The sequence below is a fragment of the Helianthus annuus genome, chromosome 8 (genome assembly GCF_002127325.2).
Source record: "Helianthus annuus cultivar XRQ/B chromosome 8, HanXRQr2.0-SUNRISE, whole genome shotgun sequence".
Taxonomy (NCBI): domain Eukaryota; kingdom Viridiplantae; phylum Streptophyta; class Magnoliopsida; order Asterales; family Asteraceae; genus Helianthus; species Helianthus annuus.
The window spans coordinates 92,504,783-92,576,871 of record NC_035440.2 but is presented as its reverse complement, the minus strand read 5'-3'; the positions used below and the strand labels follow the sequence as shown (position 1 = coordinate 92,576,871).

General features: G+C 37.4%; 3 protein-coding genes across 4 annotated transcripts; 1 reads left to right on the top strand and 2 right to left on the bottom strand.

Moving 5' to 3' along the window:
• Positions 1 to 30,667: 30,667 nt before the first annotated feature.
• LOC110873404 lies at positions 30,668 to 33,762 on the top strand. Its single transcript, XM_022122322.2, has 6 exons — positions 30,668 to 30,959; positions 31,064 to 31,098; positions 32,343 to 32,498; positions 32,726 to 32,776; positions 33,338 to 33,402; positions 33,478 to 33,762. The coding sequence occupies exons 1-6, from the start codon at positions 30,898 to 30,900 to the stop codon at positions 33,571 to 33,573; spliced, it is 465 nt and encodes a 154-aa protein (XP_021978014.1). The 5' UTR covers positions 30,668 to 30,897; the 3' UTR covers positions 33,574 to 33,762.
• Positions 33,763 to 34,517: 755 nt separating this feature from the next.
• On the bottom strand, positions 34,518 to 38,489 carry LOC110873403. Of its 2 annotated transcripts, none has more exons than XM_022122321.2 (5): positions 38,152 to 38,489; positions 38,009 to 38,081; positions 35,430 to 35,653; positions 34,889 to 34,961; positions 34,518 to 34,820 (listed from the first exon to the last, which is right to left on the bottom strand). In XM_022122321.2, exons 1-5 carry the CDS (start codon positions 38,293 to 38,295, stop codon positions 34,666 to 34,668), a joined length of 669 nt encoding a protein of 222 aa, XP_021978013.1. In that variant the 5' UTR covers positions 38,296 to 38,489; the 3' UTR covers positions 34,518 to 34,665. The 2 variants fall into 2 exon arrangements, with proteins under 2 accessions (XP_021978013.1, XP_035831770.1); XM_035975877.1 differs by having other exon boundaries at positions 36,942 to 38,081; positions 38,152 to 38,485.
• A 3,696-nt stretch (positions 38,490 to 42,185) lies between these two features.
• On the bottom strand, positions 42,186 to 47,602 carry LOC110870333 (MLO-like protein 1). Its single transcript, XM_022119520.2, has 14 exons — positions 47,477 to 47,602; positions 47,016 to 47,073; positions 46,153 to 46,340; positions 45,667 to 45,783; positions 45,517 to 45,577; positions 45,034 to 45,098; positions 44,403 to 44,477; positions 44,231 to 44,319; positions 43,742 to 43,791; positions 43,554 to 43,594; positions 43,203 to 43,412; positions 42,732 to 42,799; positions 42,474 to 42,534; positions 42,186 to 42,366 (listed from the first exon to the last, which is right to left on the bottom strand). Exons 1-14 carry the CDS (start codon positions 47,600 to 47,602, stop codon positions 42,196 to 42,198), a joined length of 1,380 nt encoding a protein of 459 aa, XP_021975212.1. The 3' UTR covers positions 42,186 to 42,195.
• Between the last annotated feature and the right edge of the window lie 24,487 nt (positions 47,603 to 72,089).

Sequence of the window (72,089 nt, the reverse complement as noted above, 5' to 3'; positions counted from 1 at the left end):
ATACTGGTGAGTGCATCTCAGTTTAATCAAAACAGTTTTATCACTTTTATAGAATTGAGGGCAACCCGCAATTACATTTGCTTGATCTAATCAATTACTCAATCAGTACTGTTAACCCGACTTGTGGGTCATATTACTCATTGGCTAACTCTTTGTCCAATGATAACGTCCTACAAATTTTGTATACAAAACCCCAACATACCGGCAACAATTGTAGACTTACAAATACTCAATTACTGTTAAGTATAATTTAAAACATTTGAGGTTTTGGTAAAACATTTTGACTTACAAAAAGATTTATAAAAAGAGAATGTACTCACATTTGTAGATTTAGATATTTTTACAGGCTTCCTGGTAATATTATAGCTTCCTGATAATAATATGGTTTCCTAGTTAATTTAAATAATGCACATGTGTTAGTAAAATAACCCAAATTGCATTAACCGTACAACTCGAGACAGAACTCCAATGACTGAGTCAGGCAAAGCCTTGACATGCATTACGGAGTCCTAAATCAATCGGGTGTACACACGAGACAAAATTCCAATGACTGAGTCGGGCAGAGCCGACATGCATTACGGAATCCTAGATCAATCGTGTAGGGTAATAGCAGGGTTATAATACTTACAACGATGTAGAGCTTTGCTTTATAGGGGGTATTTGGTTATAATTTTCGCCTATAAGAAGTTGAGAGAGAAAAGAAAATTGAACAATTTTGCAAATGCCGATTTCTGTCCCTTTTATAGCTGGTCGAACAGTCTGTCGCGCCCCACGACAGATTCCTCTTCATTTTTCGCGGCCCGCGAGAGCCCCAAAGCGGCGATAGGGTTGCTGAGTTAGCGTATAGGGTTGACACGTGTCCCGACACGTGGCGATCTGGGTGTCTAGCCAAGCAACAGGCTGTCGCGCCCCGCGACACATAAGTGGTGAGTCCGTCGCGGGCCGCCACCGACTTTTGAATCTTGTTTTCTCTTCATTTTTACAAGTACGAAGGTATTTCAGGTTCGTTTTTCATATACGGGGTACGTAAGGAATGTTTTAGTGTCACGTTAAGGGTTCTAGGAGGGTTGTTGCATCCTCCCCACCTTGTTTTAAATCTCGTCCTCGAGATTTGGGTTACGATATCACCTCGGAGTTATATAATGTCTCTAAGTTAGTAAGAATATTATATCAAGGTGTCTGAGATGCAATCAAGACACGAATAAAAATATCATAGGATAATTCAATGATCCCAAAATTTAATTCCAAGATTCGGTGTTAACTGAACGAGATGAAATGATGCAATCATCAAGGTGACTGAGTTTCATAAATCCAAAGAGAGATTTGATAGGCATAAAATTCAAAACGCAATGACTTTTTGGAAACAATAGAATTCAATGTCAGAAGAGAATTTACTTTGATTGTTAATTGAAGAAGACTAACAATCTCAAATGAGAATAGAAGTATGAAAAATGAATTGTCAACTAACAAGCCAGAAATCAGTGACCTATATTTGAATGGCAAGGATATACCAAAATACAATAGAATTTAGTGTATCATTGTCCTGATACATAATTGTATCAAGATTACTTGAGGAGTCAAATGAAAGACATATGAATTGATATGATTAGGGTTTACGATTAACTCAAGCTACAAATATATATAGACACTGCAAGGTGTTGTAATAATTAAAAGAATTCGACAATTACGGTGACCGAATGAATTCACTGCTCTCAGAATTAATTGAAAGTTTCAATGAAGTGAATTTGGATATTCAAAAGATAGGGTGTTCAATTGAAGGAATAAACGAATTTCGAAGGATTGATCAAAGATAAAAGGAATGTTGGAGGTACATTAGAATAGGAATTTAGGTACCTTTATCTTAACACAAAAAATGTATTAAGACTGATTTAGGATAACGAATTAACAAAAGATAGATAAATCTGTACCTCAGATGTGAAAATGAAATGAGTTCAAGTTTCAAAGGGAAACGCCACCGCAAGGTGTCGTGTAAACTTGGAACAGGTCTACTATGATTCAAACAAATGAGATTACCTCAAATATGATGATCTTAATTCATCATATGGAATCTCGAATCAAACGTATATTGTGAACAAGTTCAAACAATTGAGTTTGGTTTGGACATATTCCAACAATGGATATATGTATTGACAATAAATGAAGAAATCCGGTAAGAAACTTTGAAACGGAAGGGAGTTTTCCAAGAAATCTGTTGACTTGATATCAAAAGTCAACATTTTTGCAATCATAAGGATTGTCAAAATGAGTAGAATAAGATCCGAACTTGTGAATAAAAGATCTTTTTTAAAAAATCATATGCGTAACAATCAATGCATGTATGGCATAGGAATTTGTCAAGAGATGAGATAGATAAGCGTTGGCTTTATGAAAGAAAAATAAAGACCTTTTTATTTATAAAACTTTGATTGGAAATCAAAAGTCAACTAATACTTTAGTACAGACAAAACGTACGGATGCTTATGTTAGGATTTGCTTTTGGCTTCCTGTGTCGTTTATGCGTTCTTGCTAGCTTCATTTGGGTTTCTAGTCTTGTTGTTGTGTGCCGTAGATACTTCTGGGCAGTAGGGACGGGTATGACCTGGTCCGCAGTGGAGACAGAGGTTAGTTTTCCTTCTACATTCTTCCTCAGCATGTCCAACTTTCTTGCAGAAGTTATAGTGAAGTGTCTTTCTAGAATGGCATCTTCTTGAACGCTTTTTGTCGTTGTAGGTTGGCCGTGCGATTGCTGGTTCCATTCCTTTGTCCTTATATGATTTATTAGAGTGGAATTCCTTATAAGAGTAGCTATATGTTGTGGTTTTCTTTCGTTTGGAAGACGGAGTTTTGATACGAATTTTATGACCTCCATTAATACTAAGGTTAGGTTTGAAGTGATGAGTATGCCTACAGTGGGTAGTAGGATTTTCGTTTATAGGCACGGAAATCTTAATAGCTTCAATGATCGAAGGTATGGCATTCGATATTCCTTGAGTTATTATATTTTTTATAGTGCTTTTGTCCAAGGAATTCTCATTACTAGCCTGGATTTTCTGATTACATGTGATTTCCTTTGACATCTGAATTACAAGCATATTTAGATATAATTATCACAGAACTAAATAATTATATAGGCATCTTTTGTTGCTCCTATTATATTTAATACAAAATATAGTCATGCCTATCAGTATTATACGTTGATTTATATATAGATATACATATTTGCATATTATATTTTGACATTTTCTTTCACTATATATTTTATCAAAATATAAGGAAAGTATATATATATCATATTACGTGTTGTTTCTTTCTTTATGGTAATACCTTTTTCTCTATATTGTCTCTATTCAGCTATATTTCCAGAGCTCATGGCTGGATAGGTATTTAGAAATTACGGTTGTGGATAGAGGTAAGGGTTTATATGAGGTTCTGAGAATTTCCGTCATTGACCAACAATTGTTCTTTAAGAGGTGGTGATAGTACAGATATTCTTAAGGTATCTTTTGAGTTAATGGTGGGTATCAAAATAAATCTTGAGTAAACAAGTAGGTTTGTTTCTTCTGCCATATAATGAAGCTTGTTTTTCTCCAGAAGATATTTAATTATAATATCAAGAAATTTGTGTCGTGTATATCCATACGTATAAATATAAAGTTTTAAAGTTTCCAGATATATATATATATATAGGGTAATGCTAGACAAAAAACCGTAAAAATTTTAGGAAACTCTGGAAACTCAAAGCTCCCGACTTTTTTTTTTTGAAAAAAATAACACATGTAATATACATGTTTTTAAGAGTTTTGGGCAAAAAAAAAACAAAAAAGCGCCGAGTACTTTTTTTTTAAAAAAATAAACAAGTTCCAAAAACTTCGTTGACTAACATGTGTTAGACAAAAAATGCTGAAAGTTGCTGAAATTTGTTTTTTTTTAAAAAAAACCCTTCGGCGCTTTTTTGATTTTTTTGGCCCAAAACTCTTAAAAACATGTATATTACATGTGTTATTTTTTCAAAAAAAAAAAAAGTCGGGAGCTTTGAGTTTCCCGGGTTTCTTAAATATTTAGGGTTTTCTATATAGCCCAACCCTATATATATATAATACCAGATCATAAGAATCTTATTTACATAATTAATTGTATTAATTATCCTGCTTATTTCCACAACTTTGTTTATTCCTTTATAATAACAAAATAAATTTCTATTGAATTTATTGAACATAACATTTTGAAAAAAAAATTGTAATTTATCAAAAGGAATAAATTTAGTAAAAACATAAATTTTCTGGATTCTTTTAGAACAATTAAATCTTTAGCTGAAAGGTGGACATATGTAGGACTTAATTCTTAATTTATCATATTTATTTATTAAAATCATTATAGGTAATACAAAGTTTAGCATTTCTAAATTTGATCTTTAATATATTAAGTAGTGAAGTGTTATTCCAATATCTGAATAATATATATATATATATATATATATATATATATATATATATATATATTTTAAGGAATAAGTTAAACTATTAGATAAAATCTTTAAGGCATTTCCTGTTAATATGTATGTGTTATATATAGATTTTTTTAAATCATTTATACAATACCAAATGTTTTTGGTACTTATTTTTATTCTATGTATAAAATTTGTTTCAGTAATACATGTTATAAAATATAAAATATTATATATATATATATATGCACATTTTTCATATAGATGAAAATGTACACGTGCTTATATGGATATAATGTAATCATATGAAATAATATTTTCATAGAGTTATCATAAAAATCATGTTCTTAATTATTGAAGTTAAATAATAAACATGTTTTAAGTATGCTAAAATGTTATATTTTAACAAAGATAATATAACTATATGTTTTGTCAAAACTTTGACAAAAATAGATATTTAAGTCGAGCAAAATTTTGGGTTATAAATCATAAAACATACTACTTGCATCGAATAATATTTTAAATTATGACATTCCAGTGACATTATACCTAAAGAGTGTTATCTCATATCTTTGATTAAGATATTAATGTCAATATCATAATATTATTATAATTTATATTGAATTGTATTTACATAAATATATGGGTATGGTATATATTTCAAAATTTAATGTTAATATATTATAAATATATATCCTTTATATACTCATACTATAACATACTGTAAGGTACAGATAGGGGTTACATATCCTAAGAATTTAATTGAGATAAAATCGTTTAGGTATAATACATATTATCATAGTAGTTATATTATGATATTTTTCGAAGTATTATACCTGGGTTGTGTCATCTTTTATTAATATTAAGATATTAATGCTAATATCGTAATATTATTATAACATTATAAAATTTATATTGAATTTTATGTATAAAAATATATATAGGTACGATATATATATATATATATATATATATATATATATATATATATATATCTAATATTAACATAGCCTAACTGTAAGATACAAATATGGGTAAAACATATTGAGAATTTAAAATTCGTTAAATAACATAAAATCATAATAGTCATATTAAGATTTTATGTGTACAGAATAACACATAAGATAGTAATTTCCTAACATGAATGGTTTAGGTGTTGGAAAAACACCTAAAGGGCTTAAACCAGTGGCATAGCTCTGATACCACCTTCTGTCACAGCCACCGACCCCACCCTGGGAGCGGGAGCCGCGAACCATTCAGATGATATCGGTGTTTATCTATTTTAGCAGCGGAAAGTTTCATCAGGACCGTAGTTAGGAAATGTTTTTATCAGAGTTAAACCCCAAAAATGTTTAAATTAGATAAATGGGATAAAATCCGATTTTTATTTGTAAAATATTTATAGGGATAAACCCTAGTTACTGAAAACAATTCTACTTTTTATTTAGGTAATTTTTATTGCCACTTTTCTATGCCTTCAGTGCTCTCTAGCTGGCTTTTATTGGCTTTCACGTTTTGTTACCCGGAACGTATTTTAAAAACATTTTATCAGCAAGAAATACTGGTGAGTGCATCTCAGTTTAATCAAAACAGTTTTATCACTTTTACAGAATTAAGGGCAACCCGCAATTACATTTGCTTGATCTAATCAATTACTCAATCAGTACTGTCAACCCGACTTGTGGGTCATATTACTCATTGGCTAACTCTGTGTCCAATGGTAACGTCCTACAAATTTTGTATACTAAACCCCAACATACTGGTAGCAATTGTAGACTTACAAATACTCAATTACTGTTAAGTATAATTTAAAACATTTGAGGTTTTGGTAAAACATTTTGACTCACAAAAAGATTTATAAAAAGAGAATGTACTCACATTTGTAGATTTAGGTATTTTTACTAGCTTCCTGGTAATATTATAGCTTCCTGATAATAATATGGTTTCCTGGTTAATTTAAATAATGCACATGTGTTAGTAAAATAACCCAAATTGCATTAACCGTACAACTCGAGATAGAACTCCAATGATTGAGTCAGGAAAAGCCTTGACATGCATTACGGAGTCCTAAATCAATCGGGTGTACACACGAGACAGAATTCCAATGACTGAGCCGGGCAGAGCCAAATTACAGAATCCTAGATCAATCGTGTAGGGTAATAGCAGGGTTATAATACTTACAACGATGTAGAGCTTTGCTTTATAGGGGGGTATTTGGCTATAATTTTCGCCTATAAGAAGTTGAGAGATAAGAGAAAACTAAACAATTTTGCAAATGCCGATTTCTGTCCCTTTTAAGCTGGTCGAATAGTCTGTCACGCCCCGCGACAGATTCCTCTTCATCTTTCGCGACCCGCGAGATCCCCAAAGGCGGCGATAGGGTTGCTGAGTCAGCGTATAGGGTTGACACGTGTCCCGACACGTAGCGATCTGGGTGTCCTCCAAGCAACAGGCTATCGCGCCCTGCGACACATAAGTGGTGTGTCCGTCGCGAGCCGCCACCGACTCTTGAATCTTGTTTTCTCTTCATTTATATAAGTACGAAGGTATTTCGGGTCCGTTTTTCATATACTGGGTACGTAAGGAATGTTTTAGGGTCACGTTAAGGGTTCTAGGATGGTTGTTTCATAGTGGCCGTGTAAGAAAGCATTTTTAACATCGAGCTGTTGATGGACCAACCTTTTGAGATGGCTAAGCTTAGGACAGTCCGAATGGTGGTGGGTTTAACCACTGGGCTAAATGTCTCGTCTCAATCGATGCCCACGGTTTGACTCTTAATGTTTACCAAGAGTCTAGCTTTGTGTCGCTCAAGAGATCCATCAGCATTAAACTTATACTTGAATAGCCACATACAATGAATTTTAGGTGCATATGCAGGCCTCAGTACAAGTTCCCACATGTGATTTTCCAATAGAGCTTCATACTCATTAGCCATGGCGCGTTTCCAGTTTGGGTCGGCGAGAGCAGTGAGGTGAGATTTAGGAAGCGGAGAGATGGACGGAGATGATTCGGTATAAAGAGAAAAATGAGTGCGGGGTTTGAATATGCCCGATTGAGATCCGGTTTGCATAGGGTAAGAGGGAGCGGTTATGGGTGGCGGTTGGGGCGGCTGTGGTGGTTCGGGCATGGGTTGCGGTTGGGGTGGCTGTGGTGGGTCAGGAAAGGTTGGTGTTGGGTCGAGTGGTTGGTTATGTGAATCAGGGGTGGGGAATGTTGGAAGTGGGCCGACGGTTGAAGGATGTGGGCCAGGAGAGACAGTAGTGGGATTGGGGAGAATTGGGCCAGTGTTGTTTCTAGTTGGGCCTGTGAATGATTGTGGGTTAGTGAAAATGAGAGGAGACGGATCAAGGAAAGTGTGAGAGGTATGGGTTTGGATGGATTAACAAAGGGAAAGACTTCCTCTGCAAAGGTAACGTGCCGTGAAAAATATATTTTACCGATGGACATGTCAAGGCATTTATATCCACGATAGTTTGCCGGGTATCCAAGGAATACATAGGCGACGGACCGGTGGGTGAGTTTATGTGGCCGAGTAGATGAGGTGTTCGGGTAATATAAACACCCAAACACGAGAAGGTGTTCGTATGACGGTTGACGGAGATATAGAAGAGATAGAGGAGCTGTGTTATTATGAAGTTTGGTAGGTAGGAAGCCGTGTGAAGTGCCTCCATCAAAAAATTGGAGGGTAGAGAGGCATGAGTGAGGAGGGTGAACATGATTGTTTAAACGACGAATCATATGTTCGGCTTTACCATTTTGTTGTGACGTGTGGGGGCATGAAAAACGGAATTGAATGCCGTTTTTTGTAGCAAAATTTTTAAAGTTTGTGTTATCAAACTCGCCCCCCATGTCGCATTGAAAGGTTTGAATAGGCAAGCGAAACTGTGTGGCAACAAACTGATGAAATTGAGTGAATTTAGAAAATGTTTCCGATTTAAATTTTAAGGGATGAACCCAAGTGTACTGGGTAAAATCATCTGTGATAACCATATAATACTTGTATCCTGCATGACTAATAATGGGGGATGTCCACAAATCACAGTGTAACATAGTAAAAGGCATTAAAGTACGGGATACAGAATCAGAAAAAGGCAATTTCTTGTGTTGATAACTGACAGGAATGACAAAGTAAAGGAAATTTTATTTTATTGCAAGAAATAAAGTTCTTGGATCGTAGAGACTCCATGACTGGTTGACCCAGGTGTCCAAGCCGTTGGTGCCAATGAGGAGAGTCTACGGAGGAGATAAAACAAGCAGTAGCAGAAGCATGAGGGGTGAGTGGATAGAGATCACTGGAACTATTGTGACGACTTAGGATCGTGCCATCCTTGAAATCCTTCACAGAAAATCCAAACGGGTCAAATTCAATAGAAGTATTATTATCAATGTTGAATTGATGCACATAAATTAAATTTTTTACGATGTTTGGATTAAAAAGAACTGATTTTAAATGTAAGGGTTTGGAGGAGATATTTAAAGTGGAAGATCTCGAACCCAAAACTAGAACTCTATTGCCATTACCAACGATTATTGACGCTATTGGAGCAGGCGTGGAAAAATTATTGAGTGAATGTTTATTAAAAGTAATATGAGATGAAGCACCTGTATCAAAATTCCTTTGATCGTTGCCGTGGTCAAGCGCTAGCCAACTGAGTCGGTTAAAGTGGGTCCACTTCGGCTATGTGGGCTTGGGCCGAGCGTTGTCCGGTATTGCTGCCAGGTGTGGAGTTGGGCCTGGGCTGCCATTAAGGAGACCAACTGTGAGTAGGGTAAGGACAGGGTGGTGGTGTCCAAAACGGAGGAGCCCAGTAAGGAGGGTAGTAAGGTTGCGGGGCCATGCTGTTACGGTTTTGAGACTGGGCTTGGGACCGACTATTGTTGTGTGCATTTCTGTTGGGCCAGTTACTGTTTCGATTGGAACGGTCGCGGTTATTAGGCTGGGTAGGGTAGTTGTTGGTGGGGTTTTCACGGCTGGGATTATTAGGGGATTGATTAGAGATGGCAGCAGCAATGACCGGAGTGTTGTTGAGGGTGTGTCTAGCGGCAGCCAGTGGGGTAGGGGTGAGCTTATCGCGCGTCGCAATACGCCGTGCATTGGATTGAAGACGTTCAACAGCCTCCTCCCATGGTGGAAGGGTCTGATTGAGGATGGAGGCGATCGCATCGTACTCACGGGGTAAGCCGTTAACGAGATGCAAGATCCGCTAAGTGTTGTTGACCGGGCAATCAACAGCGGTAAGTTGATCCGCGAGTTCGCGAATGCGCTGACAATAGGCTTCAAGGTTAGGCATGGATGCGAGTGTTATGTTCGTGAGTTCGTGCTGGAGAGATGCGGCTCGGGGTCCTTTGTTATTTAAGAACAAGTTTTTGACCCGTTTCCAAGATTCAAATGCCGTGGATTCATCTACAAGAACCCTTACGAGAAATTCGTTTTTTTGAGGGTCCTGTAAATCCACTGTAGAACAACCGCATCAATCTTCTTCCATGAGGGTAGTCGGCGGAGGTTTTGTCGGGTTCTGGCAAACCGTCGATGTGATTAAGCACATCGTACCCGACGGCATGGAGCTTGAATAGTTTTACCCATGTAGGGTATGTAACATCGGTACCGTCAAGAGGAGGAATCACATTTTTAATGTTTGTAACGGTGTATACCGGATGGAGAGTTTGTGGTTTTGGGGGGTCGGGTTTGTCACCCATGGTGATGGGTGAAGATGATGTTTACTGGAAGGTGAAGGAGGAAGAAGGATGGTGGCTTGGATCAAAATCCTAGCTGTAGTATGAAACCATGTAAAGGTGTGTAATTCATTGATTAAAAAGAGTGATTACAAATCCTATAAATAACTATACAATGGAGAGAATTATTGATCTATCTATGGAAACACCAATCATCTAAAACTAATACAATATATGAAGATATTTACAAAATCAAGCCAATAATATTGTGTGAATATTATCGGCTAACAGAAATTTGTATGGTGGCCGAGTTATCTAATGTTCGCAAATGGAGGATGGCTATGAATAAATTGGTGCTAGTACTTGGTTTGATTGCTTTATCACTTCGTTATGAAGTGAAGAATGTGTGTGTGTTGAGATTTGATTCACCATCCCAACTAAATTCTCTTGTTTCATATGTATTTTGCAGCATATTATGCATTAGAATCTTGTACTCTTGACCAGAGACTACTAAGTCATCAAAGGAAAATCGGACAAGTCAAGAATCTTTGACTTAGGTTTTCGTCTAGTCTAAGATTCAAACATTATCTCTTCCAATCGAAGATCCTAGGCTTCTTTATACATATATACATCACTATGAGCATCCACAACAACAAAAACATGAAAAACATCTATGTAACTAATTTCTCTGTCTTACCTAAACAATACCAACACTTCCGCACTCACATCTTCTCTCTCATCTATAAAAATGACTTACACATACTCTCTCCTCTCTCCTCAATCTCCACTCACAACATCTATTTTTTTCTAGTTTTTCACCAAATACATAACCATCTTCTTTCTCCTCCAACTCATTACTTCACTCCTACATGGAATGCAAAAACATCAAAAAATGCCCTTATTGTAGGTGCTCTAAGTCATCAAAGGAAAATCAGACAAGTCAGAATATTTAGGTAGTGTTTGTTTCATGGATTGTAATGGAATTAGAATGGGAATTCGTGCAACAATTGAAATTTGATTTGTAATTTAGGTGTGTTTGTTTTGCAAAATGGAATGAAATTTGGATGGAATCGGAATGTAGATTCCCTTCCTTATGTTGGCGTTCAATTCCAATTCATTTTATTATTGAAACTAACATTCCAATTTCATCAAAATTTCATTTCATTCTGTGAAACGAATACAACCTAACATTCCATCATCTAAATTACGTATTTGATGGTATGAGCTCCATAACGATGAAAACCATCTAAAAGTTCATGATGGTATAAAATTTGGAAGTGGTTTGTTTTAAATGGATTATTTGCAATTCAATTAGTTTTTAAAGTTTTTAAAAGAGTATGTGGCAACTGTTACAAACCTTTAACACCACCCATAGGCCATATGAAAGTTTCAAAATATATTAGAGTAAGAGTAAACTTAGTACTAAATTGTGTAAATTAAATCAAATAACAATTAAGAATACTTTTAAATGGTTTTTTTTTTCTTATTCTTCTTATTTTTTTACCTTTTTAATATTCAACATATATAAACAATTTTTAAAAATTATTAAAATGGAATTTTCTTTTTATTAGCTTAACAAACTTCTATAAAAAATCAATGAACCAAACATGTGTTTGCTACAACGAGTGCACTAAAATCGACCGAGCCTCACGCGTTGCAACGCTACACACACATTAGTTTTTTTCAAGGTTTTAATGCCCACGCAGCAACACGGGGTCTAAATCTACCAAGTAATAAATGAATATAAAATTGGACACGTGTTATCACTGTATTTCACCTTAACAATTTTCCTCTCCAAAATCTCTCAACAATCCTTAATAAATAAATATAAAATTGGACACGTGCCCACTAGGACTTTTCCCCGATCTCCTCGAGCTTGCTTTTTTTAAATGAAGGATGATGATTGGCTGGAATAGGAGAGTGAAAGGGGTACTGGTACACCACACCACCCCTTTGGTGGGGATGGGGAGAGGGTGGTGATGTGTAAATGATGTGTATGTACTATGTTAGGAGAAGGTTTCCCACACCCCATAGCTTAAAAATAACAAATCTAATTTATGACATAATAATTAAATTATATTTATTTACTTTAAATAATAACTATATCTCCAAGTTACGCAATAATAAAAATAACTAGATGGAAGCCCCGCCGCAATGCGGCTAGGGCTTACAAATTAACACGCGACATATACAAACTTATGATGACATCCTTATTGTGCAATTTTGACAACTATGCATACGAATCAGACTTCATTCATGAACATACGCACAATTAAGACGCAACATAATATCACTATTATGTAATATCTAATCTAGTTTATGTTTGTATTTAAATTGGATATTGATCCTTATAATCTTTGTAATTATATTCTTCTATTTATCCCTGGATTCATGGTGACTTCCTCATTATAAAGGGCTACACCTTTGTATCAAAATTAGATATCTAAACAATAACATTGGGTTTCCAAGTATCATGTGGAGGAAAATAGTTGAATCTTGATTGATGATGGAGTTTGTGTAACGATTCCTATTTTACACATTCTAATAATAATACTATAATCATCTTCAAAATAATCAAAGACCTTATGACAGAAGACCGGGGAAACAGTCGGAAAACGATCAAACGGATGCTGGCTTGATCAAATACTTCATTACCAACCTCCCGGATGGATGTAGTGGGGCAGATCTCGAGCGACTCCTTAAGGAACATGGGGAGCTAGTCAAGATATACATTGCAAGGAAGCGAGATAAGACGAGAAGGAGATTTGGTTTTGTCACTTTTAAACCAACGAGGAATAAAAAGGATTTGGATGATAAGATGCAAAGCTTATGGATGGGTTCCTACAAGATTAGGGCAAACATTGCAAGATTTACAGAAGAAGAAGAAAGACATCCGAATATTATGCCTACAGAAACAAATAAGCCGAAAAAGAAAGATGATTCTATTAAACAAGATATCAAAACAGACAATATTGGGTGTTCGTATAGGGAGATGCTGACGGGAATTAAAGATGATAGAAAAGATGAGATTGTGGTGACCATTCCTGTTAAAAATGATAGTGTTCATAACACAAACATGTCAAGTTGGGCTTATTATTCAACATTACTGAATTTGTTGATTGGGCTGGTCTTGTTGATGTTTGTTTCATTGGGCCTTTGGACCTATTGGGCCTTTGGACATGTATAAGGTTTGTCGGAGATATGAACTTGGTTGTTATAACCATTTTTGTTATTATAACATATTATGTGCCAGTTTGTCTACAGGTTGAATGTTTGAGGGCTGTATATGAAACATTATAGGGGGTCCGATCAGGAGTGCATATTCTTGTGGTGCAAAGTGTAACTTTCAAGTTACATCATATAAAAGGTTGATTATTGGCAGCTAGGGTTTGAGAGACTTCATTTTGTTATGCATCATCACACATCTTCTCTCTGGATATTTTCCCCCAAATTCTCTCTAAGTTATTCACCTACGATACACACAGTTTTCTCTCAAGATTGTTCGCTTAGTTCTTCCTGCGATGAGAGAAGTTATGCTTCACTGGTGATCGGTGTTCGGTGATTAAAGGAGTTCTGATTCATCAGCAACTCGTGTGGTTTAGTGTTACTTTTCTGTTTCCATTTGTCTACAGTTGTATTGTGATGATCTGTTATTAAAGATCATCTTGGTTTTCTGTCTGATTATGAGAGTTTGTTTAGCTGTTGATTGATGATCATTTGTCAATGATCATCTAGGTTTGTATTGTTCTTTGTCTTGATTGTTTGATCTCACATATTGTGAGATCGAGGGTTTGTGTCACGGCCCCCGACCCGGCTTGACCCTTTCAGGAGCCGCGGGACAGAAATCCCGTGGTATTTAATTTAGGCGACAGCGGAAGTCTTTTAAAACAGGATCTTTTAATATTTAAAACTGCCCGTTTACATAATTTAGGGATAAAACCCCGGTAATTTACAATCATTTGATTTCACTGGGAAATCTTTTATTTTACAAAACATGTTTCTTTATTTTATCATGAGCCACTTTTTTAAGCTTGTAGTGCTTCACGGCACTTTTCCTGGATCATAACAGGTCACCTGAAACATGGTTGAAAAAGGTTTTGTCAGCGGGAAATACTGAGTGAGTTCATTCAGGTTTTATAAAATGACCCTTAGTTATAAAATTACAGCATAAGAGCGATTACAATGGTTTATATCTTATTTTTATCTGGCACCGTGTCACAATGGTGACGATGGTCATACCACTATTAGGTCAATGAACCTAAATAGTGATGATTATCCCTAGTAGGTCAATGAACCTAACTGGGAGAAAATTAGTAATGTGCACAATACCCCACTAGCCAGTGATTCAAGATATCCACGACTTAGTCCATGTAATTATAACTTTTGAAAATAATTTGGAATATTGTAAAACAGTTGATAAAAAGAGAATGACTCACATTGCAGATTTAACGAGCAGTGTATAAGCCTACTGATTTAGCCTTGGTTAACCTAATTTAAATAATAATGCACACAACCTGGGTTAGTAACTAATACAGCAGTTGTAACAACCCGTATTCCCAAGGTTATCATTGCATAAACTCCACAACCTTTGGCGCGTGTACTTACAAATAATTGCTCTTATATCACTATCATACAAAACGCAGTAGGTTACGCGCGTGTTTCGCTAAGTGTTATGTGTGTAGGTTATTATACGTGAAACTGTCAAACGTGTTTTATGTGCTTGACTAGTTATGTCACGAAGATGTTTGGTGAATGTATATAATAGAGCTAGTATTTGTATGAGTTGGGCCTAGTCACTTGGGCCGGATTTCGCACACCTCCATTAGAATTCCACACCCTGTCACTATAGGATTGTCGGCCCGACTTTTCCCCTTGAGCCCAAGATCTGGCCCGGCTAGCACTCTTAAACAATTTAGGATGCATGGCAATTAAAACATTGCACAACCTTCACGCAAATTAACCCTAATTTCCAAAGCTCTTCTCCTCGGACGTGCGACGGCAACAAGTCCCCTCGGTGTGCTTTCTGTATTCGCTTGTGCCTCTCTTGCATTCGGTTAGTATACTCTTGCCACTTTCGTGTTGTGTTTTCTTGTCATACATGGTAGCATGATTTCGTGATGTGTTGATTGGATCATGTTCTTGCTTGGAAATCGATTGTAGTCCGCACTGGTAGATTAATTATGTCCGCACAAGTTGTTGTTGATTAATAAAGGTCCGACCTTGTTCTCTCTTCTAAGGTTGTTTGCGCATCTAATAACTTAATCACATAGAAATCGTTGAACTTGTTTATTGGTAGTGGTCCGAATGTAATTGTGTTATCATGCACAGAAGTCTAAATATAATATAAGGGAAATAATAAAACAGTTGTTGTTGGTCTGCACGTATAATCCATATTGGCTAAATATTAATTCATCTCACATGCATGCAATAATGACAAGGAAAAAGTTGTCTACTTGATGTCTTGAATTAAGGGCCTGTATATAACAGGAAGCATATGTAATAATGTTTTCCTTTGTTTGTACATGGGTGATGTCAGAAGATGCTTGAGATTATAGAATGGTCATGATATTATGCTAACTTGTGTTGTTTTCTATAATCATCAAGATATGTAGGCTGAAGTTCCTTGGTGGGTCGATCCCTTTTATTTAATTAATCAACATGTTAAATATTATAGCTTTAGTGACAATCTATTGATACTTGCGGGTCGTGATTTGATTATGTAATGTCGGTATCGATTAAATGCTTACTGATGATGATGTGGATGAGAATGATAATTGTTATGTAATTGCTATTATTGTATTATTAGTGATTTGATTCAACATAAAATAATATTACATGAAATTATTATGATGCGATATTGTCTGATGATTTTGGAACATTATTAAGGGCCGAAGGTTAGCATGTTATTGGTTAGGTTGTTTATGATCAGGTCATTGGGTGAATTGTTACATGATTTCTTGACGACAATAACTAGGAGCTGAATTAGTTAATATTATGCTATAATTGATAGGCCGAGATCCATTAAATGAATTTGTTGCCATCTTAATGAAATCCAATGCATGATGGGTAACAAGTCACATACATACTGGATCGATATATATTAAATGGGCTGCTAAAAATTATTAGATGTAATTATATAAGGTTGGGCCGGCAGTAGGACTTAATTAAGTGATTACAAAATGGGCTGACCACAACTATGGTTTTGGGCCAGTTCTGCTGGGCCGTAAGAAGGAGCGAGACTGTTTAGGGGTTACGGACGGAGTATGTTTGGGCCGGGTAGGATATTGGACTATCATGATTCAGAGGGGTTGTGTTAACCATAGGGCCAAGTCTGAAACTATTGGGCCGCACAGCTTATGGGGTTTATGCATAGAGTCGTTAAGTGTTGGTATGTGACGTGGTGAATTATGTGAAATGTATGTGACTCGAATATATAATACTTGACTACGTGATAATTGATGCAAATTTTTACATGTGTGGTTCTATACGTGATTTGATTGAATGAGATTCTAACGGGTAGTGGTAACCACAATAGGAACTAATTGATCAACTCGGAACACGAAACGTATTCTACCGAGCACTCTAAGGTGAGTTCATCTCTTTTGAGCATGCGTCCCGGTGGTTGGGACAGTCAGTGGGTATCCCGGGAAGGGATAAGTCTTTTGGGTAAAAACGGGAATGTTGGATAATATACTCTTCCTATCACCTTTAAAGTCCCTCCGTGTTGTTTGGTTACCTGGGAGGTAACATGGTATTAGTTAGTAGCGCTACTTAGGTTTGGCAACCTCACCCCGTACCTGGGAGGACGGGTGTTGAACTAATGACCTAGTCATGACCAATGCTTTGATAGGAGCATTGGAGAAAGGGCAAAATAATCTGAAGCCGTCTTGTATCGGGGTATTATCAACATTGTTTTCAACATTACTTTCGGATTTAAATTCAATGGATTAACTAAACACTTGGTAACCAACGTTTTTTGTAAAATTATGAACTCACCAGCGTTGTCTGATACACTTGTTGCATGCTCGCAGGTCGTTAGATTATATGGATTTGGAAATTGCTGTCTGAAGTAGCTGAAGTGGTCATGGGTCGTGCTGATTGGATACGAATGATGGGGTTATTGATTATATACATTTAATTTGAAACAGTTAAACTATGATTTCTTTTATTTGCTTCCGCTGAACATGTTGGTTTTCATTTAAACTTATTGACGGTACTTTTCAGTAATAATTGATGATTTTATTTAACAACTTGTGATTTGTTCAATATGATTAGTGGCTCGTTATTGGTTTGTCACACGCATAATAGGGTTTTCCCATGGGTGGTATTCTGGGGGTGTGACAGTTTGGTATCATAGCCACTGGTTATAGTGAACTTGGTTTTAAAACGTTTTTATAAAACCAGACTATAACCGAACAGTACTGAAATCGACCATGACACTCAGCTCCAGACTGCAAGGTTCGTTTCTCATTTACTATTACATGGTATATCTAGTGTACACTTATGTATAACATTACACGTGAATGCACACCTGACACTACAGTATGAGCCCTTATGTTACCAACCCCGTTATGTGATCTGTTAGTATGACACTATCCATTGCTTATTGTGATCCTTAACCCTGTAATACCTTTCGTTGCTGTTTGGATAAGGGGAAACCTTTTAGCGCAAGTTAAGAAGGCACTGTGATAAGCATGCAAATCACCTTATTATTATGGGTGCACACATAATAATAACGTGAGGTGCATGTGAGTCCCAGTGAGGCTTAACGAGTGTGAAAAAGGTTCTGCTCTGTTAACTGGCTTTATGTTAGAATTCAGTAGTCTATAGAGGTCATAATAATACTTGACTCCTACTCGAACTTGCATTTTAAATCCTTCCTCTTCTTGTATAGAATCATGAGTGGACGAGGCCATGGACGTGGACATATTGCTATGACTCAGGCTGAGTTGACAAATCTTATCAACACTCGTGTAGCTGAAGCCCTAGCGGCTTACCAGGCTGGTACGATATGTGCCAGTTACTTTCTATCCTTGTGTCGTATACTCGAATCTTACCTGTGCGTTGTACGATCTTACGTTTTAGGTCAACCTGCGAATCAAAACAATCCACCTGCTCCACCTGCTTGTACGTACAAGATGTTCATGGATTATAAGCCACAGACCTTCAGTGGGATTGAAGGGGCAGTAGGACTCCTGCGATGGTTTGAGAAGGCAGAATCGGTATTTGCAATGTGTAACTGTCCTGCTGGGGATAGAGTGAAGTATGCTACGGGCACACTCGAGGATGGTGCCCTGACATGGTGGAATGCCCAGGTTCAGATGTTGGGTATTGAAATGGCGAATGCCACTACTTGGGATGATTTCAAGGAGTTGATGCGAGAGGAGTATTGTCCTCGTGATGCGGTTCAGAAACTGGAGAACGAGTACTACAATATGAAAATGGAGGGATCTGAGATTGAAGTATACACTAGGAGGTCTAATGATTTAGCAAGTTTGTGCCCCAACATGTCTCGACCTCCACATCGGCGAATTGAGTTGTATCTCTAGGGCTTAGCACCAGCTGTTAAGAGGTACGTCACTGCTGCAAACCTAGACAATCTGCCCCGTATCGTCCGTTTGGCACATAAGATTACTGACCAGGAGGTCGAACGGGGCAACTTGCTGCCACGTGTTTCTGCTACTACCTCGACTGCTACAGCTACCACACCTACCAGTGATAACAAGCGCAAATGGAACGATACTGACAGAGCAACCAGTGCCAGCCAATCTCAGAAAAGGGCAGACAACAACATCCACCGTAGCTTCAGCCAGTCGTCTTCTGTGAACCAGAATCAGAGCAACAATTCAAATCAGGGTTCTTACGCGGGAAAGCTACCAAAGTGTGATAAGTGTATGTTCCACCATCGCGGGCCATGCACCCGGGTATGTCATAGGTGCAACAAGGTGGGCCACATGGCTAAAGATTGTAGGGTCTGGCTCCCAAAGCCGCCGCAGCAGCCGCAGCAACAGGAGAGGCAGCAGCCCCAACAGAATCGGGGAAATCAAAAGGGGTGCTTTCAGTGTGGTGAAGAGGGTCATTTTAAGAGGGATCGCCCCCAGCTTAATCAGAATGCTGGCAACAACAATACTGGGAATAACAACGATGGGAACCATGGTGGGAACGGGGCAAGTGGAAGAGTATTTACTATTGGCGCTGGGGAAGCTCGCAATGAAGGGTAATGCTGAGACCGGTACGTCTTCTTTGAATGATCTTTCTGTTTCTGTTTTATTCGACTTTGGTGCCGATTTGAGTCTTGTGTCTTTGGGGTTCAGTTGCCAGTTAGGACTGACTCCCACCCCTCTTGTAAAATAAGCATGTAGTAGGATTAGCTGATAGTACATCGATTGAAGCTTCTCATGTTCTTTTTGGTTGTAGACTTGTTCTCATGGGTCAAGTGTTCGGCATTGACCTACTTCCCGATACTTTTGTAAGTTTTGACGTGGACATGGATTTGGTTATCTATGTGTCACGCAGAATTTCTTTGTAAAGAGAAAATCTTGTGTATCCCTCTCCCTAGTGGGGAATCCTTATCAGTCCAAGACCATCGTAGTGGTGCCAGGGTTGGCATCATCTCAGCCATGAAAGCCCAGAAGTGTCTACTGAAGGGCTACCCTGCTATTCTAGCTCTCTTCACTGATTCGCAACCTGAAGAAGGGAAGATCGAGGATCTTCCAGTTGTTCGTGAATTTTCGGACATGTTTTCTGAAGAGTTACCTGGTTTACCTCCACACCGTCAGGTGGAATTTCAGATTAGTCTTATGCAATTTCAGATTCCTTCTGGGGTACAGCAATCCCTTGGATTCGCTGGATACTATCACAGATTCATCGCGGGATTTTCGAAGATTGCGCAGCCTTAACCTCGTTAGCACAGCTGGGAGTGGTGAACTCATGGGAACCAAAGTAGGAGGACGTCTTCTCAGCTTTTGAAACCCAACCCTGTAACGCATGGAGCATCACTTCTATCCGAGGGTACTGATGATCTGGTGGTATATCATGATGGTTTGAATCAGAGTCCCAGTCACACATCAGTGCAACATGAGAGGGCGATGGCTTACGTGGGGGACCTACAGGAAGAACTGCACGAGCCCTGATCTACGGTGGAAGCCATGGTCTTTGGATTTAAGTTGGAGGCATTACTTGGACGGTACCGAATGCACCACTTAGACCGATCACAAGGGCCTCCCGTGTACCCTGGTTACGAGAGAGTTAAATCAGTTAATGGCATCGCTGGATGTAACTTTTGAATGAATACGAGCTTTGCAGCTCGCTATCCACTCTAACATACATGATCAGACTCGCCTTGTTCAAATTGAAGAACTAGAGGAAGAGAGTTCTCAAGATTGACCCATGTGGGGCATGGGGAAGCAACCTTTGGCAGGTCGGACGATATTTGCTGCTTCATGGAACGAATATGGACCTCACTATACAGCAACCTTGGGGAACTGGTGCAGGCGAAGCACACGGGCCTGCTTGAGAAGCATGGCGAGCTTAACTGACGTCACGATGGACCATTCGACAGTCTGGGAAGAATCGGTGGCATAATCTACAAACTCGGGTTACCCGGCGAGTCAGGTAATATACGCGGTGTCATGTATGTTTCGGATATAAGGCAGTGATTGTCTGATGAAACACGTGCGATACCTTTACTGGAGGAATTTATCGAACACATGGACCAAGAAGTCAAGGTTCGTCAACATAGTCGTTCACGATTATGAGAGTTCGTTGGAACTCAAGACGTGAACCGGAGTTCACGCGGAAACGCCATGATCGGACGAAGCTCTAGTATCTTCAATTGTTCAAACAGTTGTTTCAACCTTGGACGTCATTGACGAATTTCGGGACGAAATGCACTTTTAAGTTGGGGATGATGTGGTACCCGAGGAAAATCCACAGTCATCCTGATCTAACACTTTGTTGTTTGGGATACTTATCAAATTTCGGGACGAAATTTCTTTTAAGTTGGGGATGATGTAACAACCCGTATTCCCAAGGTTAGCATTGCATAAACTCCACAACCTTTGGCGCGTGTACTTACAAATAATTGCTCTTATATCACTATCATACAAAACGCAGTAGGTTACGCGCGTGTTTCGCTAAGTGTTATGTGTGTAGGTTATTATACGTGAAACCGTCAAACGTGTTTTATGTGCTTGACTAGTTATGTCACGAAGATGTATGGTGAATGTATATAATAGAACTAGTATTTGTATGAGTTGGGCCTAGTCACTTGGGCCGGATTTCGCACACCTCCATTAGAATTCCACACCCTGTCACTATAGGATTATCGGCCCGACTTTTCCCCTTGAGCCCAAGATCTGGCCCGGCTAGCACTCTTAAACAATTTAGGATGCATGGCAATTAAAACATTGCACAACCTTCACGCCAATTAACCCTAATTTCCAAAGCTCTTCTCCTCGGACGTGCGACGACAACAAGTCCCCTCGGTGTGCTTTCTGTATTCGCTTGTGCCTCTCTTGCATTCGGTTAGTATACTCTTGCCACTTTCGTGTTGTGTTTTCTTGTCATACATGGTAGCATGATTTCGTGATGTGTTGATTGGATCATGTTCTTGCTTGGAAATCGATTGTAGTCCGCACTGGTAGATTAATAATGTCCGCACAAGTTGTTGATTAATAAAGGTCCGACCTTGTTCTCTCTTCTAAGGTTGTTTGCGCATCTAATAACTTAATCACATAGAAATCGCTAAACTTGTTTATTGGTAGTGGTCCGAATGTAATTGTGTTATCATGCACAGAAGTCTAAATATAATATAAGGGAAATAATAAAACAGTTGTTGTTGGTCTGCACGTGTAATTCATATTGGCTGAATATTAATTCATCTCACATGCATGCAATAATGACAAGGAAAAAGTTGTCTACTTGATGTCTTGAATTAAGGGCCTGTATATAACAGGAAGCATATGTAATAATGTTTTCCTTTTTTTGTACATGGGTGATGTCAGAAGATGCTTGAGATTATAGAATGGTCATGATATTATGCTAACTTGTGTTGTTTTCTATAATCATCAAGATATGTAGGCTGAAGTTCCTTGGTGGGTCGATCCCTTTTATTTAATTAATCAACATGTTAAATATTATAGCTTTAGTGACAATCTATTGATACTTGCGGGTCGTGATTTGATTATGTAATGTCGGTATCGATTAAATGCTTACTGATGATGATGTGGATGAGAATGATAATTGTTATGTAATTGCTATGATTGTATTATTAGTGATTTGATTCAACATAAAATAATATTACATGAAATTATTATGATGCGATATTGTCTGATGATTTTGGGACATTATTAAGGGCCGAAGGTTAGCATGTTATTGGTTAGGTTGTTTATGATCAGGTCATTGGGTGAATTGTTACATGATTTCTTGACGACAATAACTAGGACCTGAATTAGTTAATATTATGCTATAATTGATAGGCCGAGATCCATTAAATGAATTTGTTGCCATCTTAATGAAATTCCAATGCATGATGGGTAACAAGTCACATACATACTGGATCGATATATATTAAATGGGCTGCTAAAAATTATTAGATGTAATTATATAAGGTTGGGCCGGCGGTAGGACTTAATTAAGTGATTACAAAATGGGCTGACCACAACTATGGTTTTGGGCCAGTTCTGCTGGGCCGTAAGAAGGAGCGAGACTGCTTAGGGGTTACGGACGGAGTATGTTTGGGCCGGGTAGGATATTGGACTATCATGATTCAGAGGGGTTGTGTTAACCGTAGGGCCAAGTCTAAAACTATTGGGCCGCACAGCTTATGGGGTTTATGCATAGAGTCGTTAAGTGTTGGTATGTGACGTGGTGAATTATGTGAAATGTATGTGACTCGAATATATAATACTTGACTACGTGATAATTGATGCAAATTGTTACATGTGTGGTTCTATACGTGGTTTGATTGAATGAGATTCTAACGGGCAGTGGTAACCACAATAGGAACTAATTGATCAACTCGGAACACGAAACGTATTCTACCGAGCACTCTAAGGTGAGTTCATCTCTTTTGAGCATGCGTCCCGGTGGTTGGGACAGTCAGTGGGTATCCCGGGAAGGGATAAGTCTTTTGGGTAAAAACGGGAATGTTGGATAATATACTCTTCCTATCACCTTTAAAGTCCCTCTGTGTTGTTTGGTTACCTGGGAGGTAACATGGTATTAGTTAGTAGCGCTACTTAGGTTTGGCAACCTCACCCCGTACCTGGGAGGACGGGTGTTGAACTAATGACCTAGTTATGACCAATGCTTTGATAGGAGCATTGGAGAAAGGGCAAAATAATCTGAAGCCGTCTTGTATCGGGGTATTATCAACATTGTTTTCAACATTACTTTCGGATTTAAATTCAATGGATTAACTAAACACTTGGTAACCAACGTTTTTGTAAAATTATGAACTCACCAGCGTTGTCTGATACACTTGTTGCATGCTCGCAGGTCGTTAGATTATATGGATTTGGAAATTGCTGTCTGAAGTAGCTGAAGTGGTCATGGGTCGTGCTGATTGGATACGAATGATGGGGTTATTGATTATATACAATTAATTTGAAACAGTTAAACTATGATTTCTTTTATTTGCTTCCGCTGAACATGTTGGTTTTCATTTAAACTTATTGACGGTACTTTTCAGTAATAATTGATGATTTTATTTAAAAACTTGTGATTGGTTCAATATGATTAGTGGCTCGTTATTGGTTTGTCACACGCATAATAGGGTTTTCCCATGGGTGGTATTTTGGGGGTGTGACAGTAGTTACGACAATTCACGAGATTAAACCCTCACAACGATTAATAAAGTGCAATACTTAACAATTCAGCGGATTCACAACGAATGACAGAGTATAGCCCGAGTTCGGACAACACTCAAACATTCAAGTCGAAATTACGACGAATGACAAAGTATAAACTCAATTTGAGCAGCACTTAATCATACGTTGGATAGTTTCAATCGATCAGACGTTGAATCGTAATAGTGATCGAGTTATTACCCTGTTTTATGGCAGCACTTCGTGAATTTGTGTGTGTTGTGGACTGTTTCTATGATATCTCAGTGTGTATAACGAATTTCTTCGTCGTTTTAGTGCCAGAAATCAAGTCCCAATGTCTGCTATTTATACACAAAATTGGCCAGGCTTACGAACCGTAAGACTTTTTTTCCTTACGGTCCGTAAAGGACACCTGAGCACTATAGGGTAGCCATGTGTGGGACTAGGCCTGCTGAGTTGACAGTTTCTTCAAATTTGAATTCGACAACAAATTATTTAGATAATCGTCCACTAGGGTTTACCCCCCCTGAGTTTTAGGGGCCCTGATCCTGATTCCGATTGTTCTGAAAATTTTAGGGTTTGTGCAGAATCACTTGGGTGTCTTAATTAGGGTTTTCTTAATAGATAATTAACATACTAAGTATTAATTTTAGTGAGAGTTGTTACATTCTCCCCACCTTAAGAAAAATCTCGTCCTCGAGATTTACTGGAATAAATGAGGATATTTCCACTTTATTTCTGATTCCAGCTCCCAAGTGTATTCTGGTCCTTTCTTTGAATTCCACTTGACTTTGACCAATACTAGTAGTTTGTGTTTGAGAAACTTGATCTTTCTATCTTCTATTTGTAGTGGTTTCTCTACAAATTTCAATTTTTCATTTACCTCTATATCTTGAAGAGGTACTACCAGGGATTCGTCTGATAAACATTTCTTGAGATTGGATACATGAAATACATCATGTACTCCAGCTAACTCTTCTGGTAGTTGTAAACGATAAGCAACTGGTCCTATACGTTGGATCACTGGAAATGGTCCTACGTACCTTGGACTTAGCTTTCCTTTCTTACCGAATCTAACAACTCCTTTCCAAGGAGATACTTTCAATAGCATTTTGTCTCCAACTTGAAGACCTGGTGAGATCTGGTGAGATCTGTTTAATTCTGGTGTGACACAAACTCTAAGTTGAGCTTATTGAAGTTTGGAAGGAGATTGCTGACTTCTTTTTTGAAGACCTGTGTTAGTCTCTGTAACCCTAGAATGTTCAGGGCAAACTAACCGTGTGTGCTTGGTTGTGGCTTGGCCAGATTGTGTAGTTCTTGAAAACTACAAATTTGGTCTCTTTAGGAGTTAAATGCACTCTCTGTAAGATCTTTCTAATTTTGTCATGTTTTATTTTTATTGATTATATTAGTTGAAGTAGGGGTAGTGAGGACCGGCATCTACTTGATTGGTCATTTGTTCTGCGTTCTTGTCTGTCTGTAATCTATATTTTTTCTGTGTTTTTTTCACTGGCTGTGTTCACAATTGTTGTATTGGTTTTGTGTCTTAGATTGTGGCTCCTGATGTAAAGGCATGTCCAGGCACCTTAGAGTGATGAACCTGGAATCTTGTCCCTGACTCAGCTTCGCCTTAGAGTTGTTCTCTGTTTGTATTGGAGTTGTTTTTCTGCTTCTTTTGTTGGATTGTTCTGTGATATTTCTGTCTGTTCAAGTACTTTCTTGAGTGTGATTGTATGGTTTTAGTCTACTATCTTAAAAATCTTGCTATACTCATGAAGATTTGAAATGTTTATGTAGCAATGGGCTTGTTTCTTGTAGATTTTGTATAGATTATCGTGTGGTAATTTGTAGGGTTGTCTTGTGGGAGTTTCATGTTGTATTTGATTAGAGATTTGTTGTATTTGAGTATCGTTTCTTGCTTCTTCAAATTTAAAGTTGGTTATTGTTGTTTGATGCTCATGTTTACAAGTCTTGTCTTGTTTTAGAAGTCGTATGACTTTATGTTTATCAGATGTGTGGTCTGATAATGTTATGTTTTCATATGCTTTTGTGATAATAAGTATTTGGTCATTGAATCTTGTGATTCTGTATTCTGGTTGAGTTGTTCAGAAAGTTGTATCTTTGTGGTTATATCGTCTTGTGCTTTCGTTAAGTTTAGACCTGAAAAATGTTGTTGATTTGTGTAGTGTGAATCTTTATCTTGGGTCATGTGTTTCAGTTCTGTTTTTGGACTGTAGAAGTGTCTTCTGGGCATAGTACGTATGTCTTAATGTCTTTTACTGTATGATTAGTCAAGCCATGTGGTTTGTATGTTCTCTAATCTGTTGTATTGCCAAGATTGTTCTTGATGTCTATGTCTGCTTATCTATAGTCTTGTTTGTATGGTTAGTTGAGCTGTGTGGTTCATGTTTAACCGATGGTTTTGTCAAGATTATTTGTATATTTGTCACTCTTGTATGCTATCTCTAGTGAGATGTATTTTTTTCTGATTGCAAATTGTGTATTTCATGTTAATCAGAATTTGTTTGGCTGCATCTTATTGTCTTGCGCATGTCTCTTTATTCTTAGCCTTGTGTGTGGACATTAAATCATGTGATTTTGTGTTTCTTTTTTGTTTAGGCTAGAATTGTTGTCTGATATAAAAGTGTATACTTCTCGTATATCAGTGTTGTATGAATCTTGTGATTCGTGGCTGTTGTGATGTTAGCCTTGTATTTTATCTCTTGTGCAAGAGATGTGTTTCTTGTTGTATATTTTGCCAGAGTCTGTATTGGCTATCATTGTTGTCTGGTGTTCTTTGTCATAACAGTTTATCTGGTTAACTGTCTGTCTGTTATAGGGATTTCTTTGATTTGTTGTTGGTTTTTTGTGTTTTGCTTCGAAGGATCTCTTGTTTCGTATTGTAATTTGTCTGGGTTCTTATATGTCTGAGTTAGGATGTTGGTTATAGAAATCCTATTTTTAGTCTTGTTTCTCTATGTTGTGTATATGGCTCGGTTGCAAGTGATTCGAGTTATATTTTGCATTGTATAAATATCTGGTGTTACTATAATACACCTGTTAAAACTAGTAAATGTGTCATATCTGTTGGTATGAATCCTGAAAAAATTGGCACTGGAGATCTATTGGCGGACTTGGTTGAAAAAGTTTGAGTTGTGTTCAGCATGATCTGTTGTGGTTTGAGTTAGATCTAGTTGACACGTTTGCTGTTTGAATCAAGGGGGGATGTTAAAAATAATAGTGTTCATAACACAAACATGTCAAGTTGGGCTTAATATTCAACATTACTGAATTTGTTGATTGGGCTGGTCTTGTTGATGTTTGCTTCATTGGGCCTTTGGACCTGTATAAGGGTTGTCGGAGATATGAACTTGGTTGTTATAACCATTTTTGTTATTATAACAGATTATGTGCCAGTTTGTCTGTCAGGTTGAATGTTTGAGGGCTGTATATGAAACATTATAGGGGGTCCGATTAGGAGTGCATATTCTTGTGGTGCAAAGTGTAACTTTCAAGTTACATCATATAAAAGGCTGATTATTGGCAGCTAGGGTTTGAGAGACTTCATTTTGTTACGCATCATCACACATCTTCTCTCTGGATATTTTCCCCCAAATTCTCTCTAAGTTATTCACCTACGATACACACAGTTTTCTCTCAAGATTGTTCACTTAGTTCTTCCTGCGATGAGAGAAGTTATGCTTCACTGGTGATTGGTGTTCGGTGATTAAAGGAGTTCTGATTCATCAGCAACTCATGTGGTTTAGTGTTACTTTTCTGTTTCCATTTTTCTACAGTTGTATTGTGATGATCTGTTATTAAAGATCATCTTGGTTTTCTTTCTGATTGTGAGAGTTTGTTTAGTTGTTGATTGATGATCATTTGTCGATGATCATCTAGGTTTGTATTGTTCTTTGTCTTGATTATTTGATCTCACATATTGTGAGATCGAGGGTTTGGGGGGTGTTTTTCGGTTTGGGTTAAATAATAAAATTTTATGTCACGTTTTGTCGCTCCTTTTGTGTTTGGTGTTGTTATTTGTGGTCTGTATAGAATTGTCATACCATTTTTTACAATTCCAGATGTGGTTAATGAATTTAGTGACCAACATGGTAGGTCTTTGGTGGTCTCGGTGTTTGATATCGATGGTCTAAAGAAGATTGCAGAAGTGGTGAAAGAACTTTGTCTCTTTGAATTTTCGATTCAGTTTTTGGGTGGCCTTTCAGTGTTTGTACGTGTGAGTCTAATGAAGTTGCTGAAGAGTTACAGATTAAGCTTTTGTTGAAGACCGAGTTGATTCATTCGTCTGTTTCTTGGAAAGGCCAATCATTCCCTTTTGAAAGGGTGGCTTGGCTTAAAGTGCAAGGTGTCCTTCTGAATTTATTGTGTAATGACACTTTGAACTGGATAGGGGCGAAATATGGGAAAATTATTCACAAGGCAAATGTGAAACAAAGTGATAATGATCTATCTTTTGAGTATGTTGCGGTTTTGGTTGGAGATGGAAGGAGGATCATGGATGAAATTACGTTGCAATGGAGGCGGCGTAAGTTCCAGGTATGGGTAATGGAGGAAATAGGCGACCGGATACCCGATTTTTTATGTTCTAAGGTTGGGGAAACTGAGGCTCCGGCGAAGATGGATGCTTCCGGCGAATCTCTGGTGATTGGGATTGATGGAGGCATTAATGGTTTTTTTGAAAATTATCCGGATATTTCGGCTCCTAGAAAAGGAAACATCAATAAGCTTAATGGTGGTGGTGTGAGTCAATCATTTCCTAATCATGAAAGTTTGACTACCACTACTACCACCACCACTACCACCACCACCACCACCACCACCACCACGACCACCACCACGACCACCACCACCACCACCACCACCACACTACTACCACTACCACCACCACTACCACCACCACTACCACCACCACTACCACCACCACCACCACCACCACCACCACCACCACCACTACCACTACTACGACGACGACTACCACGACGACGACTACCACGACGACGACTACCACGACGACGACTACCACCACTACTACTACCACCACCACTACTACCACCACCACTACTACCACCACCACCACTACTACCACCACTACCACTACTACCACAACTACCACCACTACCATCACTACCAAAAGATAGAGATACAAAAATAATCCACCCAAAATGCTTTCCAAAGACGAGAGGCCCAACCCACCTAAGAGACAAAGATTAGACTTTGATCCGGTAGGTTTAGATATCTTCGGATTGGATGTTTTGCTGGGGATTTCCAAGCCCAATCAAGTTACAGAGTCCGATGGGATACAGGAGGTAGAGAAGGAGGATTTAGTTATGAAAGATACTCCTATTGATAAAGAAGTACCAGCGACAAGTGAGGTGATGGATAAGGTTCTCGATAAGAAATGAGGTTTTTAGGAAAAGATTAGGGGTGGCTAGTATATCAGATAAGAATAAGGAGGGGAGATTGAGATGGTTTGGGCATGTGAAACGGAGACAAACGACGGCACCAGTTAGAGTAGTGGAAACTCTTATTGTGGAGGGGATGAGAGGAAGAGGCAGACCCAAACTGACATGGGATGAACAGATTAGGCATGATTTATTAGAGTTGCATCTTTCTGAGGACATGGTCCAAGATAGGACTGTGTGGTGACGTAGGATTAGGGTTAAGGACTTTTAGGGGATATTGCAGAAAGGTCTTAGGTGTATTTTAGGGACGTAGGTTTTCTTATTCTTTAAGTGACTTACCGGTGATTGCATTCTTGTGTTCATGCCCAAATGTTGTTGTATGATATTATACATGATTTACATTATATTGTGTCACTCTGATAACTTTCTTGGTATTGCTGACTTCTTATTTCTATGTTCTTTGACTTGGTGTGTTGATATGCTGTTCGTTTTGGAGCCGACGGTCTCTCTGGAAGCAGCCTCGGATAGAGGCAATGCCTGTCTACATCCCACCCTCCCCAGACCCTATAAGTAGCTTTGCTATTTGTGGGATTTACTGAGTATGATTGTTGTAATTTCAGTCAAATAAAGAATGTATATTTTTGTATTACATATTTTTCAGTATTCAACCTATATAATACATGAGTCTATAACCCAGTATAATAATATTAGTTAATTCTAAAATTAAACCCCAAATCTTTGATTTTGTTTATATTGATTTAATTATTTACATCGTTTAATTTATTTAAATATACACAATGTCATATCATAAAAGTAACCTTTTTCTTTTAACCACATCGTTTAATTTATTTAAACATACACAATGTCATATCATAAAAGTAACCTTTTTTTTTTAACCAAACGCTTCACGCCCTTCCATCACATGCATGGATCGGTAACAAGAGAAGATCACCAACAAGTCATCGAGTAACCGAAATCTGCCTGTATGGGGCTAGTCCTTGGTAGGGTAGAAGCGCACATCTCTCAAAGGGAATGTTTTACTTCAAAGGCAAAAATATTTTGTAATTTTTTTTGAACGGTGACTTTCTTTTTCAGTGACCCAATGTCACATCGCATAAACGGCGGCCCTAGTCAAGATCTGCCTAAACTACGTTGTCTTAATCGGGTCCGCGCTGGGTTGGTCAGACTTGGTTACGTCGTTCCTCAAAAAACGTCCTGTCTCCACACAAGAAGCCTCACTGAAACAACAACCCGATGAAAATATTTTGTAATATTTGATGTAAAATATAAGATGAGTAACATTTGCAGTTAAAAAAGTTTAATCTAAATTCTATTTTGAATCGAACTGCAGTCTTAAGAACCCTAATTCCCAAATTCATCTAAGCTCCAACCTACATGTATAACTCACACCCATAAATTCAATTCCTTTTGTATATACATATACATATACATATACACATACCATAACTTATAAACCCACTATAGCGGCTGTGGTGGTGAAATTTTGGGGATTTTTGCTGACCTAAAAATGCTCGAAAACCCTACTGATTCATCATCCACCGTCAAACGCTATGCTCCACCTAATCAAAGGTATGCGTCTTCGTCTTCTCTTCGTTTACACGGAGTGTTTCGGTTGATTAATTTCGCTGATTTTTTACATTAACGCTGTTTTTTTTTTTTTAATTTTTATGTAGGAATCGGGCTCTTGGAAGGAAGAAATCTGGAGGAGGTAAATCTATCTCTGTAAATATGCGATTTTTCTTGAATTGAGTTGCACAAATGTATGGTTAGGGTTTGGAATGTGCGATTTTGCTTGATATTAGGGTTTCGAAATCTCAATTGGTGATTGTGTTAGTTAGGTAGGAAATGTGTTGCTTATGATTACGTAGAGATTTGGAAACTTAAATTTGATATATAGGGTTTTGGAATAGGTGATTTTGCTTAAAATTAGGTCTTTTTTTTCAGCTCAATCGATCGGATTTGCTATTCAAAAGGGGGGTTGTGGCGCAGCTTGTTGCCCATTTACCTGCCGTTCTATTGTAAATTTTCCGGTTTTTTAAAATTTAATGATAGATTGTTATTGATCGTTGTCGGTTCGGTAGGAAGTATGTTGTTTTATGGAGATTTGGAAACTTCGGTTTGACGTTCATCAGTTCATGTTTTATGATCTGAGTTTTTTTTTTGTTATCTTAGAAGCTAAAGGATTGGTAGATCTGAAACGCCTCTTTTTTATTGATTGGAGAGATGTCAATCAATCACTAAATTATGAAATATGAATAATGATTATATATATTATTCTCCAAAAGTCTTTTTTTAGGCAGATGAAATATTTGATGAAAGCTGTTTGTTCAATCTTCGAATCTGTGGGTTGTGGGTACGGTGATTCTGTTGGTGCCAGTGTGATCTTGATATGTAGGTACTTCATAGGAGCACAGACCCATATCAAAAGGTTTACAATTATGACATTATATATGGTAGTGCTGTGTAACTTGGTAGGTTAATACTTCATAAAAATGGGTCGCTACTACGTATCTAAGCAAGATTCTTTATTTTCTCGAGACTTTAATGCTTGATATGGCTAATACGATATGAAGCGTGAGCTGCTTTATAGTCTTCATGATATGAGAAGTACAAAGGGCATTTTCTTCGTTAATATTTGGTTTTAAGAATTTTTGGTAGTATACAATTTACCGAATTTTAGCCACATCTGTTGGTTTTAACAGCCTCTTATATCAACAAGGATAGTTGATATCCATCAAGTGTCTGTTTTTGATTTTCGTAAGTTCAGAGACTATAGGTAGAAATGTCAATTATATTAACTTTTGAATTAGAAAAGTTATATCTTTTTTACCATACAAAGATTCAGAATTAGTTAATACAATGCCAAAATATTTTTTCGAAGGTTTATATGGAAAAAAGTTAATTGAGATGACCTTAAAGTTTCTTCATAAGGTGACTGTTCTGTATTTGCAGATAGATTGGAACGGGCAAGTAGTTACGGGAATGACGGAGAAAAAAGTCAAGTTGCTGCTTTAAGAAATGTTCCTATAATGGATCACGCAGATCCATCGCGCTTAATTGGCTTGCAAGGATGCTGCAACAGTGAAGCGTATCAACTTCTGACCAATCGTATGTATCTAATTACTCACTATCTGCCAAGAAAATGTTAAATTTATTTCTTGTTCGGTAGGTTTTGAGTTTAATTTAATCTATCTACCCGTTATATCAAACACAGATGGTATTGATTATTGATTTTGTGCTCTATTTACTGAAGGGTATTTAGACAATTAGGCAGGACTATTTTTGTGTGAGTATATACTAAGTAGTAATGTTGCTGCATGCATTTTTTAACGCAGGTTGGGCAGCTGCTATTAATGCATATGAAAATCCCGCAACTGATTTAGCTGGTGAGTGAGGAAAGTCTAAATTTTGATGGACAATTTCTGCCTTTTGTTATCACTTATATATAACGTTAAATTGTTTATTTATTTATTTATTTTTTTATAAATTTAATCATCAATAAAAATTTCAAAGAAAAAGAACATGCCATTCTTTGCAAGATTGAAAGGTTTTGGATGAATTCACAAGTTATGATACTTCTACTTATGAATAGATCGATCTTATTTTGTTTAATTCTATCGGATCAAATGGGTTAACTTACGCATTTTAGCTGCAATGAAAACTGGTCAAGTGGGTTCAAAGGTTCAGAAGACACTAAAGTGTAATTTTTTATGCCTACAAGTAAAACCCGTAAATCACTTTATGCTAAAAGATGATATTCGTTGCAAATAATATAACTTTTGTAATATATGTGGCACCTTATTTTTTGTAAAAAGTTAGATGAAAAGTGTTTTGAGGTCAATCTAACCCCTTCTGCACAATAAGTTCCCCGTTTTGACCCAGATAACAAAGAAAAATTGTATAAACAGATAGATACTCATCATTCTTCTCCTTTTGGTATTTTACAGAGCGGCCCGTTATGTATTCAGGAAGCACTGCATCAGCATGGGGGCAATTCAGACTGCCTCACCAGGTAAAACGATAAATTGTCCATTTGTTTTCTCTCTTTCATTCTCTAAACGCGCTATTTGTTTTGAAACGGTTTCAGATGATTTCCCCGGTAGCAGGAGGGCCTTCCGGGCCTCAAATGGATTTCATAAGCGAACTCAGGCAAGCGATGCATAACTCAAATGCCCAACTTTGACAAGTAATTATCAAGTTTGGAACGCAGTTAGAGCTTCTGTTTTGGCTCACTTATCTTTTAGAACATGTTTATCACAATTACTGTTGTATGTGTTCTTAACTTGGATTTGTGCTGTATTTTATGTGGCGGGATTATTTGGTGTTTCTGCTTCCTTTGTGCTTTAATTTGACAATTCTTTATTTTATACTATTATGCGGCTATGCAGTTAATATAGGTGATATGTTATTGATATATCGGTTACCGGTCCCTATGTACAATATCGGTACCGATATTATCGGCAATATTGACCTATATGGCAATATTGACCTATATCTGACTGATAAATCACCGATTTTCCCGATGTTAGTGCTTTTCTTCTTAGTTCTACCAATCGTCTTTTTCTTATTGCTGCTATTAGTGTTGTAATTATTAATTGTTAGTGTTAAATGTTAGTGTTTTAAGTCTTACTCAGTTCCTACTTGCTACAATTGTTAGTGTTTTGTAAGTTGCAAAAAGGTTAATTTGAATGGTAGGAGAGTATATTGAATTGTTAGTGTTAAATTGCTATATATATAAATTCTGCGTGATATTAAAATTACCGATGTCTGACCGTGATAACCGATGTCTCAAATATCGGTCCTTGACTGATATTCGATTTTTTACCGCATTAACTGCTTAGCTATGTGGGCATATGGATTTTCAACAAGCGAGTTTGAGCTGAGCCACCGTCAACTCAGTTTCGAGCCAATAACTCGGAATATATTTGTCATTCTATCTCACGTGATGGCTTTCAAAACACGTATTCAAGTGAGTTTGAGCTGAGCCAACGTCAACTCATTTTCAAGCCAGTTTTCAAAACACGTATTCAACGAGTTTGAGCTGAGCCAATATCAACTCGGATTCAAGCCGATAACAATAACTCCGAATAAAATTTTATTATTCTATATCATATGAACTAATGAAAGCATCAAAGAACTGGTAACTGCTGTGAATAAATGGCATTAGATATGTATAAACATTGTGCTTACAGCATCAAGAACCTAAAAAACTTGTACAATGGACAATGATGCTGTATGATTCTCGAGTTCAAATAGTTTCTTGTTAGAAACACGATCATTCTGTCCAAACGGGAATTATTCCTTGAGCAGCTAAACGCTTTTCGACCCAGAAGACGAGTAGTTTTGCGTTGACTTTTTTCTCGTCAACAAGAAACGGTTCTACATTGCTTGCAGTTGACCCGTATGACGATATCGAAAACCCTTTTGGACCTGTTGAAATGGAGATGATTATTTTGTGGTGTTCTTGAATTTGTTAATAAAAGAGGGGAAGAACTCACCGGTTACGGTACCATCTGGGAATAATGCCCAAAATGTGTAAGGGATGCCCTTCTTCCGAAATGACCCTTCAAGCTGTACATAAAGGAGAGGCATTATTTGCCACAGGGGGTAAGGAACCAAACACGAATCTACTCGGGCCGTTGGGCCCCTTTTGTATTCGTAGTAGTAGTTCGGTTACCTTTCATGACGTGACCCATTAACACGACATGGCTTGACACGAAGTTAAAAGGGTTCAGCTCACAGTGACGCAATTAAAAACGAGTCTAAATGTGTAATGTCATTCGTGTTATTGAACTACTTATATGATTGTGTTATATGCGTCGTGTCAACTGTCATGTCATTCGTGGTATTAAATGGTTGCACTTGTGTTAACCGCTCATTAGTGTTCAAGAAAATGACAAAAAAGTTTAAAGGGTCATGTTTGGTTCAATAGTCTTATTAAATGTGTGATGTCGGACATGACCCGTTTAACACAACACGACATGTTTTACCAACTCTATTGAATACACTTAATTGTGAGAAAGTATAAGATCTAATTACCTTGTTATCCTTGAAAAATAACTCCAGTTCTTCAATATCTTGTTGTGTTTCAAGAATTGATCGTAGTGACGGAATCACCTCCTCGTTGATCATCTCCGGCAACGCCTTAACAGGCGCTTTTGCCGCAGGCTTCGGCTTTGGTTTTGCCGGAGCAGCATCAGCACCTTCTTTGGCAGCAGCGGCTGGTGGTTCCCCTTCTTTTCCCTCTTTGGTTTCGGCAGCAACTACACTCAACAGTAACAAAATAAACAAAATTCGCATACCAGATCCATAATTTTCAACATAGTACACACTACAGAGATGAATTATTGGTGATCATAACTATCAATTGTCATAAATAGTTGATTAATAATACACAATAGGTTACAAATAATACACAATATTGTTATATCATTATCATAACCAGAGGGTTAAGTTTCCTTTGTAGTTACGGTCATTTTACTCCTATAAATAATTGATTAATAATACACAATACGTCACAAATAATACATAATATTGTTTGTTGATATGTTAATATGAACACAACTTCTTAGCTACAGAAAACTTTTTAGTTTCACAATTTCACCACAAAACATTTATATTTTAATCCCTAAACAAATAGCTTTTTAACACTCAATCTCCTTGGGTTTTCATATTAAAACATATTTGTTTTTCTCCTTTCACATTAACCATAAGTTATCTATTCACACTAACATATTTTTATTTGTTATTTAAATTCATTAACAATTAATTACATAGTTAGTCCATGTGGTTTATACAAACTAACATTCTAAGGTACTAATAGTTTAAAATCACTTATTGGGGTACTAACTTTCCATTTTTTTAACATGTGGGGGTATTAATTATATAGTTAGTCTCTGTGGTTTACACAAAGTAACAATCTAAGGTACTAATAGTTAACCAGGGAATTAACGTTAATACCCCCACATGTTATAAAATGGAAAGTTAGACCATGCGTAATGGTAAACAAGAATAATGCCCCCAACATGGGGCATTATGCGCCACGTGTCGCCTAGTCATACTTTGGGCATTATAGAAAAAAAGGTGTAGTGGGGCATTATCCCAATAATGCCCACTCAATCATTTGACAATTATTTTTTTTTTTAAATATAAAAGATAAAGTCTTCATTAATTTAAAATATAAATTACAATACTTGAAAAAAAATACAAAAAAAAAACAGAAAATTAAAAAAACCGAAAAAAAAAACAGAAAAAAAAACAGAAAAAAAAAAAACTAGATGATCTAAAGTCCATATTTTTCACGTATTTTTTGGCGACGCATTTGAGCCAAGATCAACGCGTCGCCTTGGAGGTGGTCGATCGGTTTGGACAAAAACTCAATGTCCTTTTCCATTTGTCGCGCCTCTTGCAACTCGTTGAACTTTTTGGTTTCAACTACTCGGTCTTTCATAATCCGAAAAAAAAACAGAATATATGAAATAGAAAAAAAAAACAGAAAAAAAAACAGAATATAAAAAAACAGAAAAAAAAAATAAAAAAAAAATAACTTACCGGTATCTTCGTCCTCCGAAATATCGAGCCACGCCCGAGTCAACGTGTATTCCTCGTCCTTCGTCCATTTAATGGTTGTTTTTGCACGTCGAGGCTCATCCTTTTCCTTCTTTTTATGCGACTCCGGCACGACCTCGACATCGGGTTCGGATTCGGGTTCGGGTTGTGACGGTTGCGACCCGCCGGCTTGACCAAAGCCGTAGGTGGGAGAAACAAAAGGAGGGGCGCCACTCAAGTAAGCCGCGTAACTTAAAAAGCTCGGGTCCATGTCTTGTAGGTTGTACGGGGTTTGCGGTTGGGTTGTGTTCGGGTTCGTGGGTCTTGCGGGGCCACCAAACGGGGGTCGGTATGGATGCATGTTTGTAAAAAAATAGGAGAAAGTGGAGGTTTTTTTATAAAGTAATAGAAGAGAGTGGGTGAGAAAGTAGTAGAAATTTTATAAAAAATTGGAGAAAATGGAATGATATATATATAGTGGGTAAAATTTAGAATTAAAAAAAAAAAAAATAAGTTTTTGACCGTTGCCAAACGGTCGAATTTTTGGCATCTTTCGAATTCACAGCGTTTTTAAAATCACGCCGGAGCCATTTTTTTTCAAAAAAAACGCCCGGAAACGCCCCATGTAATGGGGGTTCCGGCGTTATGCAGCGTTTTTTGGCAATTTTTTTTAAAAAAAACGCCCCGTTACGGGGGGTCTTAGTACCCTAAGAAGTGATTTTAAAATATTAGTACCTTAGATTGTTACTTTGTGTAATCCACAGTGACTAACTATGTAATTAACTCATTCATTAGATACGCAATTATATTTAATTTTTTTTTACCGGTGTTCCTTAGCTTTTATAAAAAAAAACTGAATACACAGTTGTGTATACTTTTTTTTTTTTAACAAAGTATTATTCATAATAGAGTATTTTTCCATCGATAACATTGCTACTCATATCGGTATTATCGAAACAGGCACATGTATTTGTTTTTATAGTCTTCAATATCACGAATTTATTTTTTGGTTTTCTCTTTCGGTACGGTAATGAATTGAAAGTTGTATGTCTGAAACGAGTGAAATGTACCTGTGGAAGCAGCACCAGATGATTCCGCATAACAAACAGCGTTCCGATGCGAAAAAACAAACTTTGCTGCAATCTGTGAACAGAAACCAAAAACCGATCAACAACCTACACAACCTGAAGAGTCAAATAAATAACTGGAATACCAGAGGGAACGAAGAAGAGCTCCATTTATGATCACGAGAACAGTAGGGAAAATTCAAGTTCAAATTGGGCAACGTAACGAGTCCTCCAGTGGTTGCCATTTTAATCGATGATGATGATGATGTTGATGCATGCAACTTCATCATTGGGATCCAATCCAATGGCGTTTAAACACCAAGTTTGTTTATTTTTATTAATTAAAATTTCAGGGCTTGGTTGGATTGCAGAGAGTGAATGAGGTGCAAAGAGAATTGGTTGGGGTAAGTTCATTAATGTCGTCCACAAACCGGTTTGGATGATTTGGCACCACTGAAGTTCAATTCCATGACTCCTTTGTTTGTATGTGTTATGTGTATTATAACCGGTCTAAAAACATGGTAACTAATTAACCGTAGGGTTGTCTTCGAGAATGATACAAAATATTTGGTTTTCTGACGTGATAAAAAAAACCGGGGCCTATCTCTCTAAATCGATTGGTAGTCTTTGTTTAGCTTTTAATGAGACTCTTAATGATTCAGATCTCTTACTGGTTCAGTACTTAATGGTTTACACTGTTTGTTTCATGAGCGGATGTCTAAATGGTTGAGACATTTGCCTCTGAATAGTTAAGTATTATACTGAGTCTGAATGGTTAAGACCTCTAATCTGAATTGGTAAAACATTTGCCTCTGAATGGTTAAACATTAAACTGGCTCTTAACGGTTCAGACCTCTTACTAGTTCAACACTTAATGGTTCAGACCTCTTACTGGTTCAGTACTTAACAATTCAGAAGTTGCCAAACAGCCCCTAAGTATGCTATTTTACCATTTGTTAATTTCATTTGAGTTTATATTTTGAGACTTTTAAAATAGTTGTAATTCAAGTATTAAAATAGATTAGCTCAGCTAAAAGTAAATCTATACTATATAATAAAAGAAACCACTTTTGGGACACTTGTCATCATATTAGATCATCTCTTAAAGATAATTGTAATATTAGTTTAATAATCTCTTCTAATTAATTATATATAACCCTTCTACTAAATATTATTTAGTTTAATATCTTATATTATAGATAATCCTCCTACTAAATATTATTAGTTTAATATCTTATGAATAATTATTAGAGTTAATTGTCAAAATCGTCCCTCAGGTTTGGGCATTTCGTCCAAAATGATTTTTTTTGTACCAAATAGCCCCCCACGTTTGTAACGTTTTGCCATTTTCATCCAAATGCCTAACTGGGTTAGAAACAATCGTTTGATGAGGTTTTTTTTTTTTTTTTTTTTTTTTTTTTTTTTTTTTAATTTCACAAGTACAGGGCCTGAAATGTAATTTCTTTTTAAACCTAAAACCATTACCCTCTGCTTTCTCTGTCTACAACCTTCAAAACAAACCATCAACTACCACTCACACCGTTACTCACATCCACCATGTAATGCTCATAAATAGATATAAAACTAAGATGTATCGACCAGTACCCATCACTATATGCCCTTCAACAAAACCTTTTATGTACCAACATGTACGTAATGAAATAAATTAAACTGAACATATTAGCTGAACTCATATTACAGTTGAGTAGATCATAAACTAAAAAAAGCTAAATGGGTTTAAATGTCATCACATTGTAGCTAAATGAAGTGGTTACCGGTTTCAACCTTTCACGTTTTTGGGATACACGCATACCTCAGATAGAAAATAAACAAGGAAATTCGAAGTAACTAACAGAAATCATGAATCAAATGGAAATTCCAATAATACTAAGACTACCTAGGACATGATTATATTCGGTTTCATAAATTTGTAAAATTAGCACATGATGATATTCTGTTTACAAAATATAATGGAGAGGGGTAAGAGGAAACAGAGGAAGTAAACATGAAACTAAGAATACTTAGAATGTGATATTCACATGTTTCTTATCAATAAGCAAAAAGGATAAATATGTTAAAAATGGGCATATCACTGTAATACTCCAGAGCATATAAGTATAATTCGTCAAAACGGAAGTTAAAGATACCATAATAGGCCTATGTATAATTCTACAATTTGTTTTACATGTAAATTTTTACTTTTATAAAGTTAGAGTTTAAAAAGAAATTACATTTCGGGCCCTTTACTTGTGAAATTTCAAAAAAAAAAAAAAAATCTCATCAAACGGTTCTTATAGATATAACTTTTTATTATTTAATATATAAAATTATATTTATTCAACCCGTATAATAAATGAGGTTTTTAAAGATATATTGTTTTATTATTTAGTATATAAAATTTATTTATTCAACCCCGTGTAATACACGGGGTTATAACCTAGTTTTATATATATATAAAATTTAATAATTTTAATGGCTTATCTCGCCATCTTTTTAGCTGAAACATGAGCGGTGAACTTGAATGAAAACCGTAAACAAAAAAATATCCGAATTGTGAATACATGTTGGTTTTTACCGTATCTGAATTGTGAATTTGGATTTCAGATCAGTTATATGCTCCACAAATTTTGCTTATTCGGATAACCGAACCGAATTCAATGAATAAATTGAGTAATAACCGGATTAATTAGAAGATCGAACCGAATAAATTGGTTTAATCAGATTATTTAATTGAATTGGTTCGGTTAGACACTTGTGAATTCGGATTGGTTCAGTTGTCGGTTAGTGACAAAAGAATTCCAAATTCAAATAAATCAATCTGAACAAATCGAAGAGACCCATATCTGATCTGATGAACACCCGTAATTATACTCAAACAATCAATCGACATCGAGGATCTTTCTAGGACTGTTAAAAAAGCTTGCAGCTAAAAGTTCACTCGAAATATGGTTTGTAAACGAGTCGAACCTTAGCCAAGATAAGCTTGCTCATTAGTAGTTTAGCTGGCTCATTGGTTTACACGTTTGGCTCGTTTAAATTAAAGTCCAAATTTTAATATATAAGAATTATATCCAAATAATCTATCTAATAAAAGAAACATATGAGGGACACGTGTTATTCATTGGAGCTATCTATCTTTTTTTTGTTTTCCCGAACCCCTCAGGGCCGTTCCAAGCTTTTTGGAGGCCCAAGGCGAAATGAAATTTGAGGCCTTTTTTCCTTCTTTGATTATTATAAACGATACTCTTTTATCTGTGTTTGGAACCATACAAAAATCTAACACAATTATAACAAATAGTGGTTTCCTTGTATAAGGAATCAAAGAAATCTTAATAATAAGTTTGCACTAATATTAATAGTTAGCATATTAATTTTCTTTTAAGTGGAGACCCTATTTTTTTGGAGACCGTAGGCCAAAGCCTAGGTTAAGTATACTATAGGTCCGGCCCTGGAGCCTCTCTCCCCTACTTAATTACAAATACTTATTTTTTTATAAAAAAGATATTCATTATATATAGATATTAATAAATATTAATTTCAATGATTATTGCTATATAATTATTTTATTTTCTTTTTCGCTTATTTCTTATTTATCTAATATTTTCGTGCAATGCATGGGTTTTAAAAGATGTACATTTTTTTATTAGTTAGTAATTATATTTATTCAGTCCGTGTAATACACGGTTTTTCTAACCTAGTAATATATATAAAATGTGCATTATCTATAATTTAGACATATTATTTTTGTTTTTTTTGTGCTTGTGATCTTTACGAGCGTAAGTCAAGCTCAACTTTTAGCTTGTTAAGATAAAGGAGACAAGCCAAGTTGAGACCATTTAACTTTAAGCCCAAGCCCAACTTGACGCGGCTCTACTTGTTTACAACCTACTACTTCCTCTATTATTCAATGTTTTGGAATAAAAGAGATTGAATGTTTGAAAATGTTTCTAGTTCTCACTAATTTTTTTCCAAATTTTTCTACGTGTTCTAGCTTATCATCAAGCATTTACATTTACAACTCGGATCTAGCATCTAATAGTACAATTCTACAAAACAAGAAGGTAAACATAAGACAGAAAGTAGAATATTACATGCTCAAACTAATCATTTCTAGATCTCATGTTTTACACAAGTTGATTGGGGAATGTATGTGACATTAATCATCATGAATATTTAGAATGTTGCAAATCTTAAGCGATATGAATGCCTTGCAGCTCGGTACCACCACCACCATGGCTGCCGCCGCCACCATGCCCTGAGCCATCATGTAGACCCTTCTTTTTCTTGGCATGTTTAGCCCAACTAATAAGACTCGCTTGTATGTGCTCATCAAATATCGACTTCTTGAAATTACTTCCCATCTACACATCACACGATTAATGTTAATACTATTTGTGCTTAAAAGAGCGTGAACTCAAAATTTGACATCAAAACGCGAAGGCAATAAAACTAAAACCAAACTAACTACCTGTGTGACAAGCGCGTAAAGTGGTAGAGTACTATAACTGCACAAAACTTGTATAAAGACCCTATATCAAATGAAATAAAATGCACTTTTACAACACAAGTTACCATTTAAAAATTAAAACACAACATATGAATCCCAAAAAGACAAACTTGCGAGACCATGTTTGGTTCATTGGTCTTGATTAAGATCGAACCAAACATGGTCTTGATTAATGGGATAGTGAACTTATTGCCGATAGTTTCTTTGAAATCGCCTTACCCGATGATGAGTCTTGGGATAATGTAAATCATTTTTCCCATTATGCACGAATGGAGACCAAATTGAACCTATTGATGAAGCGCATTCGGTGTCAATTTCTTTCAATCAATAGTATTAATTAGGCGAAGAGGTAACAACTTTAACCCATATATATGACAACGGGGTTGATTCGGTCAGTATTATTTGAGAACGGGTCAAACATGTAAAACATAAGAAGAGTTTTATGAAGTGAAAAAGTGTCATAAAACATCATAAATAATTTTACTTGGGAAAATACTGCATTATTTTTGTAACATGAAATTATACTTAATACTTCTAACTATATATAATTTTCCCAAGAATGTACCAAAAAAGTGTTGGTGGGTCAACACGAGCGATTTGTTTTCACCCAAACTCATTTTGACCTATTACACAACCCGTCCATTTTGCCCCCTCTAACGTTGCGTGCAATGTTTTTGAAATAAAACGTACCAATATCCAGAAGAAGTATGCGATCTCAAAAGCGTTCTGGAAGAGTATAAAATGTATTAAAAGGCGAACGATCTTTGGTCGATGAAACCAGAAGTGCTCATCTGAAGGTTTCACTATTGGTTCGCCTTCTACGACTACTTGCGTCTTAGCAACTCCATTAGCCAACTGAATGATCACATGTTCTAGCTTGGTTCCCACAGCAAGTAGCAACTGTGAAAATATAATTATACTATATGAATTACTTCATATAACAAATAGTGTCATAAGTGTTTTGACATTGTTAGCGAATAAAAATACTAAAAAAGATTGATTTTCATGTACATGATGCAACATTCGAGTTGAGCAACTTACGATCAAGGGTATAAAAGCTATCCAAAAATATGTATGCCAACCTGCATGAGAACCAAGAAACAAGAATCATTCGTGACCCGAAGACTTCAAAAAGCCCGATAATAGTTTAATTATCTAAAACTTGATCTTTCTTCTATAAGTAAGGTTCGAACGTATGGACAAAGGCGAGGGCATGTGAGTGTGCGTACCGTGAATATTCAGCAACATGAATATGATAACAAATGCCCATAAATACCAACTACAATGGATAAAAGCATACATTAGTATACTCCTTAAAATGGATGAACAATTTGATCAAACTTGTTAAACAAAATATTCGTTATTCGTTTGACTTTTATGTTGAGGACTTATCAGTTTGACTGTTATACTTGATAAAATACAATCAAAACATGCCACATATCTCATAATCATGTACTTTTATGCCAATGGGGGCAAATCATGGGCTTATGGCCACTTTTGCGCCAATGGGTGCATATCTCTTCAAGTGTCGCGTCACGCAGATAATGCCACGTTAGTGAATGTGGTGCACGTACGAGTCCATTTGTTGTTAGTTTCCATGTCGTTGCAAAGTGTGTAACGATCAAATTGATAATCTTAAGACTTAAGTTTATCGGGTTATTTTTATTTATTTATTTATTTTTTTTTTTGAAAGTACTAGGGTTGTACTAAAGACTTGCCTGATGCCTACAACCTTCCTAGAATCGTCTTCGAGAGCCCGCATCATGTATTTGTGAAAATTAAACTTTTGGTTTCCCCTGCAATGCATCTATAACATCATGAAGATCATTTGTGTATTTTGTAAAAGAATAACACAAACAGGACAATGTTTAGAGATAGACATGTAGTTACCATAATAAATCCCAATCGTAGAGCAATGTAATCTGCTTCGGTGACTGATCCATAAAATTGCTTGAAGAATGATTGCTTCAAATTCGATTATAACATAAGAATTAAACAAAATAAGATGAAAAAAACTAAGAACATAAAAGAGTTAATTGCCAAAATCGTCCCTGAGGTTTGGGCAGGTTTGCCATTTTCGTCCAAAATGACACTTTTATACCATGCCCCCAATGTTTGTAACTGTTTGCCATTTTCATCCAAACCACTAACTTAGTTTATTTTTTCTGTTAAGTTGAGGATATTTGGATGAAACTGGCAAATATAAAACCACATGGACGATTTTGGCAATTTACTCAAACTCTTTTAAATTTCTTTTATTTAATTAATTTTGTTACATATATAATAAAAAAGAATATATTGTGTTTTTTTTTTTTTGTAGTTTCAGACATCTAACTAAGTAGATTTATTCAATAGAATATATTACCAGTTTATTGTAACTACATCACCAAAGTTAGGTCCTTTGTATAGATGACAAATAAACATGCTAATTTACAAGTTTTCATTATTCAATAGTCTTGTACAACATTAAAATGACGCGAAACACAATAAAAATGGGGACGAAACAACGATGATAACTTACCAGCCAACCTAAAACAGCTGAACGTTTGCCAACACCCACGAAGCGCTTCGCAACGAAATCATGTTCTTGAACATATGTCACCATCGTCGTCATAATATGAATGATCTTATGTTAGTTAGGAGAACATATTTAACAAAGACGTAATATTCATTTTATTATTTTTTTCGTCTCATATTATTTTTTTCTCCGGTTTTATATGTTAAGAGTTGATGTCTTAGCACGAATTGCAATCAAGTTGTAAACAGGTTAAACTAATTATAGATTATACATTCTTTATGTTTTTGAATTTGAAAATTAAAGGGGTTGCTTGTTTGTCACTTTATCTACAACCGACCCAAACACGGTTCATTTATTAAACAAACTAGGTGGGTCAACCCGTTTACAGCCTAAACCCAACCCAACCCAAAACATGACCATTTTTGTGTTCGTGTGGTGTTGGGAATCGACTCGCGGTGGAGCCCACAAAATGAAGGATCGGATTACCTTTTGAAGTATCCAAATTATCTTCCTTGGTAGATGCTTCCCATTGTTTCCATTGGCTTATCTAATTTGCGGACAAAACACGTTATAAACAAACCATATTCATATGCAAGTTAAGACTTAAGGAAATGATCCACGAGAGCGGTTACTAACCTTAGCCCCTCCAAACACAACGATAAGAACAGAAAATGTCACGTGCACGATAGCAAGTACAAAAATAAACATGTGTAGATGATGCACTGCCTCCAGAGATAACAATGGGACCTTATTCTGTTAAACAAAAGTGATAAACAAAAGAAAAAGATGACATTGGTTAATATGGATAATTCTAGAAAACTACGAGAGAACTGTTTACGAGCCAGCTTGACCCGACGCGTACTAAAAATGACCCTTTTTGTTTGTTGTCCACACAGCATGGGCGGACCTAGGAGAAGCCCAGGGTGGGCGGGCGCACCCCTTGAAAAAAAAAATTTAGTGTATTTTTTAGGCAAAAAACCTGACCGCACCCCTTGAAAATATGCTTGAACCACTCATCCGCACCCCCAGCAAATAATTTCTGGGTCCGCCACTGCCACACAGTTATTTATATGACCTTTGTTCTTTCGAGTAAAATAAGTTTTTGGCTGCTAGAGTGATTACCTTTAGAGCACAATAACCCGTTGATGAATGTTTGTTTTCAAGCAATTCGCGAAGCGTATGATGGTTCTCTTTGGCATCTAATGAGCATGGAAGAAAATGCTTCGTAGTATCCTCGTTCACACAAATCTTGACGATTCTCGACTGACAAACAGATAATAGCAGTGAAACGAACCCCAACAACATCAACTCTGCACCAAAAACCGTATAACGGTATAAAATAATGCTACACAAATAGAAATAGTCACAAATAGAAATAGTCACAAATAGAAATAGTCACAAATAGAAATAGTATTACTTCCATAGAAATAGTGCAACACACACTATTCTCAAACCGGACCCGACCGTCCTAAGTAATATAGACATTGAATGAATATACCGTCTGCTTATATTATGCAGTATTTTATAAGCAGACGGTATATTCCTTAAATCTTATTCAGTGATTATTTTTCTACATTATGCTTCATATTTCTTTATATCATACTCCTTATTCTGTATAAAGTATAAATTTACACCATTAGATTACACCAATAGATAAGTAACAACACCAGTGGTGGATCCAGGAACTTCTTTTAGTGGGTTCGTTTTGGTAGATTCTCACTATTTTTTCCAAATCATACAAAGTTCTTACTAATTTTTTTCGAACCATGTGAGTTTATGTGAACTCACAAATCAGGGCTGGATCCGCCACTGAACAACACGCATATATATATTATATTTAAGTAACTTATCACATTATCTAGTTTTAGAAACCGGCCCGACTAGTGAACCAATCAAAGTTCTGCTTATAAAAATATTGCATAATATAAACTTTATGTAAGATCCTATATATACACAAATGTTGGACTTTCCAAAAACATATATACCTTCTTTGACTTTTTGCAAAGCTTGATAGAGTGGCTTCCTGCCTTCTTTTTTTAGTTTCTGCACACACACACACACAAGTCGATCATTTATATTTATAGTTATATTTATAAACAAACTTAAAGTTGCCAATGATGCCATGGTAACATGGTTGAGACATCCTGTTTTTTCCTCTCACACCCAGGTTCGAGTCCCACCCATTGCACTTTGGGTGGGGTCACTGTTCTAGCTAGGGGTGTTTATGGGGTTTTCATCCGGTTGAACGTCGTGTCACACTCTGTTGGGTCAGTATGGGCCATGTTGTAATGAACGACTGTCACACTCTGTTGGGTCAGTATGGGCCATGTTGTAATGAACGACCATTTTGCCTTAGTGGGACCGAGCTTCCAATGGAGGAAGTGCGATGAGTTGACGTAGATAATTTGCCGTTTAAAAAAAAACAAACTTAAAGTTGAAGACAAACCTTTCCGGCGAAGTGAAGTAGGCGTTCGAGGGCGAGTGAGACACCAACCATGACGGTACAGACGGTGGCAACAACCCATGTCGGCGTAAACTCTATCGACTCCCCTTCTCCGTCATGATCCGCCATAACTTATTTATTTAGATCAATCTACACTGAATTAACTACAGATTTATAGAAGGGAACTCGATTGGCGGGAAATTGGAGATGAAAATAAAATAAAATGTTAATGGCTAGATACTTCTCCGGAACATCGTTGTCCGATAACAAATTCGGTTAATTTTTGAGGTTTTTGATTAATTATTCCGTGATTACAAAGCTTGTTGAAGATAAATGTGTAAATAACCGTTTGCTGCATGTAATAACTGTAAGTTTATATGTTAATAACCGTTTTGAAGTATAAGTTTATTTGATAATTGTTAATAACCGTTTTGTAGTATATGTATTTTTTGTAATTTTTTGAGTAAACTGCCATTTTGGTCCCTGTGGTTTGGTCATTTTTGTCACTTTAGTTCAAAACTTAAACCTTTTGCATCTGGGTCCTTATGGTTTCAGTTTTATTGCCATTTTGGTCCAAAAATGAAATCATGTCAAATCCTGCTATTTTATCCTTTTCCTCAGGGGCAAAATGGCCATTTCTTTTTTATATATAAATACCAGATTTTATAAGACACATATAACCTGATTTGCCCTTGAGGAAAAGGACAAAATTGCAGGATTTTATAAGACAAATATGACCTGATTTCATTTTTGGACCAAAATGACAATAAAATTGAAACCACAGGAACCCAGATGCAAAAGGTTTGAGTTTTGGACTAAAGTGGCAAAAATGACCAAACCACAGGGACCAAAATGACAGTTTACTCTAATTTTTTAAAAGTATTTTAACTTTTAAGTAGTGTTGTAAGTTGTAACTACTTAAATTTTAGAGTTAAATGCCATTTTAGTCCCTGTAGTTTGAGTCATTTTGCCAGTTTAGTCTAAAGGTTTTATTTTTCGTCTGTGGGTCCAAAAGGTTTCACCGTTGTCATTTTAGTCCACTGGATTAATTTCATCCATTTTTTATGTTAACGAGTAGGACAATTCTGTCATTTTTAATGTAATTATGTTAACTAGAAGGGCAATTTGACAATATAAAATGACCGAATTGCCCTTCTCATTAACAGAAAAAATGGATAAAGTTAACCCAGTGAACTCAAATGGCAACGATGAAACCTTTTTGGACCCACTGGTAGAGGTGTACAAATCGTTTTTTTTTTCAAAAACCGGTTTCGGTTATTAACCGAACCGGTTTATTTCATCCAAAACGAAAACATGTTTTTTATATAACCGGTTTCGGTTACTAACCGGGTTTTCAAGTCCAAAACAATAACCGGTTGGGATCGTTTTTAACTGGTTTTTGCCAAAAAATAACCGGTTTTAACCGGTTTTTTAAAACCGGTTTCAGTTATTAACCGGTTTTTAAGATCAAGAATCCTAAACGGTATACAACCGACGGTTCGGTTCGGTTATAAACCCGGTTATAAAAAAACCGATTAAAAAAACCGGTTTCGGTTTTTTTTTTTTTTTTTTTTTTTTTTTGTGGTGACTAAACTGACAAAATGGACCAAACCGCAGAGACTATAATGACATTTAACTCTAAATTTTATTATAATTTTTATGGTAACTAGTTGTATTCCTCCGCGCGTTGCAGTGGAAATTTGATGGGTCAGTTCGATTAATGAAAGTATCGGTAGAGTACATACACTCGATAAACCAATCTATCTACTATATATAATAAAAGAAACCAATATGTGACACGTGTCATTCATTGAAGGCGTCTACATTTGTAATTTCCTGCCTTTTCATATTTATCTTATATCAATTAATTAAATAATAAATAGTCAATTAATATTAAATCTTATCTTACTTTGAATGTCGGATAGAATCATTCTATTTTTTCTAATGATATATTATCTTCAAATTTAAGTTATAAATTAAAGATATTTTTTAAATAATAACACAAAACAATAATCTTAAACTTAAAAAAACAATAATACGCTCATATAAAAATTTAAAGTACAAACAAAATATACAAAATAACTTATTAGACATTAGATCAAACTTTAAAAAAAACAACACTAATTGGGAAGAGAAACTAATATAATTCTGTTTTTGATTTTTCAAATTGGGGTTCTAATCAATTCGAATTATACTTAACCAAGTTTGTGATTTGATTAGAATTAAACCGAACCAAATTTATGATTTTTTAAACGAATCCAATAGCATATTATTTACTATACAAAATTACATTTATTTAACCCGTGTAATACATGGTGTTTTTAAATATATAATTTTTTTATTATTTAGTATATATTCGCCCCGCTTGCGGTATACAAGGTTACAAAATTACATTTCTTTAACCCGTGTAATACACAGTGTTTTTAAAGATATTTTTTTTATTATTTAGTATATATAATTAGATTTATTCAACCCGTACAATACACGGATTTTTATTATTTGGTAATAAAATTACATTTATTTAATACAATACATGAGGTTCTTAGAGATATAATTTTTTTTAGTATTTAATATGTAAAATTACATTTGTTCAACTCGTGTAATAAACGAGATTTTTAAAGAATAACTGTTTTAATTTAGTATATAAAATCACATTTATTCAACCCGTGTAACACACGAGGTTCTAACCTAGTTGAAAGTTAAACAAATGTTGTAATTATTTAGAAAAAAAAAACTAATCTTTTAAAAAACAATATTTAGTCAAATAATGGAATAAATATACTATAAAAACACTTATTTTGTTGACTGTACACTTTCTGAATTTATTAAATAATGTCCTCAAGGTTGTAGAGGTTGTAAACTAATGTTTAAGTGTTAATATTTGTCGTTAAAAAAGGTGTTTTACAACAATCTTTATGTCTTCTCTCTCATTATTAGTGAGTTTAGGTGTAAAAGAAGTGAATATTTAGATACTTCTAATGGGTTGTTTCATGTTTGTTCGTTTGATTTTTTTGTGATGTTTGAAAGAAATTCAAATGGAATTGAAATTAATTCAGCCAAAACAATTGTAAGGTGTTTGTTAAATATAGGAAACAAATTAGAATGTTTAAATAAACTTCAATTAACTAAATTACCATTTCAGGTGTGTTGTTTTTTTATCGGCAAGTTTAGATCATTCGCGGATTACTGGAGTATCATCATGCCACCAGCAGAACCACCCGATCATATCCATCTCCACTAGACAATAATGCTTATACACTAATTTAAAAGCAAAGTCAATAATCTGAGTGCCACTAAGTTATAATGTCATGTGCATTTCAGGCGTGTTTTATATCGGATTGACCCGTTGGATCAATCTAATTTCACCGCTCATGACCCAGAATATCACCCATGCACGACTAGCCCACTATGCACAAGCTTATTCACATTTTCATTTTGTATTTTATTATCAGTTCAATTTAATGTCTAAGTTTATTTTATGTTTTTTATTGAGTTAACTGTTATGGGTGAAATTCTGAGCCCATATCCTGAGAAATATCTTGGATTATATCTTGGTTATATGATATCTGTTCACATCCGGGATGCTGATTCAGGATATTGGTAACATCCTGAATGGTATCCTCAGGATCACTAACGGATTATGTGCAGGTGCGTGGGTTAGAAGCTAGCAACGTTCACAAGGAATCATTTCGCGGAAGACTCGGTCCAAGTCGTTCGAATAAAGACGTTGAAGCCGCATTACTCGGTCTACAACGTTTACAATGGAATATTCGGAGCATCCCATATTTATAGGAATTTTAGTTTGTATTTCGTTACTATAAATAGGTGGGTATACCAGATCGAATAGGACATCACATCAACACTCACTACACTCTTACACTCGTTCTTTAGCAATTTTCACTCTTGCATTGTAACACTTAGCGATCTGGTCAATATCCTGCACTGTATCTTGAAGTTTGAAGCAATAAGAAGAACTAGGCAGCTGCGATTGTAAGCTCCCGAGGTTTTATGTCGGCGATCTAGATTGATCAAGGGCTTTCCTCGTACATCTCGTGTCATTTCCTTTACTTTTTGCTCATAGTTTGATCGTAGATACAGCTCAATATCCTGAGCCGTATCCTGAAAACTGTTTTTGCAAACAACTTAATCAGCATATTTTCAACACCCTTTCTTAGCACACTACCTCACTTAACTAATTTGATTACTTAATTGCTTCGGTAATTTTTGACCAAAACAATTTGGCGCCCACCGTGGGGCAAGTGGTGCTCTCTTTACTAAAATTTTTTGTGAAATCGCTAATCAGTTTTCTGTTTCAAAACTTTTTGCCACATTATTTGCAATGGCCACAAGATCAAGCATGAGCTCCTCCACTGTGTCTGCTACAACTTCTGCTACTACTGGTCCGGTGCTTCCACCACCTCCTCCAAGGATGCAAACTTCTTCACAACCTCAGGATGTTATCACTACCCGGAGTGTTTAGGGATCTGCTCCCGTTTTAGCTTCTAATGATGAAATTCTAACCTTATTTGGAAGTGTGCAGGAACAAATGAGACAACAACAGGAAACAAACCAAATGCTGTTGAGGGAAATACAACTCCTGAAGTCCGGCTCGAGCAGATCTGCCGAGGATATCATCACTCCACTACAACCCAGAACTTTGAACTTCAGTTCGGCTGTGTACACTGAGGATAATAGGGGGAATATTGTGCCCAGCCTTCCCCAGAATCATACTCCTGAAATACCCTCCTCGGTCAGGATGTCAACCATGAGGAGCTCAGGATATGCTTCAGGATATGGGCAGAATCCTCAGACGGGTAATACTCTTGCCACTAACAGTGTTGGATCTTTACAGGATACAGCTGTGACATCAGCATTATCTAGGGAGCTTCAGAAGCTAAAGGATATGATATCCAGTGTACCTGGGGTGGTTCAGCCAATTCCTGAAGTATCCCAGGATAGCCACAGGATATCTCGGTTTGTGCATCCTATTTGTGATGCTGAAATCCCAAAAAGATTCCAAACTCCCAACATGAAGCTTTATGATGGAACCACGGATCCTGAGGAGCATATTGCCCAGTATAGGGAACGGATGGAAATCAATCCTATCCCTCCGGAACTTAAGGAAGCGTGCTTATGCAAGGGTTTCGGCTCTACCTTAACAGGATCAACCTTAAAATGGCTGTTAAACGTTCCTCCTCACTCAATTACTTCTTTTGCTCATTTGGTTAACTTATTTAATAGTCAATTTTCTTGCAGCCGGAGTTTTGAGAAATTAACCAGTGATCTTTACAGGATAACTCAAGGACCTCAGGAATCCTTGAGAGACTATGTGAATAAGTTTAGCCGGGAATCTTTGGATATCCCGCACCTTGATGTCGCAACAGCTGTGCAGGCTTTCAAGATGGGATTGCAAAAAGATTCCCAATTTTATCAGGATCTTGTGATGAATCCCTGCAGGAATCTGGATGAAGCCCGTAACAGGGCATTGAGATATATCAGGCTGGAGGATGATAAGAAAATGCAAGAGAGGATGAATGCATCCTCAACATATGAATCAACTAACAGGAAGTCAGAATCCTCGTACAAACCATACCGCTCTAAGCCATATGGTAGAAATGATAACAAGAAAGTGAATGCTGTCGAAGACGAGGATCCTGAAGAATATCCTGAATTATCTGAATATTGTTTTTCTGTTAACATTCCTGAATTGATGTATGCCATGCAGGGTTTAGGAGACAAGGCTAGGTGGCCTCGAAAGAATCAACAAAAAGCTGATTGGAAAGATAAGTCAAAATGGTGTGCCTTCCACGAAGATTTCGGACATGTGACTGAGGATTGCATTGCCCTAAGGAAAGAAATAAGCTATCTTCTGAGCAAGGGGTATCTGAAAGATCTCTTAGGAAGAAAGAAGAATAAGGGTCAGGATACTGAGAAGGATCCTGAACGAGCAGCCTCACCTCCAGCGGATGCCAAGATAATCAACTTCATTTCGGGAGGATCCGACATTTGTGGGACTTCGTATTCGGCGGCGAAGAGACATGCAAAAGAAGCTAAGGCTGAAAGGGGAGACAAACCTATCAGGATGACTACCCTCACAACTGACAAAGTGATCACATTTGATGCTGATGACAGGGATACTGTCCAGGATCCTCATCATGATGCTTTAGTAATAACGTTATATGTGGCTAACCATTTTGTACGCAGGATATTGGTTGATAATGGCAGCTCCGTCAATATAATCCAACTAGAGACTCTGAAGAGAATGGATGTATCTCCGATGGATATCACTTCAAAGTCCACCGTGCTTGTTGGGTTCAGTGGAGAGGCTAGGAACACAGTGGGAGAGATAAAGTTACCAGTATATGTTGAAGGAGTCAACTCGATACAACGTTTCTGTGTGATGGATTCCCTATCCTGCTATAACATCATACTGGGAAGACCATGGATTCATGATATGAAGGTTGTGCCATTAACATATCACCAATGCATCAAGATCCCTACCCCTTGGGGAGTTGTCAAAGTCGATAGTTATCAGCAGGAGGCGAAAGAATGTTACTCATCCTCGATGAAATCCTCGACCAAGCCTAGTGCAGCATAGCAACTAAAGATGCGGGCCCAGGATATCGTGGAGGATCCGGAGCAGGGTGTGAAGAAAATTATTCTGGATCAGGATAATCCCGATATCTCGGTGCTCGTAGGAACCAATATCCCTCAGGGTATTGAAGAGCAGTTAACTAACTTTTTGAAATGCAGGATGTCAACGTTTGCATGGAAGCATGAGGATATGACAGGTATATCCAAAGACATTATCACTCACAAGCTTGGAATTGACAGGTCTTTCAAGCCTGTCCAGCAAAAGAGAAGGAAGTTTGCTCCAGAACGAAACATAATTATTCAAGAAGAGGTTGAAAGACTATTGAAATCCAAGATTGTTATGGGTGAAATTCTGAGCCCATATCCTGACCTTGTATCTTGATTTTTTATTAGTTGTATATGATCAGGATACCGGATCAGGATACCGGACCAGGATATTGGTAACATCCTGAGGCAGTATCCTGACTATTACTAACAATTTGCTTGTAAACGTTGGCTACAAGGGACTAACGTTCATGAAGACCAAGTCATCCTGAAGACCCGCTCAAATTGGTTAGGATAAGGACGTTGATCGCGGAAAAATAGCTCTTGTAACGGTCAGCATTGAAGATTGGCGTGTTTTATGGAAAGTTACGAAGATTGGTCAAAGATATTAATGTTATAACGGTTATGGAAGCTTAAATCCCGGAGTTATAGTTAGTAAGCGCGTGGAAAACGAGTGGAAACAGGCTGGCAACGTTCAGAAAGGAAATAATCTTAGTATCCCGGATTTTTAGCATAATATCCCGGATTTTTAGCATAGTTAGTTATTTCCTTTTACTATATAAAGGAATGCATGGATCATAGGAAGACAGGACTTTCACACATACAATTTCTTGTACACTCTTACTCTCTACCACTTGTAACCACTCACAAACACAAACACTTGCACTCGAATCGCATTGTAACACTTAGTTGATCCGTGTCATATCCTGCATTGTATCCTGTTATTCAAGCAATAAGAAGAACAAGGCAGCGGATGATTGTCAGCTCCCGAGGTTTTATGCCGGAGATCTAGATTGATCAAGGGCTTTCCTCGTACATCACGTGTCAACCTTTACATTTTTGCTCATTGTTTGTTCGTAGATACAGCTCGATATCCTGAGCCGTATCCTGTTAACTGTTTTTGCAAACTAACAAACCAACATATTTTTCACAAAGTATTACTAGCACACTACCTCACAAAACTAATTTGATCACTTAATTGCTTAGGTAATTTTTGACCAAAACAATTTGGCATCCACCGTGGGGCAAGTGGTGCTATTTCTACTAAAAGCTTTTGTAAAATCGTTAATCGGTTTTCTATTTTCAAAACTTTTTGCTATACTATTTTCAATGGCTTCGAGATTAAAAATGAGCTCTTCCACCGTGTCTGCTGTGACAACCCTCGAAATTTCAGGTACTGTACAATTAATTAATTTTAAGTACGTGCTTAATGACTGTGCTTGATAACAACTGACACTTTAAACTACTTACTGATTTATGTTACATACATACATGTGCATCACTTTACATACAGTCGCTCCATTTATTTCATACAGACTCTTAGTGACAGACCTGATGCACAAAGCACAGTTAGCACAGTGAGCGGATACCTCAGACACATGCTGACAATGCCAGCACATAGACAGACACTATATTGTGGCCAGTATGAGCCAGGGACAGGATACTACACTAGTATGGAGTGTAGGGAAGTGAGGACCATAAGACTATGTCACTAAGTGATAGTTATAGTGTCGGGAAGTGCCTAAAACTCATTTTTAGTGCAGAATTCTGCATCTTCAGCAACGATGCCGCTTTTAACATACTCGTATTATACAGAGAATTGACTAAATGGTCCTGAACGCTTTCCTAAATGTTGGAATTAATTTCGTTACAAAAAGATGCATAAAAGACACTATACGATACAATTTAACACTTTAACGGAACGATATGTAACCGAACAAACGGACATTACCCGGGACACCAAAATTTTGTCAGAAACATTATTTTATTATTTCTAAATAATCATAGTCACAAAAATCCCCACACACTATAGAAACATGACATACACCCACTATTCTAGAAAATACCCGGTATCCAGTTAAACACCCGTTTTAGCCTACATAGGGTATGTTTATATAAAAATTCACACCTTGACCCCACCCCTTTGATATTTTCAGGTCATATCTAGTGTGGCCCCACCAAATTTTTGTAAATCTTGCAAAATATCATGTAAGACTTTTATGGACAAGTGTCCATGCATGCTAGCCCCATATCTCCTTAAATCTCTACATAATCTTCCAATTCCAAGAATCATCATCACTCAAAATTCTCTTCTCTCTCCCTCACCCAAACCGTCCCATCTCTCTCTCTCCTCCATCTTCATCTTCTTCATATCTCCATGTATTGTTCTTAATGTTCATGTCCCTTCCTAGCAACCTTCAAGTTAGTGTGAAGATCTAAAGTGGTTCTAAGGTGTTCTCAAGTGATTCAAGCTTCCCATCATCTTCACAATAGAATTTCTACCCTAGCTTTAAGCTAGTAGTAAGTCTTACACTTTGCTTCATTTTTGTTCTTAGTCAAGATATGTAGTATGATGAAATTTACAAGAACACTAGAAAGTTTAAACAAGATATATGAACGAGAAACATGCTGAGTGGAATTTCCAGCCAACTTCAACAAGCTGTAACTGGGTCATTTAAAATCGAAAAACTAAATTTCTGGAGTCTAAATTATGTATTTTTGAATAACCGAACAAATGGCACTGGAATCGTAATTTTTCGAGGTCGTTTACTATTTTTAAAGAATTGTTTTAAGACAGCAGCTCAAGCTGAAATTTTCCTGCTGAAAAAGTGTGTCGTATTCAGAGTCAAAACTCGAAACCTGAGTAGAATCAGCTCATGGGATTTTTATTGTAGATGGTCACTGTTGTTTCCGTGATCCTCCAACTGGAATTTTGTCGATCGGACTTACGATCAATTTTTAGTGAATTTTTCCGTAGACTGCAATCAGAAAGTAACAAATCTGATTGCAGTCGGGTAAATAAATTTTTATATAATAGTGATAACGAACCGGACCCCGATATTTTTACACAATAAAATATGGAACGTTTATGACATTCTGTAAAAATTTGGGAATTTTTGGAAAAGGTTAACTATTTTATTAAAATACTCTAAAACAGTCCAGTTTTGTTTAATAAAGCTGAAATGACATAAGTAGTGTATTGCATGCATGATTGTCGGGTTGGCTATGTGGGAACAATCTACGGGATATATATAAAAGAAAATGATATGCTATTAAGCATGGACACCTCTATTTACAAAGGATACTATGGCGAAATTTTCCAAAAATCCTAACACTTAGTAAATATTTTTGGGACAAGCGTTACTAGTATATTCTAGACTATGTTTTTCAAGCATAAAACTCGCCATAATTTTTATAAAGAAATACGGAATATCGGGGGTTGGTTTTATACAGGAATATGGTTAAATATGTATTCTCTAAAATGGGACTTAAAAATATAATCCCAATATGAACTACATGTAAAATATCCCATCCTTGGGAAGGAAATACGAATACACAAGCATGAGAAGTATTATTACTAAAATATTAAAGACACTTTAAAACGTAACTCAAAGGCACTAATCAATACTAAGACAAGGCACGACCCGTTCGTCTAATAGACGTTAGACCATTGTAGGTAGTCGTGTTTGCTGAGGAGATTTGGGTTACGAGTACCGAAGACGCAATATTGTGAGTTCATGTCCCCCTTTTCTCTTAACTATTTTCAGTTTTATACTTCGGGGGTGAAATACATGTTACAATTATTACAGACATTTACAGAAATTTATAGACCCTTTTATACATGGTATGATTAGCTAAGGAATTTACTACTAGATCACGTGAATGGATAGGCTATTATCGTAAGACCATTAATCCTTGTATAAGGACCGAGGGACATGAGTGATAGATCTATTGGGTGTTGCGAGCCCTACACATGGGCCAGCGTGTGGCTGCATGTGGTGACTATGTCGTTCCGCCGGAAGGACCGGTATGAAGTACGCGTTACAGGTTTGAGTGCTTCCTAGGCCATATCACTTATTAATGTATTAGCTACACATTAATTGATCTGTTTTTCCTTATTGCTACATACCAAGGACATACATTTATACAGACATATTTCACAATCTATACAGACACACATTAACGATTTATACAGACTCACATACACATGAACTCGCTCAACTTTTGTTGATGTTTTCCAAACTACATGTATTTCAGGAAATTAAGAATGGATCTGGCGGGCGTTGGAATTTCAAGTCATGTTAAGTATAAAGATGTCATCCATGGTTTTTGGGTTTGGCCAGTGTGTCTTAATCCTGGACGAGACACGTCTTCCAAACTTGGATTACAACTATTATCTTTGACGAGTCCTTAGCAAACTTTTACACAATTCATCTGGTTTGTAAAACTTAAATTTTGAAGTCTACGTTTTAGACAATGTTGTTATGTTTTAAACTCATTTTATGGATGACAAATCTTTGGTATTATCATATAGATTGTTTGATATGGTTGAATGCAATGATAACAAGTAAGTCACCCCATAATCACGCTTCCGCAAAAGTCAGGGTGTGACAGCTTGGTATCAGAGCTTGGATCGTAGCGAACTAGGATTCTTTCTCGAGTCTAGACTACGATCATTAGGGCTCTCACGAAAATGTTTTCACGACTTGTTTTTCATCGCATACACAAAACGTCCAGATCCAGGGAACAAACATTTTTATTGACAAAAGGCACACATACACATTTCAAAATTTATATTTACAGATCAGTCTTAGAGGCTGAGGGAGGATCAGTCCTAGAGGCCAGGGAATTAGTCTTAGAGACTGGGAGGATTGGTCTTAGAGGCCAGGGAATTGGTCTTAGAGGCCAGAGATTTAGTCTTAGAGACTAGGAGGACTTCTTGCTTGCGTTGATTGTGACTACATAGTTTTATTATTGCTACCTGCATGCTTAATTGCTAATTATTGATAAACGGGCATATGTGGTAGTTATTGCATACACAAATTGTTAATAATTACTATGGATATACATGCTACTCACTGGCACACGTGTCACTCTATTTAGAGAACGAGTTATCAGACATTGATAACCTTACGACCACCGCCACGGATAAGGAGACTGCATCTGCGCCAGAGATATTTACGGCAGACACTAAGAGTGATCCTGAGATGCTGACCCAGGACGAGGACGACTTCCTACAGTCCGCGCTACCAGATTCTGGTGATACTTTACCCTGGCTCATCTGACAAGAATCCTTCTGACACTCTTATTTCGGCCCATGACCACTTCACCACTGGTCATCCCGATGGTGAGCACACTATGACCCTGATCCTCGACGATGCGTCTCCTATGGACTTTCCTGCCGAAGGTTGGCTACGCGACGAGCAATTAATGATGACGTGGACATATTTGTTGATGGTCCTTCTGCTGAGACCTATGATGATAGAAAATTAGACGAGAACACTGCTGCTAAATTCACTTCTTAAGACCCCCATTAACAAGCTATCCTCTGATTCTTGCATGCATTCGATTTCAGACTCCTTTGAGTCTGTGACATTTACAGCCTCATAGATGGCCGGAATACAACTTTTTTTTACTACTGACACAGACGACAACGCCGTCATGACTACGGCACTATCACTTGCTCGAGGCACCACACCATTACACGACCCAGAGTCTACCCCTGAGCTAGCTTCTGCACCTTTGTGGGACAGTTTGATGTTGTACCTGCTGAACCCACACCTTTACTTGACCATGACCATGTTTCTTTTGGTTTACCAGGCATGGAATCCCTTATACCCGACCCAGTACCTGCACAGATGATATTCTTATCAGTTGAGATGTTTACACCTGCACCTTCACCCGCTGACGTTGCTCTTGTGAAGACCGACGTCCATTGCGCCAAAATGCCTAACGCTTTCCTTCAAGATATACCCGCACCCTGAGAAGGTACTCCAGATCAGCACCTGCGTAACGATCCCATCGGCTACAGCAACATTTTCTACGACCTCACAGACTGCACCATTTGCTACTTTCACCCCTACGACACTGGATGAGCCATTTTGATGGTTCTTATCATACACTACGCTAATGTTAGATCCTCACATAGTGGAGGCCACACACGAGATGAGTTGCTCCTGTAACATGAGCTACAGTTTGAGGATATGATTCGTAGAGTGTTGGAGCTTGAGCTGACACCACATTTGGTAACTTCAAATGCAAAAACATTGCATAATTGAAAATATGATTTAAGTATTTACATCACAAGACAGCATATTTCCTGAAAAGTTTATGTAAGACACCATGCCCTCCACCCTGTCTATTGCCAGTATACATTGAACCTCCACATATATCAAGGTTCCTTTTGCGCTCTCGACCGTTGCTATCACACCGTTCCCAGGATTCTGATACTCATTTCTTTACTATCGAGCAGCAGAGCAGACAATTACTTCGACGTGTACACAAGCCCGAGGAGGATGTCCACGCGTGTTAACGGTTTACTTTCTTTTCCTCCTCTTCCTCAGTCACTAGTATAGTTGGTTTCTGGATTCATGCGGATTGCATTACACTTTGGTAAAAACACTAATGATAAGCCGGGTTTGTGGAGACTTTAAAGACCACTTCTGACTATGTAATTTTGATGCACTAATATACTTGTTGGACAAGGGTAGGGTGACCCTGCGTTCCTTCTGATATGATACGTTTTGTAAGACACAGTGATTGTGGTCGGAGGATGACGAAAGCCCAATCATCTTTAAACATGCGACAATACTTATGACTAATAACTAATGAAAAACTCGGTCGCTATGTTCCCACTAAGCACGCTGTTGATCAGCATATTTGTGCTACAACTATAATGCTACATGTTTACTTGTTACGTTCATATTTACAAGTTGTGCAATAATTGTGATGATACGTGATTGAATGTTACAACGACTGCGTATATACATATATGTAATATACCTCTGAGGTCCTATTTGTTAAATAGAGACTTGTGTACTCGTGTCCTTAACAAGACCTGACCTAACCAACTTTCTTCTAGGAAGATGTTGACTCAAGGGAACACCAATACCAGCAACCCTCTACCAACGACAGAGGCGGAATTTCAAGAACGCCTCTTACAGGTCATCGCACAGTACAAGGCCCTTCGCTCTGAGCGCAGCGGAGGTACCTCGGGAAATAACCCAGCCAACGGCTGTACCTACAAGCAGTTCTTAGGCTGCCAGCCCCTACATTTCGACGGCACTGGGGGTGCCGTAGCTTTCGTGCGCTGGGTTGAGAAAACGGACACTGTTTTGCGTGCGAGCAAATGCGCCCCAGAGCACCAGGTCGCGTACATTTCCGGACTGTTCCAAGATGTGGCTATGTCATGGTGGAAACTCCAGGTTCAGACGATGGGCGAGACTACTGCGTATGCTTTATCATGGGACGAGCTGAAAGAGCTAATGCATAAAAAGTACTGTTCGAGAACAGAAAGCCAGAAGGTGGAAACTAAATTCTGGAACTTGAAGATGGAAGGTCCAAAAATAGCTGAGTATATGGAGAAGTTCCAAGTTCTGTCGCGTATCGTTCCTTACATGGTAGACCCAGAGTTTAAGAAGATTGAGCGTTTCATTTGGGGATTGGCACCCCAAATCATGAGCATGGTGACGACATCAAAGCCTGCAACGATCGCTGAGGCCATCAATCTAAGTGTGGCCTTGACTGAAGAGGCAATCAGGATGAACAAATTTTCAACCTCCGAGGAGAAGAAGGAGACTCATGTAGAGTCATCTGGGGACAGCAAGAGAAAGTTGGCAAATTTCAAACAGGGTACCCAGTCGAGTAGCAACAACAAAGCCAAAAAGAGAAAAGAGTACATGGGTAAGCTACCTAAATGCGACAGGTGCCGACGTCATCATACCGGGCGATGTAAAAATGGGATGTGTGACAACTGTGGCAAAGTGGGACACAATAGGGAAACGTGTTGGAGTGAGACGAAGCGTGGAAAGAAAGGAAAGGGGAAAGATAAGGGATGTTATACCTGCGGGGATATGAGGCACTTTAGGAAAGATTGCCCAAGGGAGATTAAGCAAAATCATGGGAAAGATGTCTAACACCGGAGCCAGAGAAGCACGCCAGGAATCCAAGCATGGATATCGGTACGTCCCATACTACTCAATGTTATGCATCTGTATTGCCAAATACTGTTGCAAATTCTATGATTCGCACCTCTAGAGTTCGAGAGTATAATTGGTTTAAGCAGTGAGTAAGTAGATATTCCAGTACCCATTAGAACTAGCTTAGGGGAAGCTAGTGGAAGCCAACACAGTAACTGGAATCGGCAAGATAGAACCCGGGAAGCGTAAGATTACACTTGATCTACTGCCAATGAATTGGGAGACTTCAACAAGGTAGTTGGAGGGATTGGTTGACAAATGATCAATAGGAGATTGATATCCGCACCATGATGGCGAATGAAGAAGTGATCTTGACTCATGAAGCAGGATACGCCTCTGCAAATTACAAATCACTTGAAGGCACAAAGAATGTTGCGAAAAGGATGGGTTGTTTTATGGCTCATGTCGGGGACAAGGGAGCCGAAGAACTAGAACTCGAAGATACCCCCGTGATCGGAGAATATCCTGAAGTCTTCTTCGAAGACTTACCGGAATCGCCTCCCTAACGATTAGTCGAGTCTTGCATCGATTTAATCCCAGGCACCACGCCTGTAGCCGATGCATCGTAGCGACTTACACTTCTGGAGATGCAAGGATTGACAGTGCAACCCCAGTGGTTGATAAAGAAGGAAGTTAACAGACCAAAACTTTTGTTTTGGATAACCTCAGTTCTGCTTACCAAAAGAAAGGACGAATAACTTTCAAATGACCGGGAGTCGGACGAGCTAGCCAACCAGAGTCGGTGGCTCTTGCTGAGGACTAACAAACTCCTTACATAACTGACTGTGAGGACCCAACTACTATTACACGACTGGTCGACAATCGAGCGTCGTTAACAGTGAATTCAAGAAGAAAGCTTACCAGTGAAAATTGTGGGACAATGATTAGTTCTTAGACGTACACAAGGTGCTTCCTACACATTGTACAAACCGGGTCTACACGGGATACGAAATCTGGAAAATCTAGAAAACTTATAATTAGGACTTTTGGGAACCCAGGTCCAAACTCGTAAGGGTTTCATTTAGGAACCATATCTGTCAACTCAATCAACCATCATTAACCTGGCGCATATGCCAGTTCCATTGACCAAACAGAGAGTACTTGGATTTCTTTTACTTCTGGCAAGTAGATGTTTGCATCTCTACTCCCCTTAATGGTAGTTGCATCACAATAATTTTCTCGCTGAGAGCGAACACACATTTGCTTCGATATCTGGTCATTTCTTCACTTTAGCAATACTCGTTGATCCTTTTCTTGGAAACTTACCTGACATACATGCATCATTTGCTACGCATGTGATTTCATTTTAAACAAACACTTCATTGGAATTTACATATTATTTTGCTAAACCTAATTACTGATTCCTGATTCGAGTAACCTACATTATTGTTATTGTTGGCTCTTTTGTTACCAAGCCAACACATTTTTCTTGAAACCGCTTTCTTTCAAATTACATTCATGGTTTATTTTTCTACCATGCCGAGAATTCCTTGTTGATACATACATTGTCGGGTTACGTTGAAACCAAGTTCAATTGCTTGGACTTATCCAGTTCACAGGTCTAACTTGAAATGCTATATGATGTATTGGGAGCATTATATTCAACTATTTTTGCAGACCTTCTTTCATTTTGAGTCGTAGTAGATTTGGTTGGTCTACGACTCCACTAGAACGTTTGATTTGTTTCGATACCTTGTGGTGATATTTTCACAAAATTGAAGCTCGCGCTAATTTGGTTACTCCCTTCGTACGCGGATACAATTCACTATTTAGTTGTTAACAATCCATTTTGGATCTTCACGATCAAAGCGGTCTCAACACAATTGTGTGTTAACCCAATGGTACATATATTCATTTCATAAGCACAATGTACCTCTTAACGATTCTTTCATTGTCTATCGAATACCTTGCGGTATTTAATACTTTTTCACCTTCGATAAAAAACAATGGCTCTTTGATATTCTTTGTTCAACTAGAAACTTTACGACATACCTTCGGGTTGCCTTTGTACACTTTTCATTAAATTTCAGGCACGGTAAACTTGTTTAGTGACCACATTTATTGAATCTCGTCATTTCGACACCCTGTGGTGTCATTATCTTGTGCTAACCATGGTCAACTGTTTCACCCAAACTACATATACTTTTGTTGACTTGTCATTAAAACATTTCTGATGCAACTACGAATCAAGACCGGGATACACCAACTTCGCTTATATTCCGTTCGGTGTACCTTCGAAACTTAAGAGTGCCAACACACTAAACCTTTCCGTTCATTTAGTCGGGAGATTTACAGGTCACTTTACTACTACATTTGGGTTATTGATTTTGAGTTCATATAGCTGATGCTACGGTTGTGAAAACTCGTTGGCATATTGTGATCGACTATCTAAGTATCCTAATAGACAAGACTCTTCTTTTGTGGAACCCCTGTTAAACGGATTGCACTAGACTACACGTCGATACGTCTTGTACCCTCGACACCAAATGCAAAAAAGCACATACCTTTTAACTATTGGATTTGTGATATATATATATATATATATATATATATATATATATATATATATATATATATATATATATATATTCTTGGACTCACCTGAGGTGAGTAAGGTTTGATTCAGTTTGGTGATTATATACCCCAATATTATTCATATACATACACGTGTGACGTAACCCAAAAGGAGTTAAGGTAGTACAAATTTCGAGGACGAAATTTTCTTAACGGGGGGAGAATGTGACAACCCTCGAAATTTCAGGTACTATACAATTAATTAATTTTAAGTACGTGCTTAATGACTGTGCTTGATAACAACTGACACTTTAAACTACTTACTGATTTATGTTACATACATACATGTGCATCACTTTACATACAGTCGCTCCATTTATTTCATACAGACTCTTAGTGACAGACCTGATGCACAAAGCACAGTTAGCACAGTGAGCGGATACCTCAGACACATGCTGACAATGCCAGCACATAGACAGACACTATATTGTGGCCAGTATGAGCCAGGGACAGGATACTACACTAGTATGGAGTGTAGGGAAGTGAGGACCATAAGACTATGTCACTAAGTGATAGTTATAGTGTCGGGAAGTGCCTAAAACTCATTTTTAGTGCAGAATTCTGCATCTTCAGCAACGATGCCGCTTTTAAGGTACTCGTATTATACAGAGAATTGACTAAATGGTCCTGAACGCTTTCCTAAGTGTTGGAATTAATTTCGTTACAAAAAGATGCATAAAGACACTATACGATACAATTTAACACTTTAACGGAACGATACGTAACCGAACAACCGGACATTACCCGGGACACCAAAATTTTGTCAGAAACATTATTTTATTATTTCTAAATAATCATAGTCACAAAAATCCCCACTCACTATAGAAACATGACATACACCCACTATTCTAGAAAATACCCGGTATCCAGTTAAACACCCGTTTTAGCCTACATAGGGTATGTTTATATAAAAATTCACACCTTGACCCCACCCCTTTGATATTTTCAGGTCATATCTAGTATGGCCCCACCAAATTTTTGTAAATCTTGCAAAATATCATGTAAGACTTTTATGGACAAGTGTCCATGCATGCTAGCACCATATCTCCTTAAATCTCTACATAATCTTCCAATTCCAAGAATCATCATCACTCAAAATTCTCTTCTCTCTCCCTCACCCAAACCGTCCCATCTCTCTCTCTCTCCTCCATCTTCATCTTCTTCATATCTCCATGTATTGTTCTTCATGTTCATGTCCCTTCCTAGCAACCTTCAAGTTAGTGTGAAGATCTAAGGTGGTTCCAAGGTGTTCTCAAGTGATTCAAGCTTCCCATCATCTTCACAATAGAATTTCTACCCTAGCTTTAAGCTAGTAGTAAGTCTTACACTTTGCTTCATTATTGTTCTTAGTCAAGATATGTAGTATGATGAAATTTACAAGAACACTAGAAAGTTTAAACAAGATATATGAACGAGAAACATGCTGATTGGAATTTCTAGCCAACTTCAACAAGCTGTAACTGGGTCATTTAAAATCGAAAAACTAAATTTCTGGAGTCTAAATTATGTATCTTTGAATAACCGAACAAATGGCACTGGAATCGTAATTTTTCAAGGTCGTTTACTATTTTTAAATAATTGTTTTAAGACAGCAGCTCAAGCTGAAATTTTCCTGCTGAAAAAGTGTGTCGTATTCAGAGTCAAAATTCGAAACCTGAGTAGAATCAGCTCATGGGATTTTTATTGTAGATGGTCACTGTTGTTTCCGTGATCCTCCAACTGGAATTTTGTCGATCGGACTCATGATCAATTTTTAGTGAATTTTTCGTAGACTGCAATCAGAAAGTAATAAATCTGATTGCAGTCGGGTAAATAAATTTTTATATAATATTGGTAACGAACCGAACCCCGATATTTTTACACAATAAAATTTGGAACGTTTATGACATTCTGTAAAAAATTGGGAATTTTTGGAAAAGGTTAACTATTTTATTAAAATACTCTAAAACAGTCCAGTTTTGTTTAATAAAGCTGAAATGACATAAGTAGTGTATTGCATGCATGATTGTCGGGTTGGCTATGTGGGAACAATCTACGGGATATATGTAAAAGAAAATGATATGCTATTAAGCATGGACACCTCTATTTACAAAGGATACTATGGCGAAATTTTCCAAAAATCCTAACACTTAGTAAATATTTTCGGGACAAGCGTTACTAGTATATTCTAGACTATGTTTTTCAAGCATAAAACTCGCCATAATTTTTATAAAGAAATACGGAATATCGGGGGTTGGTTTTATACAGGAATATGGTTAAATATGTATTCTCTAAAATGGGACTTAAAAATATAATCCCAATATGAACAGATACATGTAAAATATCCCATCCTTGGGAAGGAAATACGAATACACAAGCATGAGAAGTATTATTACTAAAATATTAAAGACACTTTAAAACGTAACTCAAAGGCACTAATCAATACTAAGACAAGGCACGACCCGTTCGTCTAATAGACGTTAGACCATTGTAGGTAGTCGTGTTTGCTGAGGAGATTTGGGTTACGAGTACCGAAGACGCAATATTGTGAGTTCATGTCCCCCTTTTCTCTTAACTATTTTCAGTTTTATACTTCGGGGGTGAAATACATGTTACAATTATTACAGACATTTACAGACCCTTTTATACATGGTATGATTAGCTAAGGAATTTACTACTAGATCACGTGAATGGATAGGCTATTATTGTAAGACCATTAATCCTTGTATAAGGACCGACGGACATGAGTGATAGATCTATTGGGTGTTGCGAGCCCCACACATGGGCCAGCGTGTGGCTGCATGTGGTGACTATGTCGTTCCGCCGGAAGGACCGGTATGAAGTACGCGTTACAGGTTTGAGTGCTTCCTAGGCCATATCACTTATTAATGTATTAGCTACATATTAATTGATCTGTTTTTCCTTATTGCTACATACCAAGGACATACATTTATACAGACATATTTCACAATCTATACAGACACACATTAACGATTTATACAGACTCACATACACATGAACTCGCTCAACTTTTGTTGATGTTTTCCAAACTACATGTATTTCAGGAAATTAAGAATGGATCTAGCGGGCGTTGGAATTTCAAGTCATGTTAAGTATAAAGATGTCATCCATGGTTTTTGGGTTTGGCCAGTGTGTCTTAATCCTGGACGAGACACGTCTTCCAAACTTGGATTACAACTATTATCTTTGACGAGTCCTTAGAAAACTTTTACACAATTCATCTGGTTTGTAAAACTTAAATTTTGAAGTCTACGTTTTAGACAATGTTGTTATGTTTTAAACTCATTTTATGGATGACAAATCTTTGGTATTATCATATAGATTGTTTGATATGGTTGAATGCAATGATAACAAGTAAGTCACCCCATAATCACGCTTCCGCAAAAGTCAGGGTGTCACATCTGCTACAACCTCTACAACAATTGGTTCGATGCTCCCACCACCTCCTCCGAGAACGCAAGCCTCTTCACAAGGAACCGAAATTCATGTGGCTCGGGATGTTATTCCCACTCAGAATATTCAGGGATCTGGTCCTGTTTTGGCCTCTAATGAAGAAATTCTAACTTTGTTTGGTAGTGTACAGGAACAGATGAGGCAACAGCAGGAGACCAACCAAATGCTGATGAGAGAGATACAACTCTTGAAATCTAGCTCAAGAAGGCCCATTGAGGATACTGTCACTCCCTTGCAGCCTAGATCTTTGAACTTCAGTTCGGCATTATATACTGAGGATAACAGGGGGAATATTATTCCTAGCCATTCCCAGAGTCATATTCCGGAGATACCCTCTTCGGTCAGGGTGTCAACTGTGAGAATTCCAGGATATGCTCCAGGATGCGCTCCAGGATATGACCAGAATCACCAAGCTGGTAACTTGTCCGTTAACACCAGTATCCCTGTTACTAATAATCTTGGATCATTGCAGGATGCAGGTGTGACATCAGTGATAACCAGAGAGCTTCAAAAGTTGAAGGATATGATATCAAGTGTGCCTGGGATAGTGCAGCCTATACCGGAAGTATCCCGGGATAGTCACAATATATCCCGCTTTGCTCACCCCATTTGTGATGCAGAAATCCCAAAGAGATTCCAGACTCCTAACATGAAGTTGTATGATGGGACGACGGATCCTGAGGAGCATATTGCCCAGTATAGGGAGAGGATGGAGATTAACCCTATCCCACCAGAACTTAAGGAAGCATGCTTGTGCAAGGGCTTCGGCTCTACTCTAACAGGATCAGCCTTGACATGGCTTCTAAATGTTCCACCTCATTCAATTACATCATTTTGTCATTTAGTTAATTTGTTTAACAGTCAGTTTTCTTGCAGTAGAAGCTTTGAAAAACTAACAAGTGACCTCTACAGGATAACACAGGGACCTCAAGAATCCCTAAGGGATTATGTGAACAAATTCAGCAGGGAATCCTTGGATATCCCACACCTTGATGTTGCTACATCAGTCCAAGCATTCAAGATGGGACTACAAAGGGATTCCCAGTTTTATCAGGATCTTGTGATGAATCCTTGCAGGAACTTGGACGAAGCTCGAAACAGGGCTTTGCGATATATCAGGCTTGAAGATGATAAGAAAATGCAAGAGAAGATGAATGCATCCTCAACATATGAATCAACGAACAGGAAATCAGAATCTTCACATAAACCATACCGCTCTAGGCCGTATGATAAAAATGAAAACAAAAGAGTGAACGTTGTCCAAGACGAGGATCCTGAGGAGTATCCTGAGTTATCAGAATATTGTTTTTCTGTTAATATACCTGAACTGATGTATGCTATGCAGGGTTTAGGAGACAAAGCGAGGTGGCCTAGGAAGAACCAACAGAAAGCTGATTGGAAGGATAAATCCAAATGGTGTGCCTTCCATGAAGATTTTGGACATGTCACAGAGGATTGCATTGCTCTGAGGAAGGAAATAAGCTATCTCCTGAGCAAAGGTTATCTGAAGGATCTTCTGGGAAGAAAGAGGAATAAGGGTCAGGATACTGAGAAGGATCCTGAACGTGCGGCATCACCGCCTGCGGATGCCAAGATAATTAACTTTATTTTCAGGAGGATCCGACATTTGTGGAACTTCATACTCTGCTGCAAAAAGACATGCGAAAGAGGCTAAGGCAGAAAGGGGAGATAAGCCAACCAGGATGTCAACCCTCACGACTAATAAAATGATCACGTTCGATAGTGATGACATGGATACTGTCCAAGATCCTCATCATGATGCTCTGGTAATAACTTTATATGTTGCTAATCACTTTGTACGCAGGATACTGGTGGATAATGGCAGCTCAGTCAACATCATCCAATTGGAAACCTTGAAGAGAATGAACATCCCTGAGATGGAGATTACCTCAAAGTCCACTGTGCTTGAAGGGTTTAGTGGAGAAGCAAAGAATACTGTTGGGGAGATAAAACTTCCCGTATATGTCGAAGGAGTCAACTCAATACAACGCTTCTGTGTCATGGACTCCTTATCCTGCTACAATATCATATTGGGTAGGCCATGGATCCATGATATGAAAGCTGTGCCATCAACCTATCATCAGTGCATCAAGATCCCTACTCCTTGGGGGGTTGTCAAGGTGAAAAGTGATCAACAGGAGGCAAAGGAATGTTATTCATCCTCGATGAAATCCTCAACAAAATCTAAAGCAGGATAGCAATTAAAGATGCGAGCCCAGGATATTGTGGAGGCTTCGGAGCAGGATGTTAAGAAAATTATCCTGGACCAGAATAATCCAGATATCTCGGTGCTTGTAGGAACCAATATCCCTCAGGATATTGAAAATCAGTTAACTAACTTTTTGAAATGCAGGATATCAACATTCGCATGGAAGCATGAGGATATGACAGGTATTTCTAAGGATATCATAACTCACAAGCTTGGAATTGACAGGTCTTTCAAGCCTGTCCAGCAAAAGAGAAGGAAGTTTGCTCCAGAACGAAACATAATTATTCAAGAAGAGGTTGAAAGACTATTGAAGTCCAAAATGATCAGGGAAGTCAAATTTCCCAAGTGGCTAGCAAATGTGGTCGTGGTTCAAAAGAAGAATGGGAAATGAAGAGTTTGTGTAGATTACATAGACTTGAACAAAGCATGTCCTAAAGACCCATTCCCTCTGCCTCATATAGACTCGATGGTGGATGCCGCTGCCGGTCATGAAATGTTAACCTTCATGGATGCATCCTCAGGATTCCAGCAGATCCAAATGGAACCTTCAGACCAGGAGGATACTGCTTTCATGACACCAACAGGTATTTACTGTTATACCGCTATGCCTTTTGGTTTAAAAAATGCAGGTGCAACGTACCAGAGATTGGTGAACATGATGTTTAAAGACAAACTGGGGGACACCATGGAGGTGTACATTGACGATATGGTAGTCAAATCCAAGAAGGCTGAGGATCATCTCCAGGATATTAAAGGAGCATTTGATATCCTGGACCAGTATAATATGAAACTAAATCCTGCCAAGTGCCATTTTGGAGTGGGGGCAGGAAAGTTTTTAGGATACATGGTGACTAAAGGGGGATAGAAGCAAGCCCAGAGCAGATTAAAGCTATCTTGGATATCAAGTCACCTTCAAATATGAAAGATGTTCAAAGATTAACAGGGCGAGTAGCAGCATTAAACAAATTTATATCAAGATCCTCGGAAAAATGCAAGGAATTCTACGATATCCTGAAGAAGAATAAGAGGTTCGAGTGGGGAGAAAAGCATGAAGCAGCCCTACAGGAATTAAAGCAATATCTTTCAACCGCACCTCTATTGATGAAGCCCGAGGATGGTGAACCATTATCACTATATCTCGCAGTATCAGGGAATGCAGTAAGTGCTGTCCTTGTAAAGGATTATGAAGGTCAGCAGTATCCTGTCTATTACGTTAGTAAAAGTTTATTAGATGCTGAAACTAGATGTTCTCATCTAGAAAAAATGATATTAGCCCTAGTTATGGCATCAACTAAGCTTAGACATTATTTTGAGACACATAGGATTCATGTTAAAACTAATTATCCTGTTAAGAATGTGCTCAGGAAACCTGAGATGTCGGGTAGAATGGCTAAGTGGTCAGTAAAATTAAGTGCCTATGATCTAATATATGAACCTAGAAATGCTATAAAGTCTCAGGCTCTAGCAGACTTTGTGGCTGATTTCAGTAGTGATATTCAAAATGAAGTAGACCTAGAAGTGC

What these genes read in the sequence shown, in the direction of transcription:
- LOC110873404 (XM_022122322.2), top strand. Translation starts at nt 30,898, where the DNA reads ATGCTCGAAAACCCTACTGATTCATCATCCACCGTCAAACGCTATGCT. An exon ending in TCCCGCAACTGATTTAGCTG is followed by an intron (nt 32,777 to 33,337) that starts GTGAGTGAGGAA and finishes GGTATTTTACAG; the next exon opens with AGCGGCCCGTTATGTATTCA. An exon ending in AATTCAGACTGCCTCACCAG is followed by an intron (nt 33,403 to 33,477) that starts GTAAAACGATAA and finishes AAACGGTTTCAG; the next exon opens with ATGATTTCCCCGGTAGCAGG.
- LOC110873403 (XM_035975877.1), bottom strand. Translation starts at nt 37,299, where the DNA reads ATGCATCCATACCGACCCCCGTTTGGTGGCCCCGCAAGACCCACGAAC. An exon ending in TTCGGAGGACGAAGATACCG is followed by an intron (nt 35,654 to 36,941) that starts GTAAGTTATTTT and finishes TGTTGAGTGTAG; the next exon opens with TTGCTGCCGAAACCAAAGAG. An exon ending in CCCAGATGGTACCGTAACCG is followed by an intron (nt 34,821 to 34,888) that starts GTGAGTTCTTCC and finishes CCATTTCAACAG; the next exon opens with GTCCAAAAGGGTTTTCGATA.
- LOC110870333 (XM_022119520.2), bottom strand. Translation starts at nt 47,602, where the DNA reads ATGGCGGATCATGACGGAGAAGGGGAGTCGATAGAGTTTACGCCGACA. An exon ending in TTTGCAAAAAGTCAAAGAAG is followed by an intron (nt 46,341 to 47,015) that starts GTATATATGTTT and finishes TTTTTGGTGCAG; the next exon opens with AGTTGATGTTGTTGGGGTTC. An exon ending in TAGCTTTTATACCCTTGATC is followed by an intron (nt 43,413 to 43,553) that starts GTAAGTTGCTCA and finishes ATATTTTCACAG; the next exon opens with TTGCTACTTGCTGTGGGAAC.